General features: G+C 45.1%; 3 protein-coding genes across 3 annotated transcripts; 2 read left to right on the top strand and 1 right to left on the bottom strand.

The window, feature by feature from the left end:
- Window positions 1–7,378: 7,378 nt before the first annotated feature.
- LOC107125958 (HRAS-like suppressor 3) lies at window positions 7,379–14,901 on the top strand. Its single transcript, XM_015429443.1, has 5 exons — window positions 7,379–7,428; window positions 8,883–9,036; window positions 9,402–9,640; window positions 13,343–13,428; window positions 14,789–14,901. The coding sequence occupies exons 1-5, from the start codon at window positions 7,402–7,404 to the stop codon at window positions 14,844–14,846; spliced, it is 564 nt and encodes a 187-aa protein (XP_015284929.1). The 5' UTR covers window positions 7,379–7,401; the 3' UTR covers window positions 14,847–14,901.
- Window positions 14,902–19,231: 4,330 nt separating this feature from the next.
- MED21 (mediator complex subunit 21) lies at window positions 19,232–25,877 on the bottom strand. The gene is made up of 4 exons (XM_015429438.1): window positions 25,787–25,877; window positions 24,416–24,530; window positions 23,235–23,335; window positions 19,232–20,929 (listed from the first exon to the last, which is right to left on the bottom strand). Exons 1-4 carry the CDS (start codon window positions 25,826–25,828, stop codon window positions 20,756–20,758), a joined length of 432 nt encoding a protein of 143 aa, XP_015284924.1. The 5' UTR covers window positions 25,829–25,877; the 3' UTR covers window positions 19,232–20,755.
- A 450-nt stretch (window positions 25,878–26,327) lies between these two features.
- TM7SF3 (transmembrane 7 superfamily member 3) lies at window positions 26,328–64,993 on the top strand. Its single transcript, XM_015429439.1, has 12 exons — window positions 26,328–26,580; window positions 37,609–37,769; window positions 39,868–40,018; window positions 40,881–41,001; window positions 45,327–45,498; window positions 46,725–46,902; window positions 48,195–48,281; window positions 49,864–49,944; window positions 51,601–51,753; window positions 52,369–52,466; window positions 60,614–60,776; window positions 63,081–64,993. Exons 1-12 carry the CDS (start codon window positions 26,508–26,510, stop codon window positions 63,341–63,343), a joined length of 1,701 nt encoding a protein of 566 aa, XP_015284925.1. The 5' UTR covers window positions 26,328–26,507; the 3' UTR covers window positions 63,344–64,993.
- The last annotated feature ends 5,969 nt before the right edge of the window (window positions 64,994–70,962 follow it).

Genomic DNA, 70,962 nt, shown 5'->3' with positions numbered 1-70,962 from the left:
TTGTTTTTTCCTAAGTTTCCATGCTAAAAATCTTAGTTTTTTAGGACCATTAATTGTTGATATTTGATGTGTATGAAAGTTTGATTTTTGAATTTTCAATGTGTCCATTGCCTCTAATTGTTTTCTAGCATTTTGTAATCTTTTATAAATTTTTTGATTGCATGTAGTTTTATGTTCTTGTTCTAACTTTTGAATATTGTGAATCAATTCTGAACGTATTTTTCTTTTTTCTTTTTTGCAGAATGATAAAAGTGAGATACATTTCCCTCTGATAACAGCTTTTGAAGCCTCCCATAGAACTTGTTTTGATGTATCTTTCTGTGTATTCAATTGAAAATATTCCTGTATTTGGGATTGCAATGCCTGCTTAGATTTTGTGTCAAATAAAAGTAATTTATTTAATTTCCAGTGATGAGTATATTGTTTATCTTTCGATAAATTAAAGCAACATTGAACTGGGGCATGATCGGACCATGTCTGATTTCCTATCTCTGAAAATGAGCATCCTTGTAATAGTTCTTGTGTAGTAAATATGTAATCTATTCTGGTGTACGTTTTATATGTATTGGAAAAAAATGTATAATTTCTTTCTTGTACATGTTGTGTCCTCCATACATCAAATAAATCCATATCATTAGTTAGAACATTAAGTTGTGTCTGTGTCTTGTGTTTCAGTTTTTTGGGTGATTTCACTGTTTTGCCAGATGTTTTGTACAAATTTTCATCCATTAAAAAATTAAAATCTCCTCCTACGATAATCGGGCCTTGTTTAAATTGCATAATCTTTGTAAGACATTGAGTCAAAAATTTAATCTGATCTTGACTGGGGGCATAAATCGTTGCTAACATAATCGGTTTTTAATTCAGAGTTCCTTTTAAAAAAATATAACGACCTGCTGAATCCCTTTCTAAATGTTCCATTATAAATCTAGTAGTTTTGGATATTTGTAAACTCACTCAGAAGTCCATCCCATTGAACAGAATGGACTTACTTCAGAGTAAATTTGCATAGAATCCGGGTACAAATTGCTTTTCTGTCTGTTTTGAGCCCCAGGATATCTTTTTTGAAATAGCTTAATCAGTGCTGTGCACCAGATTTATAGAATTCCTCACTACTTGGAGAGATTATAATTAGAGTTGCCCGAACTTAGCCAAAAGTGGTGGTTTCCGTTCTGGCTGTTCTAGGTCATATAAAACTGAAAATTGAGTTTAGTTCTGTTCCCCCTGTCAAATGTAGCACTTCTCCAAAAGTGGCTTTAGAACACACAGACTACAAGTTTCTGTTTGCATTTTGTCATGGTTTTGTTTTATAGGAGCTACACTATACTACACATGTACCAGAAGCTGTTTGCAAACCAACTATTTTAAAGATAGCCTCAGACCCAGAACAGAAAGTTGAAAGAGATGCAGGAGCCTGAACTAAGCCTAATATGTGTTAACAATTAGAGACACTGCTACCATCCACCTGCACCTCCTCAGCTTCCTCCAAATTTGCTTGGGAAACCAGCAGCCTCTAAATGGCTTTCTTTGCCCTGGGCCCTCCTCATGGCTCCAGAGTGATAGTAAAGGCTGAAGCAAGATAAGGTCAATCACTGCCAGCTCTGACCTTGCTTACGCCTTTCCTTGGACTCTGGAGATGGATGAAAGGAATCTAGGCCGACAGTGGCCAAGGCAGGTACATTGCTATCTATTCTAGCTGGGATCGGTAGCATGCCTCTTGCTAACCACTTAAAGGAGAAAAAGTGTCACTGGTGGTCCATAAAGCAACCATTTATGCTTCTCCCCCTCCTCTAAGGAAACTCTCTCTGCACTTTGAGAATCACTGGGCTCCAGCAAGAAACAAAACTAAGGGCAGAATGGCCAAGGGAAATGACAAAACCTCTAACCAAGAAAAGCAGTTGCTGGCTAAAACATTGAAAAGCAGCAACCTGACAACCCACAGGAATGGTGTTCTGAGGAAGGTTCCCTTAAAGCCCATGTGAACCAGCAAGATAAATGTGCGAGCCAACCTAAGGCAGTACGTGCTCACTTAAATGAAATCAAGAAATCCAGCAATATCAGTATTAGAATGGCAAGAAACCTTTGGACCTCTTTATGATATGAATAAACAAGCTGAGCACTTCCTGGAATTCAGTCTCTTACAGGAAAACGAGGTGCCTTGCTTGTTTTTCCCACTGGGACAAATTGCAGTTGAGGGTGGGTTGGTGGGAGATGAGGTTGGGAAAACAGCACGGGGAAAAGGTTAAACTTTGTCTTGTCTTGTGTCCCCCCCCCTCCCATGGCCCTCATGCAATTTGGAGGTCTCTTCAGTGGCTTTTAAATAAAACTGAAGATATTGGGGATCCAGTCACAGATTTTGGCTCGCTGCACCCATATTCGCACAGGCTGTTACCAGCTGGATCGCCTGGCTGGATTGGAAACAAATGCAGATCCTTTTAGAAGGTAAGTCCTGCAATTCTAATTGGAGGAAGGGGCTAGAAAGAGGGATAGGCTTAGGGACCAGGGAGATGAGAGTGCTGGAAACAAGTCAAGCATATTAAACTCCTGTGTGAGTCAATGTGGTGTTGGAGTAAGGCAGAGTAGGGTTGCCAGTGTTTAAGAGGGGGCTGGAAATCTCCCAGAATCACAACTCATCTCCAGATAGAGATCAGTTCCCCTGGAGAAAATGGCTGCTTTGGAGGGTCAACTGTATGGCATTATGCCCCGCTGAGGTCCTTCCCAAACCCCTTCCCTCCCCAGACTTTGCCCCCAAATCTCCAGGAATTTCCCAACCCAGTGCTGCCAACCATAAGGACAGGGGATATCTGGATTATGCTCATCCAGAAAACTCGCCTACTTTATAGGGTTGTTATGAAGCCAAAATGAAGGAAGGGGGAACCCTGTGTGTCGACCTCAGCACCTCAGAGGTCAGACAGGGTTCAAATGTGACTAGTTTAGCACTCAGAGGAAAAGAGAGAAGGAAACACCCCCCCAATCATCACAGGAAGCTTAAAAGCAATTTCACAACAATACTAAACTGATGTGAAACTGGAAAGCTGGCTGTACTGTGCGTTGGGGGGGGGGATCTGTAATTTTGCAGGGTGTCACATGTAACTGCTTGCCTGACAGAAGTTGTGGCTATGTTCTCAGCACAATGAGCTCCAGGCTCTTGTTTGGTGAACAAGCTTGTTCAGTGGAGGTGAAGGTGGTTGACCTGGAGAAGCTGAGAGGTATGTAGGCAATACAGGGCAGATAGGCCTCCTTTGACATTCTGGGGAACAAAACAATTGGGACTGATGGGCACCACACCAAATAAGAGGAGGGAAAATCCCATAGAAGAGACCAATTTCGTGGGTGAGGAACTTACACCTCCTCTCAAAGTGGATACATACTTGTGGGTGCAGGGGTTTCATGGTAGCATCCATGTGATCTTATCACAGGAAGGCAGGTCTGAGTTTACAAAATGGTAGGCAGGCTGCTAGGGGTGGTAGAAATCAGTGTTTATGGGACATATTGGTGCCTTCCATATTGGAAAATAAGTCAGGAGGTCCTAGAAGCTGAATTGAGGTTACTAGATATGTGGACTTTCAGGACATCCAAGGCAGGATTTTCAGAACTGCTTTTATTTCATATGCAGGCCAGGCAATGCCCCCCCCCCCCCCCGGTCCCCTGATGTGGATGAGAGTCTGTTGGGAAGATCATCTTGGGATACAGTGAGATTCGTTCATCAGAGGCAGGCTCAGCTTAGAAGGTTGCCATGAAACTGGCTGAGGGGGGGAAGAACCCAAGTGGCACAGGACAGCACCTATCTCTGATGACACATGGGGGAGGAGGAGGGTGCATCAGGTCCTAATGGCGGGAATGAGGTAGAACTAGGCAGTGAACATACAGAAGCAGAGGACTGCTGTTTGAAAGAGACCGAATAACCATGTGAGAAACTGCATACGAAAAGGTCATTTGCAGAAGGCTGTAATATGTGAATGGATTATCTGTTACAGTCTTCAAAGGGAACGTGAGGGAATTGAAGTGCTTCGTGCCAAATGGTTATATAGTGAATGTATAGTGGTGAAATAGAATGGGCAGAACACAATTATCAATGCTTATTAGGTCTGCAGAATGGGTGGGTGAGAGGGAGGGGATTGCTTCATGTCCAAGAATTTAGATAACTTGAGTAGGGAACAAATTTCTCCACAAAATTTGTGTGTCTGTGTGTGTGTGTGTGTGTGGGGAGAATATCAGGCTCCCAAGTAATCAGTGACTATGGGTATATTAATGTTCCATGCAGCAAAACTAAGGGTGAAAGAAATCTGGGAGACAGCCAAATGAGCAAGCATTTGTAGGAAGGGCAAGTTCAGCTACTTATATTGGTAAGGGTACATGCAGATTAGGAGCTGCGGTGGCTCAAGTGGTTAAGACGCTGAACTGCAGGCTGTGGAAGGTCAGTAGTTCAGCAGTTCAAGACCCAAGTTGCTGCATGACGGAGTGAGCTCCCATCTCTAGTTCCAGCTCCTGCCAACCTAGCAGTTCGAAAGCAAGAAATTGCAAGTAGATAAATAGGTACCACTTTGGTGGGAAGTTAACAGCGTTCCGAGCGCCTTGGTGTTTAGTCATGCCGGCCACATGACCACGGAAACGTCTTCAGACAGCGCTGGCTCTTCGGCTTTGAAACGGAGATGAGCACTGCAACCCTAGAGTCGGATTCGACTGGCTTTCGAGCAAGGGAACCTTTATCTTTACTTTGCATGCAGATTACAGTCATTCTAGACTGATATATGATTGTGCCTTAGAATCAGCCATGTACCTGATTAAGGGAGGCAACACCTGACTTAACCCTGAACAGAGTCTATGATTTGGGGTGATAAGAGGGTGTTGTCAGACTGTTTGGGAACAACGACCATGCTGCAGTCAATGTATATCTAAGTGGAAAGTTACCCAGGAAAACCAGTATGGTCACATTTAATTTCAAAAGAAGGGCATGTGAAACTTCCTTATCCAGTCAGACTCCTGGCCTGTCATCTGCTCAAACCAGCAGCAGCTCTCCAGGGTGTGAAGCAGAGGCCTTTCACATCACATGCTACCTGATGCTTTTAAATTGGAGATGCAGCAGGGGATTGAACTGAGGTCCAAAGCAGATGTTCTATCACTGAGCCAAAGCCTTTCACTTTAGAGACTATATGCTGACCTAGGAACTTATCTGCAAGGAAGTTAAAAATGAAAGCAGAGTCAAATATTTTCAGGACACCTATGAATGACATAAAACCTGTGTAACAGAAATTATTTGGCTATGGAGGTTTTGCTCTAGTTTGCTCCAAAATGGAGGGGGGTGGTTCTTTTATTTTGAACATCCCTACGATATTTCTCTGAATCATCCACTATCCAGGTTTTTCCCTGCTTTCCTCTAATCTTTCCCAAACCTGGTTTGATAAGCTCTTTTACAAAAGATTAGAGTCTTAAGTGTGTTTGCATGGTGTGAATGTAAAGGTGCACTTTTTTACAGGTCCTGCCCACATCAGTGCCATTTTCCTTGCCTCAAGCCCCCACAGCTTTCACCCCTATCCTCGTTCCACCTGAGGACTTTTTCAGACTTAAAAAGAACTACCGTATTTTTCGGACCATAAGACGCACCTGACCATAAGACGCACCTAGTTTTTAGAGGAGGAAAACAGGGGGGAAAATATTCTGAACCCTGGGGCTCAGTATTCGGTCCATAAGACGCACACACTTTTCCCCTCACTTTTTTTGGAAGAAAAAGTGCGTCTTATGGTCCAAAAAATATGGTAATTGCTATAGCAATACAGCAGTTGCCTTTCTTGAGGCCCCAAAGCCTTCTGGTGGCTGGAGAGGGGGGCTGGATCAAGACTCTTTGTATTCACAGCAGCAATGAGAGCTCAATGGAGAAGAGCCACCATGTGGAAGCAACCAAGACTTAGGTAACTTTATACCACAGATTGGGAAAAATACAATCAAATCCAAGAGGATGCCTGCACAGTTAAGGAAAAAAACCAAAGAGGCTATATAAGCTCCCTTTACAAAGCTGGTGATTATGTTAAAAAGGATCCAAGAATGTACAAGCTTGTCAGACCAGGGAAAGGTTATAAGTAACAAAGTAACACCATGTACAATATTTACTGCTTACTGATTATTAGAATTTACTATCATATAACATATGAAATTCCAACAATTCCACAATAATTCAAAGGTATAAGTCGCCAATTGTTCACAAATATAGTTTCACAAGGAACAATAAATGGTTAGCACCTATTTCAAAGCCTGTAAAAGTAGCCAAAAGGTTTTGGTTTTTTTTGGAGTTGCTCCCAATATTAAACTGGGGACAGTGTAGTCCAATTACAATGGAGATGCCATCAATGACCAACAAGTGTCCAGGTTTTCTGCATGTTTCAGTAGCCTTCTTCCAGGTCGTCAGTTATCAATGGAACCAATGCTCAAGAGTAATTAATTTGATAAGCAGCACAAAACACTGTCTGTTCTCTCATTTGGCAAAGAGTTCTCCAGGGAAAGGGACACATGAATAAAGTTAAGCTTATTCAACATTTTCTTTATCCTTTTTGGTAACTTTGGGGTTATTTTCCCTATTTTTCTGGAACATGGTCACCAATGAGCTTCACTGCTAAGCAGGGATATGACCCACTATACTACACTGTCTCACAGTTACTAAACATACAGATAGGCTTACCAAGTCCCCCCGGGGGGCAGGGAAAACCCCGCCCCAGAGGCCCGTTCCCTGCCGCCGCATCGGGCGCTGGGGGGAATTCCACCCCGACGTGCACGTCACCAGGAGGTGACACGACCATGTGGGGCACGCTGGGGACGGGGTCACGGTCATCCGAGGGAAAACTCTATGGTTTCCCCTCAGATGGTCGTGGCCCCGCCCCCAGCGTGCCTCGCGTGGTCACGTCACTTCCTGGTGACGTGGATGTGGCGCGCGCTCCGAGCCAAGGTAGGACTTGGCAACCCTACATACAGAAGAAAAAAAATTGCCAAGAAAAACTCAGCATGGCTTCTGTTTACAAACCCTCTATCATTCTTGAGAAGGTAAAAATACTTAAACTGTGGTAATCTGATTAGAGACATATCTTGGACATCCAAAAACCTCTTGACAAAGTCAAGTGGTTAGAGTGACAAACTTGGGAGATCCAGATTTGAACCCCCACTCTACCACAGAACCTCATCTGGGCCAGTCAGACCCACTCAGACTACTTTACCTCATGTGATTGTTGTGGAGATATAATGGAGATCTGCATACAGAAACCGGAGCTCCTTGGATGAATGATGGGATTTAAAAAAGCAAGATTATTTTTAACATTTCAGATTCTTTCCCTCATTGTTATTAACAGTAAAGAATGAAAGAAACCTGAAGTAACAGCAGAGAAGACTGGAGATCCACAAAGAAGAAAAGCAGAGATGGCCAACTTTTTCAAGAAAATCGGGGTAAATTTATATATCAACTGATAGGACTCATTTGTCAGGGCAGACCACATACACCTAATATCCCAGAGTTGATTATATGACCTTTCTAGCTGCTGACACTACACGGCAAGCCACATTTGAAACTGAGAAGACTTTCCAAAGCAATTTGAGGCAGGCCACACGTGGGATGTTATCTAAAGGAACAGTAAAAAAAAAAAAAAAATCTCACTAGACATGCCCAAGTCTTTGGAGTGATTTCAAAGAAACAATCAACAGGTTTATCTGCAGGGGTAAATACTGTATAACAAGTTTGCCTGCCCATTTAGATTGGCATTTAGCACCAGCAGACTTTGCCAGCCAAATATGGTCATGCAGGAGTCACATACAACTGGTGTTGGAGCTGCGGTCGTTTGTCCGGACGCCATTTTGTCCTCGGGTTGACGCAGCCCTTGCAAAGTTCCGCTCGCTTTTTTGTTAGGAAAATAGGATTTTATTTTGATAAGCAGCACAAAACACTGTCTGTTCTTTCATTTGGCAAAGAGTTCTCCAGGGACTCTTTAGTTTCCACCAATCGATTTTTCATTCCATTCGATCTTCCCATAGTTTGTAAGCCAGTACTGCTAATGGTTGTTTAATATTTCGGCGGGATTTGGAGGGGTCTCTCAGAGTACACTCAATTGACATTCGCCATTAACCTAGCCGACGCCCCCCCCCCCTTCACATTCAACTGGTGAGCTGTTACAGAGCAGTATGGGATGGAGAGGATGCAATTGCCCAGGGCACTAGTGGTTGAAGCCACATGAATTTCATTCCATACATCTTATAATATGATAAAATACTGACATATTTGTTTACTTGAATTTTTAAAAATTAAGTTAAATGCTTCCTTTAGCTTACAAAAAAATATGCAGCGATGGAAATCAGAAGCAGAGAGAAGATCCTTCTAATGTTTTCCAGCTATGTAGCTGCCAAATAAATGAAAGTTGTGCTCCTGAACACCACCTTTGTATTTATGTAGCAAAGAGGAAAACTGAGATTTTTATCACACCAGTATTTCATTTGTAAACGGAGCTGCGGTGGCTCAAGTGGTTAAGACGCTGAACTGCAGGCTGTGGAAGGTCGGTAGTTCAGCAGTTTGAAACCCGGGTGCCGCAAGACGGGGTGAGCTCCTGTCTCTAGTTCCAGCTCCTGCCAACCTAGCAGTTTGAAAGCAAGAAATTGCAAGTAGATAAATAGGGACCACTTCGGTGGGAAGGTAACAGCGCTCCGTGCGCCTTGTTGTTTAGTCATGCCGGCCACATGACCACGGAACCGTCTTCGGACAGCGCTGGCTCTTCGGCTTTGAAACGGAGATGAGCACCGCAACCCTAGAGTCGGATTCGACTGGCTTTCGAGCAAGGGAACCTTTTTTATTTCATTTGTATGGATTATATCCCGTCCACTTATCTAACTGTATCATTCATGTTTGAATGCAGGATGGTTTTCAGGGTATAACAAAGGATATCGATAATGTACTTTGGAACAAAGACAAACCAATGCCTGGGGACATGATGCAGTTTCAGATGCCAGGATTCCAGCACTGGGGTATCTATGTGGGAGATGGAAATGTAGTCCATTTTTCATGGCCAGGTAATAAGAGGACAACGGTATATGTATGTCTTTGTTTGCGAAAGATAAAATAATACATACACATGTAGAATCATGAGGGACTCTATACAGGTCATACAGTGTTCTACAATTCCTACATTAATTGAAACCTTAATAGTTGCTTAATTATTTTTTTTTGCTCTGAACAGTGTCACAAATTATAGATGACACCAGAGTCTCTTTGTAACATATAAGCCAGAGAAATTACTACGTTTCAAGGTGACATTATGTTGTCACAGAACAGTTTAAAAAAGCTGGCTCAGACTGACATTTTTGCATGCGTCAGTAACTCTGATGTTTATGTATCATGTACAACAGAATCCTTTTCTCACCACTTGTATTTTCAGCTGTCAGCCACTTTCCATTAAAATATGCAGTTCGAAAAGAAAAAGTGAAGGATATCAAAGGTGTCCTGGCTTCTGCTGTATACAATAAGTATGACCAAGACTATGTACCATTGCCTCAGCGATGTGTGATAAAAAGAGCAGAACACATGGTGGACAAGGTCATGAGATATAATCTGGCCAAAGCTAACTGCGAACACTTTGCCACAATGATGAGGTACAACATTCCTATATCAGGGCAGGTAAGTTGATTTTTCACATTTGATTCACAATGTTGAGACAAGGCCCTAGAATATATTTCTGCAACCAGGGGGTTTACCCCAGCATTGCAAGTGACTCTTATTGACAGCACTGCTAAAAGCTGACCATCTCATGGGATAAGCTTGGACAGTGAGAAGTCTTTCAAGAGTAAGTGAGCCACAGAAAAGGACACACTGACAAGCATGAAGGCATGGGTTTAAGTCAAAAAGGCATCCAAGAAACCTTTAAACACTTATAGGCATATAAAAACTCTTCTTGGGAAGTTTTAACTGCAGCTGCCCCCCAAGCGTATATACAACATTCCATCTCATTAATTGATAACTGCGAATATGATTGCCTTACACTTTGGCGGCATGGGCAGAGGAGTGAGAGAAAACAATCTCCATGCTGTCAAGGGAGGAGAGTTAATGGGACCAAGTCTAAATTTCAAAGAACTTTGCACAATCATTTAATAAATAGCCCTTAATGTTTACCAAATGTAGGAAATGCATAAGGCAGATCCCATGGAGGTCTGCCACTAATTCAGAAGCCACTGGGAGAGGTCATCAGGTGGTTTGGGCTGTCATGTCACCAATATGTTGGTGATACCCAGCTCTGCCTTCCTTTTCCATAGCATTTTGAGGATGCTGTTGGTGTGCTTGAATCTGTGCTTAGAGTCAGTAATGGGCTGGATGAGACTGAACCATCTAAAGCTTAATCCTGACAAGACAGAGGTTCATGTAGTAGAAAGGTAGACCAGGAACTTCAGCTCTGTCTTAAAGTTCCCTTAAAACTCCCCTTGAAAAGCCAGGTTTGCAGCTTGGGAGTGCTGCCTGACACAGCAGTTCCTTTAGAACGGTGGTAGGCAAACTGCGGCTCGGGAGCCACATGCGGCTCTTTGGCCCCTTGAGTGTGGCTCTTCCGCCGTAGGCGCTGACGGCCTATTCCCTCCATTGTTCTCTATGGTGGGAAAAAAGTAACGTTTTTTCCCACCATAGAGAACAATGGAGGGGATGGGGCAACCTGTTTGGGGGCCCATAGAATTGGACCCCCTGGTTCAATGTTCCTGAAACATGGCGGGTATCTTGGGGAGAGGCTCCAGCAGCTACCCTGCAATTCTGGAGCCTCTCCCTCAAACCCCCTCCCCTCCAGCTCCCAGAATATACCCCATGTTTTTGCCCTTGACTTCAATGGCCCATAGGATATAATGGGGCCGAACTGCGGGAAGCCCCAGCAGCCCTCAGGCCGGAGCACCTGGAACAGTCTTGGGAGGCGGATTGGCAAAAAGCAAAACCAAAAGCGCAGGAACTCGAGAAAACTCCAGGAATGGAGCCGGTTTCTCTTCCACACCCCAAAATGCGACCCACCAACCCTGAGCTTGCTTTTTCTCATTTGCAAGTCTGGCCTCCGCACTCCTTTAACGAGGCAGCCCTGAAGCTTGGGGCGGCGGGAGCTTCTTTGCACGCAGCTTGTGCGGCTGGCTGAGTGCCTCTTCTGCTTGCCCACCTCTCACCTCTGCACCTCATCTTCTGCCAGGCATGGAGGAGCCCAGCTCGCCCAGGCTTCTTGCCTCCTGCTGCCTTGGCCCTCTGGTGCACGGGTGAGTCCCCAAAGTTTGACTCTTCCTCTACAAGTCTCTGGCGCTGGAGGTATTCGCCTCCTTCCCTCCTGCCTGCTATGGCTGCAAAATTGTGAGAGATTTCTTAACATAGTGTCCCTGCCAGGGAAGCTGGGGACCCTGCCCATGAGTCTCCATTTCATCCTCACAACAACCTTGTGGGGTAGGTTAGGTAGAGAAGGGGAGATTTGGCCCGGGGTCACTCAGCCAGCAGAGTGAGAATACAAACCTGGGTCTCCCCTCATCAATCTGCAACTCTGACCATTGTGCAGTGCTGCCTCTACTGATCTGTAATGTTCCAGAGGTGGTGTAATGTAATACTCAGTTTCTCAAACGAGTGTATGCCTGTCTGTTGGTCCACTTAGGAGTCTTGATCCTGGTTGTGTGGTGGGCTAGTTGTGGCAACTGGTATGGAAGCTCAGTATTTCTGTATAAAGTTGTTGGGGCTTTATTGCAATGTGCTTCCAAAGATTTAGTGTGGATGGATGCCCCTTTAAAACAACCCACCCATATTTACTTGGAGGTGTCCTGCACGACTCTCCAAGACTACTTGTCCATTGTGGTGTTTCAGTGCTCCCTCCAAGCTGTGGAGCCCTGTGAGCAAAGATTCTACTTCGTGAGCTCCTGGCATGAAAGCTGTGAGCGAGCGATTTGGCTACTACTGCATAAATGAGTTTGCTCTTGAGCCATCCTTCCTGAGCTAAGACAAAAATGTGTGAGCCGGAGGCTAAAAAACTGTGAGCTAGCCCACACTAACTCAGCTTAGAGGGAACTTTGAGTGGCCACTTTTTGTCGACTCTGCTTTCGGTGTTGCGTGCTTGAAACAGCTGAGCTGGGTAGGAAGGATGACTGTTGCGGGCCTCTGAAAACTGCCCCCCCACCCAATTAACTTGTGAAAGCCACTGCCACAGGATGTGGGTGGGAGGTTTAGGGGGGGGGAACCCATAGAGATGAAATATATTGTGAACTTAATCAAGCTTGCATTCAGAGACACTGAACCTCTTAATATGAAATGCTGTTGAGAGAATGGGGGAGGGCAAACAGCTCTTTGAGCTTCCAGAGGCCTCTGGAAGGCTGCAGTTGGGAACAGAATGCTAGCTGCTAGCTAAGAACCTTGAATCTGGTCCAGTGAGGCCATACATATTGATGCTCTCTAGTGTGTGCCTAAAATTAAAAACAACAACATACAAACCTGACTTACCTGAACTTTCCAAGGAGATGCAAGGCCATTGTTCACATTAGTGTTTGTCATGAGTTATTTTGTCATGATTTAATTTTATGGATACTTTGGACATATAGAGAGGATGAACGAAAGGAGACGAAACAAGTACCGGTATACAAGACGAGTGTGGATGGGAGAGCTGGAAGGGGTCGACTTCAGCGAATGTACCTCAATCAGATTGAGGACATTTTTAGCAAAGGCCAGTTTAGGAGTACCCTAATTAAGTTAATAACAATGTACTTACCTATATTTTATTTATTTTATATAGTTTTAAGTTTTAAAAATTTGGCTCTCAAAATAAAATTCAATCGTCGTACCGTTGATATTTGGCTCTCTTTACTAATGAGTTTGCCCACCACTGCCTTAGAAAATCAGGGTACTGCTGTGGCTTAGACTGGAACAGCACCACACGGGACTGCAATGTTAACAGGGAGTAAGTCACTTTGAACTCACTAGGCATAACTTGTACCTAAACATTAATAGCCTGGGACTAGGACTGGATAAGATGGAAGCAGGGAAATCCTACTTCAGCCTAGGTCCTGCTTCAGCCACAGGCAAGCCACTTTACTTTTAAGTCCCATCTGCAATATGGGAAAACTACATGATGAAGAATAATTGTGAGGTAAAGCACAAATTCATTGTTTCCCCAACTCTAATGTTTCTTTGTATATGTATCAAGGTTCTTCCATGCCTGGCAACACTGTGGAAGTTTGCAGATTCCAACTTTTTGGCAAGGTCTAGGAGACTGGAGACAAAATAAGTGGAAAGTGTTCTTGAAGGACAGTTGTGCTTCAACAAAGCTTGCATAAACCAATGTCTGAATGAATGTATTGAGCTGCTTTAATTCCCCCCCCCCCTTTAAAGGCAGAGAGATTTAATTTTGATGTGGATCCAGATTTTGTGGAAGAGCTCAGAGGATGGCTGGCTGAGATCGATGACCAGAAATATTGGTAAGTACAGGTTGGTGTTCAGATACAGACGCCACTGGCTTTAGGAACAGCTGTCCCAGCTGTCACTGAAATGTTGGAACATTTGAACATGGTGATGCTGGAGAGAATGTGCAAAACCTACCCTCCAAGAACACTGTCTTCCACAGAGAGGTAGCCCTAGGGCAGTTCTGGCTGCAGGTTTCACAAACATTCCATATACAAGGACACAGATGAGGAAGAAAAAGCAATGGCTTCTTCTGCAAGTGGCATATCACTACTGACATCCAGTGTTTCCTATGAAACACTGGATTGGGCCCACCAAAGATACAGCACTAGGCCAAAGAAAGAGGTCTCCAATCTGGTAGAGGTCTCCAGATTTATATCAAACGATGCTAGATTTGCATTAATGCAGGCTCATGACTCTAGTCTTATCACTGTTTACTCAAAAAGCTCACAGTGCAGCATGACACCTATTCTTACAGGAAAAGTTTATGACCATTGAAAGGGACAAGCCAGTTTAATTCTCAAAACTGGCGAAACTGTGTCTGGGATACTCTCTTTCAGGCAGTCAGAATCACACAATTAAAGGGTTCTTCATACCAAAGCAACATCTATGCAGAAAATGAAGTGACAAAAAGGGTTCTGGTCTAGCCTGATATGCTAGTTTATTATCAGGAGGGAATTTATTGTATGAGATAGTCATGCACACTCCTTTCTCCTGTCTGACCCAGATTAGCAGTTTTGTATACACTAAGCCTGGGCCATGACTGTCAACTGCAAATCTGGTTGCTTTAGCCCACAAACCTGTTTCATACTTTGGGGAAGGGCTGCGGCTCAGTGGTAGAGCATCTGCTTAGTGTGCAGAAGGTCTCAGGTTCAATCCCCAGCATCTCCAGTTAAAAAGATCAGGTAGTAGGTGACGTGAAAGGCCTCTACCTAAGACTCTGGAGAGCCAGTGCCAGTTTGAGTAGACAGTCCGGATCTTGATGGACAAGGGTCTGATTCAGTTTAAGGCAGCTTCATGTATTCATATGTTAGTCTGAAAACTCATTAGTAATGTAGGGTATTTAACGTTAGACCTTTTTTGCTGTTAAAGCAAAGATCCACCTAGTGTGCAGTAATGGTTACAAAGCGATTTCCCATTAAGAAAAGGGCAAACCATTTAATGTCATTTATAGCTATAATTGTTTGCTAGTGAAATGGGGTGGTCATAAAGCCAGCAAACTACAGCCATGAAAAACCCTGCTCCTCACTCAATTGAGCAAAGTTACATATGCACTAGACAAGGCCAATCAATAAAAGTTAGGCAGGCCATATATTAGATTCTATGCACATTAGATACAATGCACAGTAATCATTTTCATTTTCTGTTTCTTAATAGCACCTCATCTCCAAACAAAAGCAGCACATATGAGATGAATCCAATGCTAGAGCAGTAGAGAATCAAAGGATATTCTCCGCATGTTCTTCAATCAGCCTGTTTATATGCTCAAGAATGCTCAACTTTCCTTCACATGAGAAGCAACAGAACTAAACCATGCACAGAGATTAGACAGCAAAACAGCAGACCCTGAATCAGTACAGATACTGTTGGAATTGCAAGTTGCTTACACTTCAGCTATTACAGAGTTAAATGTTGTTTGTTAGGAAACAGGATGTTACGTTACATAATGTATTCAACGGCGGGAAAGTTTGTGGGAGTTGTTTATCCTAATGAAGTGACCTGTAACCTTTGTATTGGTCAACTAACATCTTGTTTGTAGAAATGCTTTGATCTAGCATTAATGTATTCACAAGTTTATGGCCCTTTGTGTGAACCAAAGCGGTAGTTCTCTTCTAGAAGCCAAGACAGATAGAAAGATGTAGATAGCTGTTAGCATATATTACTGAGAGTAAGTGCAAGTATGTAACCTTTTATTTTATTTCTTTTATCCAAAGTACCATACCCATGTTGTATTTTGTTTTTATAGTAAAGATATTTTTCTTTTACTAAGTGTGGCTCTTGTGTTTGCAATACGACCATCGACCCTGAATCAAAGAATCCCAACAAAGTTGTAGCAGAGGGCGGTTTATTTGCAACACAGAAAGAACCCCATTGTTTTCTTGACCTGAATTAGAAAGGGCAGAGAGAATCCTTTTTGAAGTTAGAAGCTTTTGGCCACGAGATTTTTGTTTACCGGACTTGCAATGACACCTCCCGTTCCCCGCTCATGCCGGAGACAAATCTACAAAGTCAACAGAGTGCTAACTAATCCCTGCATTTACCGAAGCTGAGACGCTGAAAGGAAAAGCAACTCTCCAGTGCAGCCTTTCAAACTGAGAATGTCAAGAGGTGAGGAATCAGCCTCTGCTTCAAGAGCAATGCCTGTGAATAACAATGGAAATACTACAGTTCGTGGTGCACCAAACTTTCAAATCCCTACCTTAACTGCCCACAATTATAGATGGTGGTCAACTGAGATAAAAAATAGCTTTGACAGTACATGATATTGAAGATGTTTTAAATAAAGATGTTCCTGATCAGCAGCCACAAAAAGGGGAATTTCTGAAAAGAGATGCAGTTGCAAAAGGCTTAATTATGAGTTATGTTAATGCAATGGAATGCCAGTTGCTAGTGGATTGTGAGACAGCTAAAGACATGTGGGAATGGCTCAAAGGTCATTATGGGCAAAAGGATGATTCACAAGCATTATTCCTTAGACAAAGCATGCACAGTATCAAAATGCATGAAGGTGAATCAGTTGCTAAACACTTGGATAAAATTCTGAAAATTGTTTCTGATAGAAGAGCTTCAGGAGACACACTCCCTGACAAAGAGATCATTGTTTCTATCTTCAATAGTCTACCTGAGAATTTCAAAAATCAAATTGCTGTATTACAAGCACAGAAAGACCTGTTGATTTTACTGTAAATTATCTGAAACGAGAAGGAACTAGAAGGGATCTTTTTGAGACAACAAATGTCAGTTCTGAGAGTACAATCTGACAGAAAGGAAATAATATGCCATTCAAACGCAAATCTTAAGAACCATTGGCTTGTGGACTCTGGAAGTTATAGCCATGTGTGTAATAAAAGAGAATGCTTTATTGAGTTTGATGAACACAAATGTCCCAGCCTGCAACAGTTTAATGGTCAAGAATTAAATGTTCAAGCATAATCAATGCTTCCTTTCAAGTTTGTGGCATTTTTCCTCCTTGTTCGATTTCGTGTAACACCTCCTTATATGGTATTACTATTTGGTCTTCAAATTTATGATACACTTCTATTGGAATACTATCCGGGCCTGGGGTTTTATTGGTTTTTTGCTTTCGAATTGCCTCTACTATCTCCATTTGTGAAATAGGTTTATTCAGTATAACTTTTTGTTTTTCATCAAATTTCTTCCTATTCCATTTTGCTAAGTAATCTTTTGTTCCTTCGGGATTTAAATATTCTTGATGATATAAATTCTTGTAGTATTTTTCTATTATTTCATTGAGTTCTGCAGCGTTGTGTTTTTCCATTTGTTTCTCATCTCTGAGTGCTGTAATTACTCTTTTGGTCTTTTCTTTTCTTATTTTATAGGCTAGCCATCTGGTCGGCTTATTTGCGTTCTCGAAGAAATATTGCTTTGTATATTCCAATTTTCTTGCTACTTCGTGTGTTAGTATCAAGTTTAATCTGTGTTGAAGTGCTTTGAGTTTAATTTTCATTTTGGCTTCATTTCTTCCTTTTTTCCATTTACCTTCTTCCTGTCTCATCAGCATTATCAATTTTTTATAGTCTTTTCCACGTTGTTTTCGTACCCATGCTTCTTCATTTATAAATATTCCTCTGAGGTACGCTTTAAAGGCGTCCCACACCACTAACATTGATGTCTCCGCCCGAATATTGTTGTCGAAAAATTCTTTTATATCCTGTTTTGTTTTTTCTACAAATCTTTCATTGTTCATTAATTTTTTATTTAAGTAGCATCTTCGCTTCCTGCGAGTTCCCTGCATTGTCATAGCTATGGGGTTATGATCAGCAAAAGTAGATGGAAGTATTTCTATTTCTTCTACTTCATTGAGTAACGATATTGTTGACCATATCATATCGATTCGTGACCAAGATTTGTGCATATTTGAATAAAAAGTAAAATCTTTTCTTTCCAGATTTCTTACTCTCCATACATCAACCAAATTTTGTTCGTCAACTAAATCAAAAAAGGCTCTTGGTAATGTATTTCCCCATTTCTTATTTTTTCCAGAATTTTTCCTATCTGTTTTGGTTTCGAGAACCGCATTAAAATCTCCAACAAAACTCATCGAAATTTTGCAATGCTATTAGCTCTTTCAAAGATCTATAATATTTTTCCTGGTTTTGGTTTGGTGCGTAAACATTTACTATCATCAATTTCTTGTTGTTTCTAAGTAGCGTTATCGAAGCTGTCAATACTACAGTATATTTGCATAACAGAATACCTTCCAAAGTGACAGGCCTAACTCCGTTTGAGATTTGGTATGGCAGAAAGCCAGCTCTAAAACATTTAAGACCATTTGGTTCCAAAGCTTACGCATTCATACCCAAGGAAAGAAGGGGAAAGCTAGACCCCCGAGCAGAACTTGGTATCCTTGTTGGGTATGCACTTGGAGGAAGAGGATATAGAATCATGGATCCTAATACTTGTATGATCAAAGACTGTAACGTGGTACATATAGATGGCAACAGTGTGTTACAAGTCCCTGAACAAGCTGAGTCCAGAGTGCAAACTGAACAGCACACTACAGCAGATGTTTCTTTCAGTGACCTGGTCATTTGGCAACCTGCAAAGACCACCTGTGAACAGGCAGGTCCACCTTCAACAGAAAGTACCGAATTAGAAGGGGAAGCAGGAAACCTTAGGCTAAGGGAGGCAGAGACATGGACTGCAACTACTGTGAGAAGATCAGCAAGGGACAACAAAGGCGTACCACCACCGAGACTTGGCATTTGTGCAACTGTACTACTTGTCAAAGAACCTTCAAGCTGGAGAGACATAAAAAGACTACCTACACCAGAGATAAACAAATGGATGGACGCAATGAATGATGAAATCAAATCCTTATATGAGAAGCAAGCTTGGACACTTACAAAGTTACCTCCTGGAAGAAAAGCTATCGACAATAAATGGGTGCGCAAGGTGAAATACAAAGACAAGCAGCACACACATTGCTATCAAATGTATTTTAGTGAAAGATATGCAAAAGAAAGGACTGGTTGAAGTTCAATACTGTCCTACTGAAGAAATGTTCGCGGACATTTTGACCAAGCCACTTAGCCTAGCCAAGATCGCAAACGTATGTAAGAAGATGAACCTAATTGATCCAAAGCGTGACTGAAATGTTAGAACTTGAGAAGGGGTGTTGGAATTGCAAGTTGCTTACACTTCAGCCATTACAGAGTTAAATGTTAGGAAACAGGATGTTACGTTACATAATGTATTCAACGGCGGAAAAGTTTGTGGGAGTTGTTTATCCTAATGAAGTGACCTGTAACCTTTGTATTGGTCAACTAACATCTTGTTTGTAGAAATGCTTTGATCTAGCATTAATGTATTCACAAGTTTATGGCCTTTTGTGTGAACCAAAGTGGTAGTTCTCTTCTAGAAGCCAAGACAGATAGAAAGATGTAGATAGCTGTTAGCATATATTACTGAGCGTAACTGCTAGTATGTAACCTTTTATTTTATTTCTTTATCCAAAGTACCATACCCATGTTTTATTTTGTTTTTACAGTAAAGATATTTTTCTTTTACTAAGTGTGGCTCTTGCGTTTGCAATACGACCATCGACCCTGAATCAAAAAATCCCAACAGATACGTAAACACAAACTTTTTAATAGCTACACATACACAATTTTGAGATTTATCATAGTCTCATTGGCATGTTTATAACAGAATAGTAGAAAAAATTTCAAGACTAGATTAAATTTCTGTGTTGCATATCAGGGAAAACGGTAGAAGGAGAAGAGAGAAAATAACAGCAAAGGTCTAGATGACTACAAATTTGATGCAGACACCCCAAAATCCCCACCCCATTATGTAACATACTGAGTAGGAAAGGGATAGGCCTCAAAGCTTAGATGAGTTCATTATACTTATTCGTTCCAACTGTTTTAAGTTCTGGCTTCAACCACTAGCAAAACTGTGACTGCAGCAATACTTTTCCTGCAGGGACTACAAGCTGAATTACATCATCAAATTCAGCCAAAATTCAGTACCCTGTAAAATGGCATAGAAACCTCTGGTCTTCTTCCATACTCCCAGTAACATTATAGTGATCGGAAGGAGGTACATATTTATCATAACGGTAGATATCTACAGGCTGCGGTTGACTCAGCGGCTGCTGGGGTGCTCTTGTTGGGCTCTGCTCTTCCTTCTGTGCAGTCGAGTGGTGGATCTCCCACAAGAAGCAGAAGCCAGGCTCTCAGTGCAGCACAGTCTTATAGGGGGGAAGGCTACAGTATTTCTTAGGCTTCTGGCTATCATCCCCCACCAGTCTCAAGAGCAGGTTAAAAGCCAGGGCTGAGCGACATCATGTCAGTTGCCCAGATGGAGAACACTTCAATGCAACCTATGCGTGAACTGCCTGCTGTGCTTAACAGATATGAGCATTTTGTCTTCCTCATCGTGAATACACAAGGCTGCCTGGTTGAGACTGTACATTCTGATTCAAGTACAGAAGCACACACCCCAAATCTGTGAAATATGTGCTAGCAAGAAGGGGTTGGTCAATTTTCAGCCACAAGTCATGGAATGCTTGATCCAGCCTTACAGGGGAAGGGGTAAAGTCCAAAAATATATTTTGAAAGAGAAACTGTACTTTTATCTTGCTTTCCAAATTCTGTATTTCCCTTCCCCATTTTCCCTCATTTGTCTACCTCTGGGTATGCTTAAAGTACTTTTAAAAACTGGCTCCTAGCCCTGAGAGATTTCTTAGACGAATCTTTCCCCCATGGTGAGCTGTTCTGTTCATCCTTCTTAACCTGAGACACAGGACTAGTATGGTTCAATCATTCAGGGCCCCAAGAAGTTAACTCCCAATGACAAGAACAGATGATCTGGAGGGACTACGCCAGCCGCTTGAAAAGCATCCACTCCACAGCACAGCGTACACTGTAAATGAGACATCATGAAAATAAAGGCTGAGCAAGTCGCCATTTGTAATGGCTTCTCCTTTCAATGACACAGATGAGTAACAAACATCAGCAATGACCCCTTGAATCAGAAGTACCACATCATAAGTCTTTCCACAGCATCTGGGATCAATGAGGTGGTTACCCCCGTGTTTCCCACCAAACACATGCCAGAGGACTGAATTCCACAGTGAAGTCCCGCCACCTGCTGCTGTTAATCTGGACCAGGGTGGCTATGGCTTATGCTTCTGGTCTTCAGCTGTGACTGGGCTATGTCAGCTAAGGCACACTGTATCTTCTCCAAGAGCAGATCCCCACGATACACCACGTCTTCCAGGCGTGCTGCTGCCTCATGGTTCTCTTCCTCCAAGCGATACAGACTGGCAGCCTGGACAGTAAAAAGAACAGTACGCATCATACATCCAAGTCTTACTTTTCACACTACAATGGACACTTGTGAACTCAGAGATATTAGGTGATCTGAAGCACTTTGCACATCAGAGAATTCCTGAGACCATAAAAAACTATACGGGGAATACTTAAATCCCCCCCAAAGTAAAGAAGCATCCCTGTGCATGCGCAGGGAACGTTATGAGAAGGCTTTGCCGCCACAGGGGATGGGGGGCGAGAGAAGGCTCGGCGGACTAGCGCCGCCACCGCTGGGGAAGGAAGGGAGGAGAAAGCTTGGCGGACTGGCCTTGCCGCTGGGAAGGGAGAAAGCTTGGCGGGCCGCGGGAGGGAGAGGAGAAAGCTTGGTGGGCCGGCCTTGCTGCTGGGGAGGAAGGGGGAAAGGAGAAACCTTGGCGGGCCGGCCTTGCCACCGCCACTGTGGGGGGGAGGGGGGGAAGGAGAAGGCTGAATGTGTCAAGGTGAGAAGAAGACAATGACTCAGCCCTACCCACCTTCTGGAGTAGATATAAATTTACTGCCTACCATTTTCTTCTCACCTTAACACAGAGAGTATTCCATCTTTCTGTGTTTATACCTCTGAGGATGCCAGTCACAGTTACTGGCGAAACGTCAGGTTCTACAATGCCAAGACCACTGCCACACATCCTGGAAAATCTACAGCAACATAGAGGGGATGCTTATCAAATCTGCAGATGACACGAAGCTGGGTGGGATTGCTAATTCTGAAGAAGACAGAGTCAGGATTCAAAAAGATCTAGATAGGCTGAAACAGTGGGCTGAGACAAATACAATTAATTTCAATAGAGATTAGCAGCACATGTGAAAGGGATCTAGGTGTTCTGGTTGATCACAAGCTAAACATGAGCCTGCAGTGCGATGTGGCTGTGAAGAAAGCTAATGCAATCTTAGGATGCATTAACAGAAGCATTGTGTCCAGATCAAGGGAGGTGGTAGTTCCGCTCTATTCTGCTATGGTCAGGCCTCACCTGGAGTACTGTGTCCAGTTTTGGGCACCACATTTTAGGAAGGATGTTGACAAGCTCGAGCATGTCCAGAAGAGTGCAACCAGGATGGTGAGAGAGTTGGAATCCAAGTCTTATGAGGAAAGGCTGAAAGAGTTGGGTATGTTTAGCCTGGGAAAGAGAAGGCTCAGAGGGGACATGATTTCAGTCTTCAAATATCTGAAGGGCTGTCATGTAGAAGATGGAGCAGATCTATTCTCTCTTGCTCTGGATTGCAAGACTAGATCTAATGGGTGGAAGTTACAAGGGAGTCGTTATTGGCTAAATATCAGGAGAAACTTCCTAACGGTAAGAGTGGTTGAGCAGTGGAACAGACTACCTCGGGAGGTAGTGGATGCTCCTTCGCTGGACATTTTCAAGCGGCGGCTCGATGACCATCTTTCAGGTATGTTGTAGGGCTCTCTTTTGGCTATATTCCTGCAGAGTGCAGGGGGGTTGGACTAGATGACCTGCAAGGTCCCTTCCAACTCTAACATTCTATGATTCTATAAGATCATACCAAAGGCATTTTTTATGTTCCAGTTTTAGAATTGTAGAATTTAACACAATACAATCCTCTCACATTGAAAAAAACCAGAAGACTACATGCAGGTGAATTCCAGTGAAGACCACAAGACAATATAGTGCCGACAGTCTCTGAGAACTCAATGAATGATGATGTACAACAGTCTCTATAGACTCAAAAAGTGACAACATGCATCCCGGGCAGTATACACATTTCTGGATCTTCTTCACTGTCACGATTATATCATAGTCTTTCAATCCGAACCAATGCTCAATAAAATTAACTTGCTAGCAGCAAAATGCTGTCAATCATTTTTAACTTACTAGCAGCAACACACCATCAGCATGTTGCAGCTACTAAGTTAATTTTACTGAGCATTGCTTCCAACTGGAAAACTGTGATACAATCAGGACCATGAAGAAGAACTGGAAATATGTATAGAGCCCAGGATACATGCTGTCGCTTCATCAACACTTTTTGAGTCTTTAGAGACTGTCGCTTTATCAGCGTTTATTGAGTCTATACAGTTGTACATCATCTATTCATTGAGTTCTCAGAGACTGTTGGGACTGGATTGGCTTGGGAATGAGTCAGGCAGCTTGCTGATTGTAAAATTTTATACCAAAGAATCAGTTTATGGCTAAAGCCAAATAAACGCTTTTATAAGTGGTCAAGGCATTTTGATAAAATACTGTTTTACTCACTGAAACGAAAGGAAACACAAAGCACATGAGCAACTTAAAACCCACTCTTACCTGTAACGTAGCTGTAGATTCTTCACTAGGCAAGGAATCTATTAAAACATCAATATCCTTAGCAGTCCTGGCAATCAAGGCAGCAAAGAGCTGGGCATATTCTGGAAAAGCAACATTTGTTATTTAAGAATATAAAACCAGGTTGAGGCTGCTCCAGTCACTGTACTTTAAAAAGAAGGGCTTTTTAAAGACAATATATGTGAGAATATTTAGCACAGCTGGTATTCTCAACAGATGGGCAAAGTTAAGGGGCTGTGTTCAGTAGCAGATCACCTGCTTTGCACACGGAAGGTCCCAGGTTCAACTGCCAGGATCTTCAGTTAAAGGACAACAGGTAATGGGTACTTAACTGGCAAAGAGACCTTTCTCTGTCTGGGACCTTGGAGAGTCACTGCCAATCAGTATAGACAACACCAAGCTAAACAAAGCAGTATAAGGGAGTTTCATGTGTTCATGATGGATTTATAATAAAATACGAAGATAGCAAGACCAACTATTTTAAACAGACATTTGGAATAGACCAAATGGAGACTGAGCATGGAAAGTCTAAAATGGTAACATCACATTTCGGATAAACTGTAGATATTTAAAGTACACTGAGAGGTTTATTTATGAATAAAAAGTTACATTCTAAGCAGGAGCCCACTGATGCCCATGGAAAGGCAACAACAACAAAAGAAGAAGCTTTTTCCCCTAAATGCTCTTAAGTGAATATACCATGTTAGCTATTGTAGCTTGCAGGAAACCATCAGCTGGGGAGAACAATGATTAGCATGTAAGAGTATCATCCCATTAATCTTAAGATTAAAAACCTAAAATACAATTTAAAAGCTGAGAAGCACCTTTTTGAACAACCTTAATTAACCTTTCCCAACCAATATTTTCACCACATGTGGCCAAGATAACAATGCTCTTGGAATGCACAGCTGATCACTCTTAACAAAGCTGTATCTCAAACTGAAAGCAGACTTTGACTATAATAAACAAATGATTTTGTGTATTGATGCCAGCTTCCTACATTCTGTAAGCCTTTGAGAAAGCAAACAGAAACAGAAACAACTGTTTAGAAAAGCCAAGTGAAGGACTCTGCAATGCTTGACTTCCCGTGTGGTCTTGGAGAATGCAATAGTTTTCTCTCCCCATGTTACAGAGGTAGACAGACAAAAAAGAAGCTTACTTGCCTTCTGTAGGATTAGTTTGTTGGTCTTTGTTTATTGCAGTTTGTATGTTGCTAAAAGATGCAGGTGGAGCACACTGCTGCAAGACTCCAATTGCATTACAAAACTGATCTGCAAGCTACAGGTAAACACAGAACGATTAATTTCCAAAAATATGTTATGAATGTATACTACATAACAGAATAGCAGCTGTTAGTTAAATGGAAACATATTTGAAAAACCTGGCAAAGGCATCTGTGCTGCAAACTATACCATACATTTAATCCTTTGAACTGCAGACAGAACTGATGAAATAGAATTCTAGACACAGACATCACGATAGCCCACTAGGTCTAGAGGAGATCAATGGGATGTAATGCTAAAAGCAAATTGCAAAGCATGCAACAGAAGCACAGAGGCTACTGGCCCCCATACATTCAAATTAGCTCTTGAACCACACACAGGGAGACAGTCCAGGATTTAAAGTTACCAACTGGATATGTGACAGGAATAGAAATGTTCCATTTGTAACTCCAGTTCTCCAAAGATTTTGTGCTATTCCGCCCAATTATGCATGGACAGCAGGGGAGAGCCCCTACCTTCCTACCCTGCTTCCAGGTGGTAGGTATCTTGGTTGGCCACTGCTGAACTTTTAGCCTGACCTGACAAAGAAGCTTATGAAATATTTCAACAGCAGAAAGGGGGGTGGTTTTGCCTACCTACCAAACTAGTGCCTTTCTATCCTACGGTTTCGCAAGCAGCTGAGGGCAGCATACTCATTGTCCTCACCTTCATTCCATTACGAGTTAGTTAAGCCCTTGCCCCCACTCAATTCGAAATCTCCTGGCCTGCCATTACACTTTACAGACCCTCCCTCTCCTCGATTTAGAGAGTCACGCTCGGGCCCAAGCCAGCTTCAAGGCCAGACAGCCCCCCCCCCCCTTTAGACCTGCCCTCTGAAATGGCTGGGTTCTGTTTCCCCCCAGTAAAACCGGACGTGGAGGCTCCATTCCCCCAAGGTGTCCCGACTCCCGAGCGACTAGAAGGGCGGCTCAAGCGACACAAGCTCTTCAGGGAGCACCAAAGAGAGTAGAGCGGAAAATCTCCTTAGCAACAACAGTAAAGCACTGAGCTAGCACTATAGGGCCTTAGATGTTCCGTTCTAGTTCAGGGCGACATCTGCACCTAAGAACAAGGTTGGTATACACAAGTTTAATGCAAATTCCGTCCTTTGAGGAATCCTTGCCGTCTCTTCTAATGACACGTGAAGAACCACTCCGAACTTATGGCGAGAAGGAGTTGAACGGTCGTTTCCCAGATTCGGCCTTCCACCTTCTCGACCTCCTACCCAGCCATACATTCACAGAGCACCTAGAGTCCCCTCCTCCTTCTTACCGAATTCACGGCGTCCTGAAGCTGTGTTAGGCGATCGGCCATAGCGCCTCCCTTTCCCAGTAGACCCACGCCACCTCCACCCGCGGATAGACGGGCGCGCCCGGCTAGAGCAACCAGCCAATGAGAAAGCACCGTGTTGCCAGGTGGGGTGAAAAATACCAGCGGAAGTGGTGGTCGCTTGGCAACGCTCCGATCGGCCCGACGTTCTATCCAGTACGTGAAGCACGGCCGCTCTTCATACAGAGTCGCTATTGCTCAGTACCCTTGAATGGACCATTCAGCTAGGACAATTGGATGTTATTTTCGCCAGTTCCAGACAGTGGCGTGTGGGGTGCGCACTGCCACAGGCGCAGCTTGGGAAAGGCTCTGGAAAGGAGGGCCCTTCAGGCCAGGGGACAGCAGCTCGCCCTCGCCGAAGAGTAGCTGGGTCGTTTCAGCGGTCCAAACAGGGGTGGGCGGGGAGCCGTCTCAAGGGTTAAGCCCCGGAAGTGAGCGGCTGTAGCGGTGAGCGGAGAGCACCATAGAAATGGGAGCGCGGCGTCGCCGGAGCGGTCGGGCCGGGCGGCTGTGTTGAGGAGGCGGTGTGGGCGTGAGCGGCGCGCGGCCTTGAGCCGGGATGGGCAGGCGGCCGGGATAGAACCCGAGTTCGTAGGGAAGCCTCGCCTGCCTCTGCCCGCCTTTCTCTCGTCTTCGAAGCAACGCGCGGTGGTCGCCCGGTGTCATGTGGCTGCCCGGCTTAGTGCTGCTGCTGGGCTCCGCTTGTAGGAAGACGACTGCGGAGGACAGCCCCGTGGGTAAGAGGATTCAGAGATCTTGGGTGCCTTGTGGAGTGGCCGGAGGTTCCTGCGGGGGGAGTGTTTCCAGTGAAGGGTGTCTCGGCAAGCCGCGGTGGGCCAGCGCCCCAGTTTCTCTAGGTCCAGGTTATTCCCGCTGGGGGTTGGCCTGGAGCGGACTGGGAACTTGGGAAGTGAACATATCCGTAGAGCAAGCCCAGCTGAATGGCCCTGGTGGCACTACGAGCCAGTGCTGTGGAGCCCCTCAGCTCAGTGGGGCAAACCGTGGGTATTACCTCGCCGTTTGTATGTTTCTCCAAATAGGCAGCACTGCTGGAGAGGGTAATTTGTGAGCTGACACCCATTGACATTGCTGTCAGAAGAACGCACATGAGAACAGAATGGAACAGACATGCTGCTTCAACAGGGACCTGGAATTTTGTACCTCTGGTCCCACCTTCTCAATGGCCTCAGTCATAGGAGCTCGGCCTCAAAAGGTGTCATCCTTGGAGTTTCTGTCTGCTTCCAAATATAGCTCATTATTGTAGATAAATTGCTGTTGAAGGGTCTGCGAGTGAAGTGACTCCCAAGGTGGTGGTGGTAGAGTTTCTGGGGCCGGCCTCTGCCTTTTCCTGGCTACCAGAAGCCCTCTAGGACAATAGCCTACTGGGAAATTTCCCTGTAGGACTCATAGTCCCTGGGTAGGGCTCACATGGACCAGGGGCATCTCACCAAGGCTGTGGCATTGGGAGCTCCTGAAGAAGGGGCCACCTTGCCTTCGGTTCATCAGGGGGAGAATGGGTTCTCAAGCTGCCTTGCACCTGTGGGGGTGGCTGTTCCTAATGCCACTGGCCCAGTGGCTGGTGTTCCAGTGTGTGTGTTTGGCAGCCATGTGACTGAGTTGGCCCTGGCCTGGGATTATGCACTGTCTAGGAGGGAGCTGCCAGTGCTGAGCTTGGCTCTGAGTTGTACGTGTACATGTCTGATGCCCATTTGCTATAGTCCCGTGTGTTTTCTGATGCCCATTTGCTGTAGTCCCACTTGCGTGTTTTGGTGTCTTGGGAGTATTGTGGAGCGATCCGAAGAAGAGTTGTGCATTTCTTAGCCCCCTGGCTTTGATGGCCTGTTAAAAAGTCTCCAAGTGTGAAGAAGCCTTGACAGGATTCCAAGAGACTAGATGATGATGGAACCATAAGTTTGGTGGAGGTTAAGACTGTACCTTGCCCTGGGTGAGAAGGCTCTTGAATGCTATGCCGTGGCATTCTGAAGAGTATTCTGGGCAGAGGACAAGGCATGTGATCACTGTTGGTGCTCCCTAAGCTGGGTGTGTCTTCCAGAGGAAGCCCAATGATCCTGGGAGTTGGAGGCCTTCAAAAACCTGGTCATGTGTTGTGGTTATGGTGTCATGTTCTCAGTTTCCTCCACTGATGAAGAAGCATGACTTTCTCATTCCTGAGATCTCTGCTCCAGAAGGAGCAAGCTCCACGTGCCTCTGGAGGCTAGAAGTTCATTAAATGCACAGACTGGTTCTGACTGACTTTTGTGGGATCGTTCTTGTTAATTAATGAGCTTTAGAAGAGCAGGTTAGTAACAGAAGGGCAAAGCATATCTGATGCAGTTTGCTAGTGGATTGCAGAGATAGGTTTGGCTGGGAATTCCCCCCCCCCCATTTTAAGTAAGCTTCATTAGAATGTTACAAAGTCAAAGGGGGGAAAAGCTGTGCAAAGTGCTAGCAAAATAAATTGAATATGTCTGGCAGTCCTAGATTAGGAAAGGTAGAAGGTAGGGAGCACTGGCATGCAACTTGAAATCATTTGTAATAGCGAAAGAATTTAAATGTGCATGGAGGTGGGTCTGAGCTTGCACGGTGTGTCCATAGCTGTTTTTATAATGCTGGAGTGGCTCCCTTTAGTGAACCAGCAAATTGAGTGCTACTTATCGGTAATCCTTCTGTCCAGTGGCCGTATCAGAGGCCCTTCAGCCTTTCTAGACCAAGAACCAATCCCCAACATTGCAGTATGGGGCACACTGAGCCGCAAGCACATTACTGGAAGCTATGTGAAGTTGGTCATGTGACAGCGGAAAGAAAAAGAGCCAGAGCTGGGACCTCATTGATGGAATGGTGGTCTTTGTGATGCATGCATGGAGACCTGGAGGATTGTCCAGAGGAATGAAAGGCAAGGCAGGTGGTGGGGGGGGAGAAGACAAGGAATAGTTCTTACAGGGAGGGGATCTTTCTGCCTTCTTCCTGCACTAAAATCTTTTCTGCTGTCTCCCTGTGCTGCTGGGGTCTCAAGTGTGTGTACAAGGAGAAGCAGCAGGCATGGTGGTGCCCGTTGCTCTCTATGCATGTACACTGTTTTATTTATTTACATTTTTTAAAGTCCACCTTTTTCACAGGGAATCAAGGCGGATTACACGGAGTGAGTCAGTAGTCAACAAAATGGGTCATTGAATAATCAACACATTAGGATTTTAGAAGTCTGCAACCACCAGAAAGAACTGAAGTATAGCATAAATATTCACTTGGCACATTAAGCGGCACAGAAATTACATAAATAGGATCTTATTTACAATAAGCTAAGCACGGAAGTGTAGACCATAGTCCCTAATCATTTATTCAGTGCAGTGCAGTGCAGCGCTATTACCCGTGGGGAAAAAAGCTCTCCTGAATAGATCAATTTTGCACAGCTTGTGGAAAGCCAGGACACTGGGAGTTTTCCTGACCTCCTCAGTCAAACTTTTCCACAAGGCATGAGCCACCATAGAGAAATCATGTGTACTGGCAGCTGTTGATTTTGCTCATTTGAAGGCTGGTAGCTGCAGAAGCCCTGCCGACTTGAGTGAAGTTTTTATGGTGGAGCATAGGGAGAGAGGTGGTCCTGCTAAGGCCATGAAGGGCTTTGTATGTGATAGCCCATGCTGTAAACTGAGCCCAGTAAAAGATGGGCAGCCAGTGGAGTGTCTGCAGAATGGGAGTAATATGCATGCTCCATCTAGCTCCAGTTAGTAGCTGTCCTGCAGCATTCTGGACCAACTGGAGTTTCCAAGTTGATTTGGAGAGACCAATGTACAGTGAATTACTATAGTCGAGTCTCGGATGTTACTGGGGCATGGATCCGGGTGGCCAGGCCAGCCATATCTGGGTAAGGGGCCATCTTATGGGGTAGGCTAAGTTGGTAGAAAGCCTTGTTTTTTGCAGCTGCGTTAACTTGCTTCTCCAGTGAATAAGCTGGATCCAGTATGATCCCAAGCCTTTTAACTGAGTCCGCAAGGATCAGTTGCACTCCATCAGAAGTGGGGAAGAACAATGTCCTTCAAGACCTCCTCCTTCCCAACCAGCATTACCTCTGTCTTTTCAGGATTTAGTTTCAATTGTTCACTTTGAGCCAGTTAACCACCATAGCCAGGCAGTGATGACCTCTACCACATCACCAGGAGATTTGGATAAAGATATATAGAGCTGCGTATCATCAGCATATTGATGACAACCAACCCCAAAGCTATGAATTATTTGTCCTAAGGACTTTACATAGAGATTGAAAAGCAGTGGATCTTTCAAAAAAAGAGGACAAAATAGTGACTCTCTGGGTGGCCAGATCACTGACTTGGACTACTTAAGGTAACCATCCGTTAGACCTGTCCTCCTTGGCCTCGACACTTGACTGAACTCAGAATGATCTTCTGTAATATGAGGAATGGAATTTTCCTTTTACAGTAAGCCTCCCTGATTGGCTTTCCACAAGCTCTGCCTCATGCTCAGTGTTCCCTCTAAGCTGAGTTAGTGTGAGCTAGCTCACAGGTTTTTGCCTCCAGCTCACAGAGTTTTGACTTAGCTCAGGAAGGATGGCTCCAGAGCAAACTAATTTATGCAGTAGCCAAATCACCTGCTCACAACTTTAATGCTGGTAGCTCAGAAAATAGAATTTTTGCTCTCAGGACTCCACAGTTTAGAGGGAGCATTGCTCGTGCTATCTATGGAAACGTAACATAGTGACTGCATTCGGAGATCGCAAACAGATTTACAAAACTTGAAATCCTTACTTCATGGGGCATTTCTATTTGCATGTCGTACCTAGACTGAAGACTTCCTGAACCAGATGGCTCTTCAGCTTTGTCTTAGCGTCCTTATATCAGTGCTGTGTTGGAGAGCATCTACATGACTTCTTTGTTTTCCCTTCATTGTTCCTGTCATTATTCCTTAACCTGATTTGGTATAATCTTTTTGGAAAGATTGCAAACAAAATATGTTTGGATGCACAGTTCCTCTAAGCTGCACTAGGGAGAACTGGCACACAACATTTCAGAGGCCAGCTCAGAGGATTTCTGCTCTGCTCACAACCAAGCTTCCATAGGAAACAATGGAGGGTGGGGGCATCTCCTTTGGCGGTCCATAGAATTGGACTCCTTGGTCCAATATTTTTGAAACTTGGGGGGGGGGGTTAGGAGAGGAACCAGCAACTATGCTGCAAATGTGGTGCCTCTACCTCAAAAAATAGCCCACCAGAGTTCCAGATACCCCTGGATCGATTCTCTATTATAGCCGGTGGGCCCATTGATTATAATGGTCCGCATAGGCTATAATTGAGCCAGGAATATATTTTTTTGCACACCCTATTATGCTTTTCAGTATGATTTGTAAGCTGCCTCGATTCAACGGGAAAAGTGGGATATAAATATTTGAATAAATACGTAGCTTGGGCAGGTTGATAACATTTAAGCAACTTCCTGTTTGTTAGGTTAGGCAGGGTTCTGACAGTGATTGTTCCACCTCTGTTATACTAGAACTGTAATGCTGGTTATAATATTTCACTAAAAAAATTAAAGTAGACTGCAAGAGTCTTCCCCCCTCTAAATGCTGGTATGTTTTCTAAGGGTCAGCACGGGACAATGGTCCAAGGCCAGGTCTACCAATACAGTGGACTGGGGACGGTAGACCTGTTTCTCTGGAAGCCAGGTCTACCAATACAGTGTAGACCTGTTCTCCTGAGGCCAGGTCTACCAATATAGTGGAAAGGGGCAGGTAGACCTCCAGAGGCCTGGTCTACCCCTATAGAGGACATTTTGTGTAATGAAATTTGACTTGGTTCTTTTTTCTTTTGTAATGTTTAAATTATTCTTAAAATATAGTTTAAATATAGTTTAAAAGAATTCATTCTGTGATTTTTACAAGATTATGGAAATAATGTTCTTAAAATAATTTATGCAATAGTCAAATGTAGACTTGCTCACAACTTTAATGCTACCAGCTTTTTTCGCTCACAAGGTAGACTTTTTGCTCACAATACTGTGGAGCTTAGGCAGAACACTGGTTGGATGCTGTGTGAATGATGAGTCTGGGAAGGTGTGCATTTTTGCAGGTTTTGCCCACTTTATTGCTGCTGTCCTTCTCTCAGCCTCAAGGATGCTATTCCCCCCCCCAATACACACACACTGGAGGGCTTTTTTCAGGCTTTTAAGAAAAAAATTGGAATTGCTAGAACACGTCATAACTGTCTATTGATTACTTCCCAATGTTCTTTATTTAAAAAGTTTATTTCCAGCCTTTTTGGCTGCACAGTTGGAAGGGGAAATGTGCAGGATGCACCTTTCTCCTTATAGTTCTGCAGTGAAAGGAGTCAGAGTTTTTTTTTAAAAAAGGAAAGCTGGAAAGTAGTAGGTTTTACAAGGTTGTGTGGATGGGTGGGAATGGTAGCCGCAGGAGATTGAGTGCAGGGAAAACTGTGAATATGCTCCCACAATGAGCCATTTATGTGCCTTCAGTATGTTTTCTTTGTAAAGCAGAATGCTACAACAAATTGGTCGTACTAGTAGGAAAGGAGTCAGTTTTGAGTCATAGATAACATCTTGCTGTGTTAGCTGTGGTGAATATCTTGTCTGTACTGGATGTAATGAGTACAGTCCAGAGCCAGTCTGGTGTGTCTCTGGCTCCCTGAAATGAATGGATCTTAAGAGTTTTGACCACATGCTTGAATGTCATTGATTGCAATGAAGCTGAAGCATGCCGGACTTGGATTTAAATCACATTGAGAGAATCAAGAGACCCATTGTACACATGTGACGCCCCACACAGCCACTGAGTCTTATTCGTGTCATCCTATGTGCAGAAGCACACTTCGTACATATTGCCCTTGGGTTGGGTAGTCATGTGACATAGGAGAAAACACTCCTCTGCTAAGTCCTGCAGATCAGGACTTCATCACTGGCCAATTCTCTTCTGTTTGATGTCTCTTGTCTAACTTGCATTTCACAAAGCTTCATGAAAACTCATACCCTTCTGCAAATTTTGTTAGTCTTTAAGGTGCTACTGGACTTCTGTTCTTTTCAGTCAACATACTTGTCATTGAAGGATGGGAAGAGTGGAAAACTCTTGCTGCACGTTCTTCTGTGGTGTTCAAGGGTGTTCACAATCAGTTTCTGTGATAGTTTTAACTTTGATGTAATCCACAGAAAATTGCTAGCCGGTGATGGTAAAAAATTACTTATTCTAGGTCCACTTTGGCCTGCTGGCTTTGCAGTAATACTATAATATCTTTTACTTGTATGTTGTGGGTTACAATCCGAATATTTGCTCTAGGTTTTTATTTATTTAATTATTTATAAACCACCATTCTCTGAATTCACAGAGCTCAGGGCGGTTAACAACAGGAAACTGTACATTTTAAATCCAGAAAACAAGAATAGCTAAAAATAACATCAGATGGTGCCAAAGCAATCATACAATATACATTACTGTCTTGCAATAAGTGAGAAAGGCAGGGTGGAGGAGGGGAAGGGAGTGCCAGATGAGGTCGTACCTGTTGCTGTCCTCAACCAAAAGCCTGGCGGAACATCTCTGCCTTGCACACTCTTCGGAACTGCATAAGGTCCCGCAGGGCATGGATGTTATTTGGCAGAGAATTCCACCAGGTAGGAGCCAGGGCTGACGTCTTTAGGGCTAGGGATCTGTCTAGGTGGCGACAAGAGCGAGTTTGGTGGCATGTTCTCAGTGAAGGTACAAGAGCATCTTATAGGACGTTTATGAAATCCTATGAGATGGTGGTGAAGGCTGCGAAAAGAAAATTCTTCTCAGCCTCCATTGCATCTGCTAGCTCTCACCCAGCTCAATTGTTTAGGGGGATTTGATCCTTTACCACCTTTATGGAGACAGCACCAAATATTAGTAATGGAGACATTTGCGAGCTTTTTTGTGGATAAAATCCTGCCACTCCTCCACGACCTTCCAGCCAATGTTGATACAGTACATGAACTGGAGGCCCCTTGTCTGTCTTTGGATTCAGTATTTGACAACTTCAGCTGGCTCTCTCTGACCAATGTCGACAGGATCCTGGGTGCTGTCAGGCCTGCCACATGCTTCTTAGATCCATGTCCCTCATGGTTGGTGAAAACCAGTTGTGAGGGAATCTGGGGCCCTCTGATGGCCCTTATTAACCTGTCCCTGGATTTGGGGTTCTACCCAGAGGGTCTGAAAGAGGCTGTGGCAATACTGCTCTTGAAAAAAATAATTCTCTGGATCCTTTGGATCCACAGAATTACTGCTCAGTTTTAAATCTGTTGTTTCTGGGCAAGGTAATTGAGAGAGTGGTAACCAAGCAACTCCAATTTTCCTGGATGACACACTGGCACTTGATCCATTCGAGTCCAGTTTCTGCCCTGGCCATGGGACAGAGATGGTGTTGGTCACCTTCACAGATGATCTCTGTAGGAAACTGGATCAAGGCATGTTGGTGCTGCTGTTTTTGTTAGATCTTACAACAATGTTTGACACGGTCGACCATGACCTGTTGACACACCGCCTCACTGACATAGGAGTTCGTGGGGTAGTCCTACAGCGGCTCACCTCATTTCTCCGAGGTCAGGGACAGAGGATAGTGCTGGGGGAAGGGTGCCAACTGGGTTCCCCTTAACATGTGGGATTCCTCAGGGGGCAGTCCTCTCCCCAATGTTGTTTAACATCTACATGCACCCCCTCGCCCAGTTGGCATGGAGTTTGGGGCTGGGATGTCACCACTATGCTGATGACACCCAGCTGTATCTGTTGATGGGTGGCCTCTTGAACACCGCCCCACAAAATCTGGCTGAGGGGCTGGAGGTCATGGTGGAATGGCTGTGGAAGAACAGGCTGAAACGGAATCCGACCAAGACGGAGGTTCTGTGGCTAGGTGGAGGGGCTTCAGGATTGGGGTCCCAACTTCCCACTCTTGACGGCACGTCTCTAATACTGGGGGGAAGTCGTCAAGAGTTTGGGCATGGTCTTGGATACTTCCTTATCTGTGGAAGCCCAGATCACAAATGTTGCCAAGCTGGCGTTTTACCCGCTGCGCCAGGCAAGGTAACTGGCCCCTTTCTTTTCTCGCCCTGACCTAGTCACAGTAATCCATGCAATGGTCACCTCCAGACTGGGTCACCTCATGTTATGCTGGCCTGCCGTTGAGATTGATCCAAAAACTCCATCTGGTCCAGTGCAGGTCCTGATGGGAACACCACAGGCCGCCCACATTCAACTTGTGCTGTGTCAGCTGCACTGGCTCCCAGTGGAGTACCGGCTTAGGTTCAAGGTTCTGGTACTGACATTTAAGGCCACGAGGGGTCTGGGACTCGCATATCTATGGGACCGTCTCCTCTGGTATGTTCCCAATAGAGCTTTATGCTCTGCTGAGAACAACTTAGTGGTGAGTTAACCAAAGTTGTGCTATGTTATGCTCTGTAGGCGGATTTATTGACTTGGTGACATTTTTAGTTGTGCTAAATGACTGATCTGAAGGCTAAAACACTAAAATGAACTATATTGTATTGAATTTCTGGTGGTGAAACCTTGGAATGCTGATTGGATGAACTGCCACAATGATGCAGAATGTTGCTCAGAGAGCTAAAGTGTTTGTGGTGAAAGGGTAAGTGGTCCATTTGGCTGTGATTAAAATATCTCTCACAGGCTGAAGACTGGGAAGAGTTCCCAGGATGTTGGGAAGTAGAAAGTCAAAGACCTAGAGTTAGAGGGCCTAAAGGAAGACTATGGAGTAAACACGGTGTGGAACAGGATAATCCACAAGTAGTAACAACTACAAAGAATAAAGCCTCTTGAATATTCCAGAAGGATAATAGCAAGCAGTGACATAGGAGGTGCTATTGTCACAAGAAAAGAAAAAGGTTTCAGTTTTGTTTTTGCATGTGGGTGGGTATTCTGTTTGTAATAATTGTTTGGATACACTATATTTTTAATATGCTAGTTGTGATAATTTCATGCCAAGTAAAAATGTCCATAGTAATATTTTATGTTCCTAAAGTAACAGAATGACTTTAAGTCTGGAAAAGAAAAAAGAAGTGCTGATGTAGCATTGTTTTCAGTTTTCCCGAAAATTTCTGTTTTTTCAAAACAAAAAAAAACCACGAGTTTTTTCCCCAAGCTTCAACATTTCTGGAAATTTTACATCTTGAGTGTAATACTCTCTGAGGGGTGTATCAGGAGAGGCATTGGGTCCCAGACTGTTAAGGACCTTAAATATAAGCACCAAACCTTTGAACCTGATCTGGTGATCAACTGGTAACCAGTGCAGCTCACATAGCACAGGTCAAATTTGTGCCTTTAGTGGGGTCCCTGTAAGGATCTGCACCACTGCATTCTGGACCAGCTGAAGTTTCCGGGTCAGTCTCAAGGGTAGGCCCACGTAGAGTGAGTTGCAGTAGTCCAGTCTGGAGGTGACCATTGCTTGGATTACTGGGGCTCTGACCTGGCATAGCAGAAAGAATGCCAGTCTGGCAGCTTTTATGGTCTGGGCATCCATTGATATGGAGGCATCCAGAATCACACCCAAGCTCTTGACAGTTGGTGCTGGTGTTAAGGGAACACCGTCAAGAGCTTGGAGTTGGCACCCCAAACGTGAAGCCTACCCACAGAACCTCCATCTTAGCTGGATTCAATCTCAGCCGACTCTGTTTTAACCATCCCATCACGGCCTCCAGTCTCTCAGCCAAGACAGCTGAGGTAGTGTCCGGTTGGCCACCTATCAACAGATATAGTTGGGTGTCATCAGCATACTGATGACACCCCAGCCCAAAGCACTGCACCAGTTGGTCAAGGGGGTGCATGTAGATGTTAAACAACATCAGGGAGAGGAAGTCTCCGCCGCATGACTTGGCTTTGGGTGTGTGTGTGTGTTCGTCTGCAGCAAGGGCACAGGCAGGATACGGCAAGCCAACAAGAGGGGGTGTTGCCTAGCATGAAAAGGGGAGAGGAATCCACCGGCCATCTGCCAATGGGATGTCCCCGTCTTTCCCCCACTCCCCCAAATTTATCAACCAATCAAAATTTTATAGTTATGCCCGTGCCCTGATGTGTAAGAAATGAGAGGATAGGCACCGGCTGTGTCTCCAGTGGAAGGACATTTCAGAGATGGGGGACACCATTGAGAAAGCCTTGTCTCTAGTTGCTATTTGCTTCATCTCTTTAGGCAGGCAGGGCACGAAGTCAGTCTTGAGATTAGGATCTTAAGAGGGGAAAGGTTCACCAGTTCATCATTGATCCCAATTAGAGTTTCAGGACAGATGATGGCATCTTGTGATCCTGACTTTAGCAAGGCTGAAGAGCAAAGCGGTCTCTATTCCAAACAAACTTGCAACCAGGCAAATGAATGAGTCATTATTAAGAAAGGTAAGCCCGTGGCATCCCAACACTATGTCAGTTGTAACAAAAGTGACCTCCACATGAAAGCAGTCCCTGCTGTGTTCTCATTGCAATGGAGTGTCCATGTGGGGTATCTCCTCACACCTACCATTCCCTTCTGCCACGAGCAGGCTTTTTAACCAGCTGTTTCTTGAATCAATAGAAGGTTTATCTCTGTAGTGTTTGTCACTGATGATTTTTTTTAAAGCTACCAAACCTCCTGGGGAATGGTGAGTATGAGGGGGTTGGGAGATGGGGAAATAGCGCCAGATCTGTCAAAAACTCAGGGTTGAAGCAACCAACCTACCTGCCGCAGGTAACTAGTCTCGTTTGTTTTTGCACCCACTAAACACAGTGTGTATGTAATTTTCTCTCTCCCTTTTAAACAGATTTTCTCCCCCTTGAGCTTTCTTTGGGAAAATTTAAGACGATCTTGCTGAACAGAACCATTCCAACAGAAACAGTGTTGAGAAATATTGCCAGCAATGTGACAGTCGTTATCTTTCAGATCCACACCCATCAGAAGAATGTAACCATTTCCTTTGATAAGGTATTTCCAATACTGTTATTTGACATGAACTTAGTACCTGCAATGTCTGTGTCACTGCGTCAGACCCTGTTGACTGGCTTTGTAGCTGATTTCTTGTAATGCAGGCTCTGCTTCCACAGCTACTGTCTCCTTGCTATGACTGTTAACTGTTTCCACTCTAGATTTAGGACTTTACTAAAGAGGGCCCAGAGCACCCTCTCTGCTTCTAGGCAACTGCCTCTTTAGTTGTGGCGTGACCTGATACATGGCCAAATTGCAAGCATGAAGAACCCAGGCAAAGTGAAGGAGAAACGGTTTATTAAACAAATATTGTAGCCAATTAGTAAATAGGAAACAAGTTTTTAAAATGCGTTAGAATTACCACCAAGGAAGACACTGGCCAGAAATCAGCAAAGCACCCAAATGGAACTGCCTTTCTTGGCTTCTATTCCTATCTCAGTACCAGATCCAGTTAGGCCAAACTCATCCCACCGTGGGATGAAGGACTGACTCCCCCCAAAAGCCTCCTCACTGCTGCTCGGCTTCAGGGAGTGAACCCCCTCCTTCTCTGTGCAGGTGTGACAGGCCTTTTCTTATAACCAAGGGGAACTATAGAACCACTTATGATTCTGGAGAACTGTTTTGTTTAAAACTGTAAACCTTCCCCTCAATTACAAGGTGCTATTAGGGTATAGGGCTTCTGGACACCCACTGCTGATGAGCTGGCTGGCAGGAGGACTTACAGCAGCGGGGAGAGGCCTAGGCTGGCAGTATCCCTTCTGGCACGCACTGAAGTGACATCAGCACATTGCCGGAGGCTCTGGTGTTTTTTTGCCCAAATACCAGAGCATCCAGTGGCATGCTGATGTCCCTTCCAGCGCACCTAGGCCTCCTGCCACTGCCAGCTACCAAAAGGGACCTGGCAACCCCATTAGGGTAGCAAGTTTAAAGGCTTTGGGTTTGCTGCCATAAAGTATGTTAAGAAGATTTATTTATCTTGACGCTCCGCCGCAACCTCCCCGCCACAGTTGAAACAGTTAGCAAACTCGAGGCCCCTTGCGCGTCTTCGATTCCGGGTTTAGAGTGTTTTGACCAGCTCAGCCTGGAGGAAGTCAACAGATCGCTTGCATCTGTGCACCCAACCACGTGTGGCCTTGATCCATGCCCCTCCTGGCTCATTAAAGCGGGCCACGAGGGGTTTTGAGGTGCCTTGAGGGAGATTATTAACAAGTCCCTCGTGGAGGGGTGGTTCCCCGAGGCACTCACGGAAGCAATGGTCCGCCCTCTCCTGAAAAAAACAACTTTGGACCCGGCTGAATTGGCCAACTATCGGCCGGTGTCCAACTCGCCCTATTTGGGCAAACTGATAGAGAGGGCAGTGGCGACTCAGCTACAGAGCTTTCTGGATGACGCTTCTGTCCTTACCAGTGGAGGTCCAAAGGAACTGAGCAGGAGGGTCCAGCTTCAGGCATGTGCAGTTGCAGCCTGCTCCCTAGAGCACAGGAGGCTAGCTCTAGAATTTTCTTGGACACCCTTCCTGAAAATGTAATAGAAGCTGCCAGCAGTGTTAAATATTGGCTGCATCCAGGAGGATTAAAAACTGTTCCAATTGCTGTTAAGCTTGTTGTTGTTTATTATGTTTTGCTTTTACTGTTTTACTGTTTGTGTCTTGGCTTTCATTTTTTATCACGAAACAACGTGATCTTATTTCTCAAAGGTGAAGTTTGAAAGTAAAAATAGATTTCATTTTCCTTGTTATTACAACAACATTCACACACAGTACCATAAGGTTGCCCTTTGGGGCGGAATCACTAGATGCAAAACCTTGAATTATTCTTGGGAACAGGCACAATGCAGGCGTATGCATATTTACAAGGTTCATTTCAGGCTCCCCATCCCAAGTTTTCTCTGACAAGGAGGCCAAGTTCCTGGTTTAAAAAAAGGAAAAAGCTGGTGGTGGGGCATGGCTCTTGCAGTTCTGTTTGCTGGGCCCTCAAAGTGGCCACACAGACTCTTGCATCCACAGCCTCCAATGTTTCAGTTGCAATAGGCACGCACACGAATATATGGAAAAGGTTGACGTGTCCCTCTATAGACATTTATTTCTTCTGCTTCTCAGAAACCTTCTGCAAACAACTCAGGAACTGGTGTAGACCGAGGGTTGGTTTCTCTCCTTCGGCCTCAGCAGAATGTGTGTACCTGGTATTTGCGAGCTGTGGATGCTGATCAGGTGCCAAGCACGGCTGTGTCTCTCTCCTATACTGAAAAAGGTACATCTCCCTCATTCTCTTACACTTATATTGCGATGTTCTGTAATGCTGTCCTATCACTTTGGTGTAGAATAAAAATTTCAATTCTCCTGTTCTGCTCTGTTCTTAGTTCCACTAGTGTCTAGGCTTTACAGGGAAGTCAAATTGAGATATGGATATGTTTCATACTTGGAGTCAGACTGGAAGATATGCATGCTCTCTTCCTCCTCCCCTTCCATCATGTGCAGTTCAAAGGCTTCTGGATTTTTTTGACACATAGTTTTGTATTCTGAATTACCATAGCTTGTGGTGTGGGTCTAATGGCAAACTGGTTTGCCACAGAAGAAGATCTCTTTAGTGTTTGAGCTGCACGCAAGGCGGGAGGGGTTTCTCACCACATGGATTTGTTAAGCTTGTTGATGCATCAGTAAAGAATGGCTTGTCTCATGGCATGTGAATCACTCCACCATGTTCCATTTGGTCTTATTTATCCTTATATTTAAAGGTCTCTATGGCCGTGGCCCTCCACCTTGCTTTTCTGTCTATATTTCCTATTATTTCCTTGCTGATGGCTCTTATGTCCTTCAACTCTACCACCGTGCATTGGCCAAAAATCACCTGTGGGTTTAAAGGGCTCTGTACTTTTTGCACTGCTGGCCATCCGTGCCTGAAATTCCATGTCAGAGCTATTTGTGTTTCTTCTTATTGATAGTCTCTGGGAGCAAGCTCTGTCACCTGTGTTCCACCATCTCCAGGTTTATGTTCCAGTAGGTGATGGTTTACAAATTGAGAGCCAGTATCATGAATTCACCTTTCTTTTTCCCCTCTGAAGTGACTTCTTTTTCCCTTCCTGGCATTAACTGTTGTTTTTGTTTCTGCCTAGATCCAATCCCTGGTGGCTGTAATCTGGAGTTTGCCTTGGAAATTGATCCCAATATTTATTTAGAGTATAACTTAGCTGAGACGCACATTAAATTTGCCCCAGCAAATCTTGGATACCCCAGGTACTTGCAGCTAGCTCTCATTTGCAAAGAAGCTTTGTCTTGGGGGACATAATAAAAGTGGAGGGTCAAGAACTGTGGAGGCCCCTCAGTGAAATCCAACATCTGTAAAGCAAGTGAACTGAAAGCCCCTTGACCATCTTCCGGTCCAGTCTTGGATCGATTCAACTGACTCTCCCAGGAAGTTGACAAGACCCTGGCAGCTGTGAAGCCCACCACTTGCCTCCTGGATCTGTGTCCATCATGGCTTATTAAAGCCTGTGAAGACAGAATTCGGGCTCCTCTGGGAGAGATCATCAACCTGTCCCTGTCTTCAGGGACGTTCCCAGATTGCCTGAAGGAGGTATTGGTGCGACCGCTCTTGAAAAAGCCTTTGGACCCTACGGTCCTAGCCAATTACCACCTAGTATCAAACCTTCCGTTCCTGGGTAAGGAGGTTGAGAAAGCAGTGGCTGAGCAGATCCAGGTGTTCTTGGATGACTCCTCTATCTCAGATCCATTTCAGTATGGCTTCCGGGATGGAGATTGTGCTGGTAGCCCTTACGGATGATCTCTCGAGACATCTGGATTGAGGCGGGTCAGTGCTGCTATTGCTAATGGATCTGACAGCAGCGTTCAACACAGTTGATCACTACCTTTTGACCCACCACCTCACCAATATGGGGATTTGGGGGAAGGATTTATTGTGGCTGTCCTCATTCCTCCATGGACAGGGACAAAGGGTGGCACTTGGGGAGAGGGTTTCACCATGTTACCCTGTGGTATGCAGCATCCCGCAAGGGGTGATCCTCTCCCCGATGTTACTGATATGTGCCCCCTCGCCTGGTTAATCTGGGGAGTTGGACTGGGCTGTCATCAGTATGCTGATGACACCTAGCTGCATCTGTTAATGGACGGTCAGCCAGAATCTGCTCCAGATAATCTGGCCAGGGCTTTGAAGGCTGTGGCTGAGTGGTTAAAATTGAGCGGTCTGAAACTAAATCCAGCTAAGATGGTGGTCCTGTTCCTGAGCTGTGGAGGAATAGGGTCAGGAATCTGACTCCCAACCCTTGGTGGGGCATCATTGATGCCTTCTCCATCGGTGAGGAGTCTGGGAGTGGCTCTGGATACCTCACTTTCCATGGAGGCCCAGGTCACCGATGTTGCCAGGTCAGCCTTTTATCATCTTAGACTGGTCAGGCAACTAGTTCCCTACCTCTCCTCATGTGAATTGGCGACAGTGATCCATGCAATGGTCACTTCCAGAATTGATGAATGTAACTCACTCTATATGGGCCTACCCTTGAACCTGATCCAGAAACTTCAGCTAGTACAAAATGCAGTGGTGTGCCTACTGATTGGGATGCCTGTGTGGGCGCATATCCAGCCAATGATGTGCCAACTGCATTGGCTGCCGGTTGAATACCGGGTCAGGTTCAAGGTTATGGTGTTAACCATTAAGATTCTTTACAGCCAGGGACCAACATACCTATGGGACCATCTCTCCCCATATATGCCCCACAGAGCCTTGCGCTCCACTGACCAGCTCTGCATTGTAGTTCCTGGCCCAAAAGACATCCGTCTTGCCTCAACCAGGGCCAGGGCTTTTTTTGACCCTGGCCCCAGGCTGGTGGAACATGCTCCCAACTGAGGTCAGGGCTCTGTGGGATTTGTTGGAATTCCACAGGGCCTGTAAAACGGAGCTGTCCCTTCAGGCCTTTGGTTGAGGCAGCGGATGTCAAATAACATCAGCCTCCCCTGCTCTGGCTGCCCATGGCATTTTCATATTATTGGTGCAAAGAATGATTGACACAATCTATCCTGATCCATTGCCCTTCTAGCATGGGGCTAGTGTGCATTGAAAGACACCAACCGCCGAATTGTTGGCTGGGAAACTGTGACTTTAGGTTAAATAGATTATCTCTTTAAAATTTATTTATTTGTATTTTGAATGGCCTAATCCCCACAACCGTGGGGCTCTAGGTGATGTACAAATTTAAAAACAATAGAACCATCATAAGAACATATAATTCATTAATTAAAAACAAATGGTGAAATTTTGTGGTTCCCTTCCATTTCTGGCCTGTGGGGGCTTCATGGGCATGGGGGGAGGAGTAGAACTTTCAGGGGATAGGGGTTCAGGAAGGGTGCCAGCCATGATGTAAGCTGTTGCTGTCCTCAACCAAATGCCGGAACATCTCTGCCTTACAGCCCCTGCGGAATTGCATAAGATCCCGCAGGGCCCTGGATGTTGTTTGGCAAAGATGTCTCTAGGACCAGGGACCATCAGCAAGTTGTTCTTTGAAGAGCGGAGCGCTCTCCTGGCGGTGTACTGGAGGAGGTGGTTCCACAGATACCTTAGTCCCTGACCACTCAAAGCCTTAAAGGTCAAAACCAAGACCTTGAACTTGACCCAGTGCTCCACTGGAAGCCAGTGCCGCTGGTGCAAGACAGATTGAATAAGTGCAGTCCATGGTGTTCCTGTCAGGACTCATGCTGCTGTGTTCTGGGTCAGTCTCAAAGATATGCCAGCATAAAGCGAGTTACATTAGTCTAGCCTGGAGGTGACCATCGCGTGGATTATTGTGGCAAAGTTGGTGTGTGATAGGAAAAGGGCCAGCTGCTGGGCTTGGTGTAGATGGAAAAATGCCACCCTGGCTGTATGTGTGACCTGGGCCTCCATGTTAAGAGAGGCATCCAGGATCACACCTAAGCTCTTGACGGACAGTGTCAGTGGCGCTCTGTCAAGAGCAGGTAAGCTGAGCCTGAACCCCGATGCTCCTCCCCCTAGCCTCAGAACCTCCATCTTAGTTGGATTCAGTTTCAACCTGCTCTTTTTTTAACCATCCCACCTATGGCCAGATTTTAACCATCCAAACCTATGGCCAAATTTTGTGGGACGGCATCCAGGTGGCCATCTAAAAGCAGATACAGCTGGGTGTCAACAGCATATTGGTGACACCCAGGCCTGAAACTCTGTGCCAGCTGGGTGAGGGGGCTTGTATAGATGTTAAATAACATTGGGGAGAGAAGTGCCCCCTGAGGGACCCCACATTCCCGGGGGTTAGATAGACACTCTCTCTCCTAGCACCACCCTCTGTCCTCAACTGTTATTTGTATGATGTTGATTACTTGATGTTTTTAGAATTGTCTGTTGTTTTATGGTATGATGTGAGCTGCCCTGAGTTCACTTGCAGGATACAAACCACAGATAAGTAAATAAATAAAAATAAAGGCTATTATGTATCCCTTTCCCACATAGCCAAGTAAGGGACAAAACAAAGATGTGGAGACTAGATATTTAGATTTCCAGGATTTCTGTTAGTCTTTAAAAACCCGCTGGACTTCTGCAGGATTTCTGAAGTTATGGGGAGGATGTTGAAATTTTGGGAAAAACTAAAGCATATGAAAACTTGCTTATCAGATCTAAGCTTATTTTATCTGCGTTAAAAACATTGGATGTATAACATTTTCCTATTTTTTCAATGATATTATGAAAATTTGTTTTTATAAGAAAAATAGTGAATGTTCCCTTACTAGGGAGAGCAGCAAACCACTGTACTTTTGTGCTGCCTTGGCATACATATCAGGAGTAAGAAAAATAATTCTTGGAAATCTTAAATTTTGTAGTAAATAGGAATGTATAATTTGGACCAAACCAGTCTCATACAGACTAAGCATATTTAGGTATCTAATTTAACTTTACCCGCCTTGAGCCAGTTCGTCTGGCAGGGCGGGATAGAAATTGAAATAAAATTAAAAAAATAAATAAAATAAACTTTAATAATTAAATTTTCCAATGGTATATTATCATGCAAAATGTGACAAATTAACTATGGACAGAATTAGCCACATTTAAAGAATATGGAAATGCTATGTTGTCTACAGCATATACAGGAATGGATATGTAATGCTTTAGATTGTTTTATACAAGTCTTTGTACTACGCACGTTGGGATTAAAATCTAAAGCATTTTCTCATTCCAATAGAAAATGTTTTGTCGTAACAAAGAAACTTTTCTTTTGGGGGTAGGGACAATGTTTTTTTCTAAATTTTTCAAGGCTTTTGGGCCTCTACTTTCCACTTATTGCAAGCAGAACTTTGACAGAATTACTTGCTGATGAGGTATTAAAATATCTGCAGCAGCTAAGACATCCAGCTTCTTTAATGTTATGTCATGACTTTCAAGATGTATTTCATGTGATTCATTTGGGTGGTTTTCCAGTGTTGTATTGGGGGGGGGGGCTAGAGGGAACAACAGTAACTAATGCTAAGCAGCTTCAGAACATTGAATCAATGTTTAAATATCAGGTTACTGCTGTTTAAGTAAATATTCTGCAATCTTCCAGAGGAGCAAACCCACCCTCTTGTGATTCTGGGACTGGCCAAGACACAAGGTGGAGACTGCACTATGACATCTATCAGTATTTCCTACCAGAGAACGATCTGTCCGAAGCTGCTTTTGTGAGCCATATGAGGAAGATGTCTGAGGTACAAGACGTTGTAGCAAATGGCATCAGAGTAAGTAGTGTGGTTTTGCCTTGTATAGAGGGGAATACAGTATCTGCTATCTAAAATCCCTTTAACTGAAGATGGTGGGGAATGTCAAAATCAACATTCATAGCTCTTACATTCCAGGTTCCTATGCAGTATTGTTCTTTGCAGCATCGGACTTTCCTTTCACCATCAGACACATCCACAGCTGAGCGTCCTTTTGCCTTTTGCCCAGCCGCTTCACTCTTTCTGGGGTTACTTGTACTTTACCTCTGCTCTTCCCCAGTAGCATATTGGACACCTTCCGACCTGAGGGGCTCATCTTCCGGCGTCATATCTTGTAGCCTTTTGTTACAATCCACGGGGTTTTCTTGGCAAAGATACTGGAATGGGTTGCCATTTCCTTCTCCAGGGGATCACATTTTGTCTGAGTTCTCTGCTGTGGCCTATGTGTCCTGGGTGGCCCTCCACGGCATAGCCCACAGCCTCATCGAACCACGCAAGCCTGCTCGCCACGTCAAGGCAGTGATCCATGAGGGAGCCATGCCTGCTACCCCTCTGCGTATCACATCTAATCCAATCATGCCTGCTATTGTCATTTGGCATCTGAAATCACTCTACTCTTCAAGACATAAGGACAGATGGACCCAGATTCTAGCTGTATCTGAAGAAGTGAGCAGCAACTCACTGTCATGGGTCAGCCTGAGCCTAGCATGGCTGAAGACTTCTCAGGATTGGGGTACTGCATGCAGCCAGCCCAGGACCAGGGAGGTTAATGAGCCAGAAGTGCAGGAATCTCCAGTAGCTGACCCTGTGCTACCACACTCAGCTCTGAAGCAGCCGAGGAACCACAGCTGCCTGTAAGCAGCTCATCGGACTCTGTTGAACGGTATAGGCAGAGGCTCCGGCAAGAACTAAAGGCACGTAGACAGAGTGCTCGGCTCTTGGCTCGGCGTCAGCTGTTTGCTGATGACAGCTCTGAGTGACTGCAGAAGCACTTCCAAGCAGATGTCGATTGTCCCATGTATGCTGCTCTTGTTCCTTGAAGGACAGGATTCAAATATGATGGTACACAGCAGAACTATATCAGTTTTGAAATGGCTGACTTTTCCTCGATTCCCTTTCTTGTGTTCAGGTGAAACTAAAAAAACCCAGATGCTTGTTTTCCAACTGGAATGTGGGGAAAGATGGAGGGGACTAGACATGGTTGCTAACAACTGATGGACCCATTGCTTTTTTGTTTTCCTCTCCAGATGATGACCTTAAGTAGTGAAGACAAAACGGACCTGTACTTCTCATCACTCCCTGGACAAGGAGTGATTTACAATGTCATAGTGAGGGATCCACTGTGGAACACATCTGCAGCATATGTACCTATTCACACATATGCCTGTAACCTGAATGCTGTAGTTGATAACTGCTCCTCTCTTAGTAAGTCAACATAATGGATATAAGAGAACACAGCTTTCAAGGTGATAGAGTTTTTGCCAAATCCTGTGGGAAGATGGATGTCTTACCTGGTTCCCTCCTTGCACCTGTTCTTTATAAATGAGATTCTGACTTAATAGGTTGGGAGTCAAAGCTAGCTCTGGGAGTACAGAAACTGGCATGGTTGTGCGGTCCTCCCACTCCCCATTGCCAGACCAGTATGTTACCCAGATCACCAATACACGTGCAGTCCCCGTAGCTAGCAAAAGTATCCTTCTGTTAGCAAAGAGGAAATGTGTATTGTGGGGTATTAATTGCTGAGATTATAACCGGTATATGTGGGGATTGAGATACAGACCAACACTCAAAACAAATGAAGGGGAGTAAGCATTTTAAATAAGAAAATAAGTTTATTAAGTTAACAGAAAGAGAACCGTGTTCAGGGGATATTTTGGGGGCATGCCCCCTCAGTTGTGAGCCATGCCCCACCACCCGCCCCAAATGGTGGGAATGCTGGCTGTGCTTGTTACAGGAGAAGGAGAGCTGGCCGGATGCGCTCTCCACTCTGCAGCAGAGAGCACATTCTGGCCAGCTTTTCTTCTCCCAGGCCTGCCGCCAGGCAGGGCAGCGAGTAGAAGGATCAGGCTGTAGTGTGCCTGCACCAGTGAGGAGTCATGGTGGCTGGGTCACATGGCTCCTCCCCTGGTTCAGGCACACTGAAGTCAAGGTCAGGGCTAGCAGCAGGCTCTCCCTGCCCACACAGACAGCCTTTCTCCTCATACAGCTCCAGCAATGCTGCAAAGGCAGTCTCTGCTGCATGACTTGGCTTCGGGGTGGGGGGGGATCCTTCCTCCATGGCAAGGGTGCAGGCAGGGGTGGCGAGCCAGCAAGAGGTGGAGTTGCCTAGCATGGAAAGGGGGGAGAGGAATCCACTGGCCAGCTGTCGATGGGATCTCTCCCCAACACCCCACCCCTGTCTCTCCCCAACACCTCGCCCAGTTTGTTGTTCAGACATAATGACTGATACTGTGGACATTGAGGAGGAGGGAGTGTGTGTGGGCCAGGGGATCCACAGACTTGCTCACTGAGTGGCAGATCATCGTTCCCCATTATGTACAAACAATGCCCTTTGGTCACGGAGTTCTCCAGTTGTATAATTGTGTCTGGATTGAAGTGGTGGCTGGCTGGCTGAAGTTGGCGCTCAATCATTCCTTGGAGGAAAACTGTCTCTGATAATTGCTTAGTGCCTCACTGTGAAGAGCCTGGACTCAGCCTACCTTTCTTTCCTTCTGCAGGAAGACTCTCCACCAAAGTCTTCTTTACCACGTTTGCCATCCTTAGCCTCTTTGTCTGTTTCTTTGGACACCGTTTCTGGAAAACAGGTATTTACAAGAGCGAGGCAACACTTCAATTGGAATCCTTTAGGGTAACTTAGCTTGTGTCCTCTATTGTAAAACCTGACAGCATTCTGACAGAGACACTTTTTGTCCCTAAAATCAAATATTACACATAGGGTTGCCAGCCCCAAGGTGGGAGTGGAGGATCCTCCGTTTTCTTGGGCTCCTGCCCGCCTCTGGCCAGGTAGCCAGCAGGGGGAAGCCGCACCGCCCAACAGCCATGACCTGGCGTAACATCCCAAACATGATGACATCACGCGGAAGTGAAGTCACGTCCAGGACATTGTGCGTGGCAGTATCGCCCCACCTGGAGAGCTCCCTTCCACCTCTGACTCCCCACTGGCAACCCCAATTACACATGCTTCATTCTTGCAATAGGAAGGGCCTGTTTTCAGTGAGTGTGGGGCGAAGCTTCTGTAAGCTTACTGACTTGGGCATGCCTATGAAGGGCAGGAAGAAAACTCAGAGCAACGACTTGTATAGAGACGGACAGTAACTTCTCATGGTGGGTAATACTGGTGTGGCCCTACACTGGGAAGGGTTCAGGGTTGCCAGCCCCCAGGTTTGGGGGCTCCAGTCCACCCCTGGAGTCTGCCCCAAATTCCATGATTTGGGAGCTCCAGTCTGCTCCTGGCCAGTGAGGGAAGCCCCACCCCAAGAGCAATCCCCCCCGCCAACCCCTCTCCTTCTCCTCCTGCCTGATTTAAAGGGCTTCAGCTGATTGACGGGGACCACATGGCCCGCTGACCAGCTGGAGGGCCCTTTAAATTTAGCTGGAGGGAGAGGGGCCATCACGGGCTGCACATGCGGCTTTCAAAAAAACACTTTAAAGGGTCTTTTTGCAAGCTGACTGTGCAGCTTAAGACTGCCCCTCTCCCTCCCTCCTGCCCCTCTCCCTCCAGTGGGCCACATGGTCCCCACCGATCAGCTGAAGCCCCTTTAAATTGGGCAGGAGGGGAGGGAGAGGGGTGGCCAGGTGGGTGGATGCTCTTGGGGCGGGGCTCGGGGGCATCCCCGCCCACTCCCAGAACCCACCCACCCCAGATCCCCCTGCCAGAGAGACGAGGAAACCTGGCAACCCTAGAAGGGTTGAACGATCAATTTCACCAACCCAGAATTGGACCAGAATTAGCTTCTGCAACAATAGTGGTTGACTGTAAGGAAGTATAGTGAAAGTAGCAAATCAGAGAGGGGGTGCGTCTGTTAGTGGAATGAATTCACAGGCTTAGCCCTGTAACTACTTAGATCCTATGCTCTGCCCCCATGTCTGTCTGAAGGACATGATGATACTCTTAGGGCTCCAAAGAAGTGGGGCTTTGTCCAGTTTGTGCCTTTTCCCCTCCTTTTCTTCAGTTCAGTTTCTTGGTTCTCTCCTCTTCCATTTTATCCGTATCCTTTCATCCTTTGAAGTAGTTAGGCTGGGGAATTGTGAGGATCCACAGTCATACCCTGAGCTTCATGGCCAAGCAGGGATTTGAACCGAGGCCTTCCCTCCTCTTAAGTACTAGTCTCACTGGCTCTCTTCCTGATGCACTGTTTTAATAAAGGCTTCTATTTTTCCCCTTAGATCTGTTCTTCATGGGCTTCATTTTCATGGCCTTCTTTTTCTTTATCACGATTACCAGAACAGCTGATCTCCCTTATGACGGTAAGAGAAGATGCATAGATGGTTCTGTCTGAAAATACTAGTTTCATGTCTCCAATTTGAAAATGTGTCTCTTTGGTAAAAAGACCTGGCCAGCTTAAGCCTGTCTCCTGTGCTGTTGCATCTCCATCTTGGCTTACTGAGCAACAGCAATTAAGGCGATCTTCCTGGGTAGCATTACACAAGGTCTGGGAGTATATCAGGTGTACAAAGTGGCCAAGATGGCTGGTGGAAAGTGCCATCAAGTTGCAGCTGACCTATGGTCACGCCATACAGTTTTCAAGGCAAGAGATGTTCAGAGGTGGTTTGCCATTGCCTGCCTTTGTGTAGCAACACTTGATTTCCTTGGTGGTCTCCCATTCAAGTACTAACTAGGGCCAACCCTGCTTAGCTTCTGAGATTTGACAAGACTGCCTAGGCCAGTCAGATCAGGCCAAGATTATTGGTTCATTAAGGTCATCACTGAGTCTCCTCCGTCAACACAAGATGCTGTTGGTGTTTTCACCAGGAGAAAATGAAACAAACCCTGTGCCCTGAGAGCTGATGACTGCTTTTAAATTATAGAATTGGAAATTCTAGCTCTTTATGCCTTGCCCTTGATGGCCCAGGCTAGACCAATCTCATCAGATCTCAGAAGCTAAGCAGGGTTGGCCCTGATTAGTACTTGGGTGGGAGACCACCAAGGTAGTCCAGGATGGCTATGCAGAGGCAGGCAATGGCAAACCACCCCCTGAACATCTCTTGCCTTGAGAACCCTCCAGGGTCACCATAAGCTGGCTGCAACTTGACAGCACTTTCTACCACCACCAGGTCTTTGTGAAAGTGCAGTTAGAATCGTGCTGCAGTGCTGAAGCTGTGCAGAATCCCCTTAAAAGAGCAAGTTTCTAGCCCAAATGCCTGCAGAGGTTTGCTTTCATTGTGTGGACAAGGCCTGCTGGAATCCCATTAGCCACGCTGGTGGTCGAGTAAGATTTCCAGGGGCTGGGAACAACTTCACGGCCCTGAACTGTGAGTAGCAAAAACTGGAATAAATTGTGCAAGAAAGTAACACTCACAGAGGTATATGATTCTACACCGAAGTTTCCAGTGTTAGGATCCTGCTTGACTAGTTAAGAAGGCCAGTTCTAAGTAAATAGAGCAGAACGAATTCTTGAATTTCTTAACTTCTAACAGTTTTTTCCTCCCTTTAAACCCTCAGTTTAAAGTTTTAAACCCTCAGGCCTCAAACCAGAGAGCCACATGACTCTCTGCATCCACTTGTGGACTCTGTTTTGGAATACAGATGATTTTAAAATAATTTCTTAAAGGGATAAGTTCCAGCACATGTGACTCCCATCACCTTTCCATTGAGCTTCAGGTAGTTCTGAAATATCTGGCTCCAGCTACACGTTAATGGCCTTTCTACTGTGCCAGTTCAGTGTGACTCTTTGTGGTTGGATCCTTTATTCAATGTGTTTCCCCAAGCACATGTAGAGCTGTGTTTGTTTTCAGAGAATTGTGATTTCTCTGTTCAACTCCTAACAGTTATATTTGTTATGCAATGTAATGTGAACTACTATACTGTATTCTTAAAAGAGGGCAAAATGCTGCTGATATTTGTTGTTGCTGCTGTTTGTAAACTGGCTATCTTCCTCTTGCTCCCTCCCCCACCCCCGCCAGTGGATCTTGGGCTTACAGCACTCGCCGGAGTTGTTGGTGGTCTTCTCTTGGTATTGTACTGGTGGCGATTTGGCATTGTGTACCTCTGTATGTTGGTTATAGGACTAGTGCTGGGCTTCCTTGTTGCAGCAACCGTGTTCTTCACTCCCTTGGGTAAGCCACACAGTATTGCTTCCTGTGACCTTGCTTTCATCCCCCGGAAAACATTGAATATTTCATGAAGCTTAGTATTTAGATAACTCCTTTCCCAGTTTCTGACTTCCACTCCTAAGGCTGCCTTTGGAATGCATGACAGACAGTAATGAAACACGGACTTGACAAGTGGGCACACATGGGTTCTTTGCTGTGCTCATGGGCTCCCCTTGTCCTCTAGCATGTGGTGTTGAATAGAACCCTTCCAGGTTTGGTGAAACTTCAGATAAATTTTGCAAACTAGAGGAACAAGGGGGATGCAATGTCCCCATACCTGTTTTAATTTGTTGTGACGTTGGAATACAAACTACACTTCAGACTTGAAAGATGCTGCCAGTTTCCCATGAGTAAAACAGAGGTTTGCAAATAACCCCATGTATAAAGTTAGCATTTAAGCAGAACGTTCTGTAAAACTAAACTGTCCTTTAAGTGCAGCTGAACTTCTGTAAAATAACTGGGCTGTGAATGTGGTCTAGAGGAATCTCTTGTAAGAAATTTCTCTTTCCAAGCATGCTTTTTAATTTTGGCTTTGCATAGACATATTGCCTTTGGTTCATGTTATGAATCCTTCCCCAGGTGACTACAAGGTTTTCCAGGATGATGCTGTGTTCTGGGTGACATTCTGTTGCCTTGCACTGATGGTTCCGGTTGTTTTTGTTGGCTGGCCCAGAGTTGTAAGTGGCATTTTTGTCTCAATGATTTTGCCTTAACTATTTGGGGGAGGTGGTAGCCAAACTAAAAACAGACTAAAATGGTCCCCCTTTTGGGATCCTACACAGGGTGGTAGCCAAACTAAAAGCAGACAAAGCCACATGCATCTTGCTAGCCCCATACTGGCCCAGGCGGGTATGGTTTCCCACATTATAGACACTAGCCAAGAGAGTATACAGAACCCTTCCTCCGGCAGACAACCTCCTTCACACAGGACAGATCTGTCACCCAGATGTACGGTCCCTTCACCTTACACCGTGGCTGATCCAGCAGTAGGGAGCTTAACTCAAAGGGTTCAAGAGGTCATGGTAGAATCTTGTAAACCTTCCACAAGAAACCCATACACTTCCAAATGGAAAAGATTTACTCTCTTGCCAGCAGGCAGGGAATTAACCCAAGAACTTGTGAGTTACTAAAGATATTTCAGTATCTTCTGACACTGAAGGATGACGGACTTACTTTGTCCTTGTGACGACCCCTTATCTGGGGAGGTCTGGTTTCCCTTTAAAATGTTCTTTATGTTTTGTTTTACTGTGTATATCCGGCTGCCACCAGGAAATTTAAGCCTTTCCAAACCTTTATACTATAATATTTCTATCACTGGGTAGGTAGGTCGGTTTTTAGGCTTTCGAGGTTCTAATGTGGTCCTGGGAAGTATTTCTTTCAGAACTGGTATCTTAAATAAAAGTAGATTTATTGATATAATTCATAAATAATATGGTAGAACACTGTAACTAGGAATGGGTAAATACTAAACAATTGCTTTGGGTATTTCACACACTTTTCTCTCCACTGTCAGGGATCTTGGCATGTAACTTTGTAACTTTAACTCAAGGTCATGTAAGTTCACTGTTTCTCTCCAGGACGTACAGCCTTTCCTAAACTTTGTCTTCAATTACTTTCATTTACATTTTACTATTCTCTCAGAACAACCTCAGCTGTTCTTAACTGCACACACACAGACTGCTTCTCTCACAGACTTCAGAACGAACTAACTTAACTGTCTTTATCAACTGTCAAACCTCTAACTGACACTCCTGAAGGACATACCCATTCATCCACTCAGAAATCCTTTCTAAAAACCCTCCCCCTCTCTGTCAATCACCAATCACACCACACTTGTCTCTTCAAGCACTCTAGTCCACCACACAGCCATGCAACCAAACTTTTTAAAGAGACACACACACATATAAAACAAGGAATCATTACAGTCCATTAAAATTCATTTGGCAGCCATTTTGGCATACCACAGGACAGAATCCTTGGTGTTCTTTATACCCGAATCAGGAAGGTTCCTTGCACAATATGTATCTACTTGTTGTACCCCCTACCACTCAATGGAGTTTGTCTTTGGTCTTAACAAGGTAACTGTGTAAACCCTTTGAACCTATGGCCAAGTCTGACTTGTCATTTCTGTCCTACAATATGGCCTTCTTGGTAGCTGTTACATTCGGCAGGAGGGTGGGCAAGAAATGTGCACTGAGTTGCAACCCTCCCTTTACTAAGTTCCATGTAGACAAGGTGGTGCTCAGACCCAGCATGGTCTGAGTGGTGTTGCAGTTCCATTTGAAATGACATTGACCTCCCAGTATTTTTCCCATCTCCGACATCCATATTGGAGCAAACGCTACACACCTTTGATCTGAGAAGGTCACTTCTTTGTTATGTAAAAAGAACAGAAGAGTTTAGGAAAGACAAGAATTTATTTGTTTTAAGGGGCATAAGGGTAAAGCTCCGTCCACTCAGTTGATATTATTTATACTTATTTATTCCTCTAATCTGTACCCCACCCTCCCCACCAAGGCAGGCTCAGGGCGGCTTACAGACAGTGTGTTAAAGCAGTTAAAACACCATATTTAAATAAAATCACAAACAATGCAGAATAAAACATATCATAAAGTGCTAGTATAATTCATAGTGGATGGTGGCGTTTGCAGCATCCATGTGATCAACTACCACTGTAGTCTGGGTTTTGTCAGGCTATTGATCATATTTTGAGTTGGTGTTGGTATTGGGGCCAGGGCCTGGTTGTTGGAAGGGCGGCACCCTAATCGAAGGCTTGGTGGAAGAGCTCCGTTTTACAGGCCCTGCAGAACTGTAAAAGGTCCCACAGGGCCCTGATGTCATCCGGGAGCTCAGTCCACCCGGCCGGGGTCGCCACAGAGAAGGCCCTGGCCCTCGTCACAGCTAGCCTGACTTCTTTTGGGCCTGGAAGGGCCAGATGATTTTGGGACCCTGATCTTAGTGCCCTCTGGGGAACATGTGGGGAAAGGCAGTCCTTTAGGTAGATAGGTCCCTGACCATAGGGCTTTAAAGGGAAGAACCAGCACCTTTAACTGAATTCGGTATGCTATAGGCAGCCAGTGCAGTTGCTTTTAGCGTAGGTTGGATGTGCTCCCGCATAGGGAGATACAACAACAGCCTGGCCGCCGCATTCTGCACCAGCTGCAGCTTCCAGATTTGGGACAAGGGCAGTCCCATTACAGTAGTCCAATCTTGAGGTGACCATTGCATGGATCACTGCTGCCAGGTGGGTAGTCTCTGCCATCAGGTATGCTTACGATGATGTGAAGGTGCCTTGCCCCATCACCCTGAAGGCTCACTCCACAAGGGCTCAAGCCTCGTCAGCAGCATTCCAATCTAGATTGGCACTAGATGATATCTGTAAAGCTGCCACTTGGTCAACTCCCTCTCTGTGTTAATCAAACATTACTCAATGGACATAGATTGGAGAAATTAGGCTGCTGTGGGGAAAGTGGTTTTGCAATCAATCTTCTGCTGATCAGCCCATACCCACCTCCTGGGTAAGTAAGCTTAAGAACATAAGAACATAAGAGATGCCAATGTTGGATCAGGCCAAAGGCCCATCCAGTCCAACACTCTGTATCCCACAGTGGCCAGAAATACCAGTGCCATCAGGAGGTCCACCAGTGGGGCCAGGACATTAGAAGCCCTCCCACTGTTGACCCCCCCAAGCACCAAGATGACAGAGCATCACTTGCCCCAGAGTCCCTATCTATACCTTGTGGCTAATAGCCACTGATGGACCTCTGCTCCATATGCTTATCTAATTCCCTTTTGAAGCCGTCCATGCTTGTAGCTGCCACCACTTCCTGTGGCAGTGAATTCCAAGTGTTAATCACTCTTTGGGTGAAGAAGTACTTCCTTTTATCCGTTCTAACCCGACCGCTCAGCAATTTCATGGAGTGCCCACGGGTTCTTGTATTGTGAGAAAGGGAGAAAAGTACCTCTTTCTCTACCTGCTCTTTCCCATGCATAATCTTATAAACCTCAATCATGTCACCCCTCAGTCGTCGTTTCTCCAAGCTAAAGAGCCCTAAGCGCCTTAACCGTTCCTCATAGGGAAAGTGTTCCAACCCTTTTATCATTCGAGTTGCTCTTTTCTGCACTTTTTCCAAAGCTATAATATCCTTTTTAAGGTGTGGTGACCAGAATTGCACACAGTATTCCAGATGAGGTCGCACCATTGATTTATATAGCGGCATTATGATATTGGCTGATCTGTTTACAATACCCTTCCTAATAATCCCCAGCATAGCATTGGCCTTCTTTATTGCAGTCACACACTGTCTCGACATTTTCAGTGAGTTATCTACTACAACTCCAAGATCTCTCTCTTGATCAGTCTCTGCCAGTTCAGACCCCATCAACGTGTATTTATATTTAGGATTTTTGGCTCCAATGTGCATCACCTTGCACTTGGCCACATTGAACCCCATTTGCCATGTTGACGCCCACTCGCCCAACTTTGACAGATCCCTTTGGAGTGCCTCACAATCCTCACTGGTTTTCACCACCCTGAACAACTTCGTATCATCCGCAAATTTAGCCACTTCACTGCTTACTCCCAACTCCAAATCATTAATGAACAAGTTAAAAAGCAGTGGACCAAGTACTGATCCCTGTGGTACCCCACTGCTTACACCCCTCCACTGGGAGAACTGCCCATTTATACTCACTCTCTGTTTTCTATTAATTAGCCAGTTTTTGATCCATAAAAGGACTTGTCCTTTTATCCCATGATTTTTGAGCTTGCTTAGGAGCCTTTGATGAGGAACTTTATCAAAAGCTTTCTGGAAGTCAAGGTAAACAATATCTATTGGATCCCCCTTGTCCACATGTTTGTTCACCCCCTCAAAGAACATTAACAGGTTAGTGAGACAAGATCTTCCCTTACAGAACCCATGTTGAGTCTGCCTCAATAGGTTTTGTTCATCTATGTGCCTACTAATTCTTTCCTTAATAATGGTTTCCACCAATTTACCCGGTATCGACGTCAGACTGACTGGCCTGTAATTTCCCGGATCTCCTCTGGAACCCTTTTTAAAGATGGGAGTGACATTAGCTACCTTCCAGTCCTCAGGAATGGAGGCTGATTTTAAGGAGAGATTACATATTTTTGTCAGGAGATCCACAAGTTCACAATTGAGTTCTTTCAGAACTCTTGGATGTATGCCATCTGGGCCTGGTGATTTATCAGTTTTTAAGTTGTTTATCAGTTTTAGGACCTCCTCTCTCGTCACCTCAATCTGACTCAGGTCTTTCAACACCCCTCCCGAACTCAGCGGCTCTGGAGTGGGCAAGCACCTCTCATCTTCCACAGTGAAGACGGAGGCAAAAAATGCATTTAGCTTCTCAGCCATTTCCCTATCATCCTTCAGTACTCCTTTTACCCCTTGGTCATCCAAGGGCCCCACTGCCTCCCTGGCTGGTTTCCTGTTTCTAATGTATTTGAAGAAAGTTTTATTGTTGGTCTTTACATTTTTTGCTATATGCTCCTCATATTCCCTTTTTGCATGCCTGACCACAGACTTGCATTTTATTTGCCATAGCCTGTGTTCTGTTTTATCAGCCTCACTGTGACTAGCTTTCCACCGCTTAAAGGAATCCTTTTTACCTTTTACAGCTTCCATTACTTTGTTTGTTAACCATGTAGGCTTTTTCTTATACCTGTTTGTGCCTTTCCTAACCTGCGGAATATATTTTATTTGAGCTTCTAGAATTGTAGTTTTAAACAGTTTCCAAGCTTCCCCAATGGTTTTGACCCTTTCTACTTTTCCCTTCAGTTTCCTCCCCACATGTCCCCTCATATCAGAAAAATTACCCCTTTTAAAGTTAAAAGTGGTTGTGTGAGTCTTTTTGGCCAATTCCCTATTTGTACAAATGTTGAACTCAACAACATTATGATCACTGTTCCCAAGCGGTGCAATCACTTTTACATCTCTCACCAGGTCTTGAGTGTTACTTAGGACCAAATCAAGGATCGCCTCTCCCCTGGTAGGTTCCATGACCATCTGCTCCATAGCACAGTCATTTAGAGTGTCTAGAAACTCAATCTCTTTCTCTCGACTAGAACACATATTGACCCAATCAATGTGTGGGTAGTTAAAATCACCTATTACGACACAGTGTTTTTGTCTAGCTGCTATCTTTAATTCATTCATCATTTTATAATCCTCCTCTATCTTTTGATCCGGTGGGCGATAACAAACTCCCAGTGTTAAGTTTCCTTTTGGCCCCCCTATTTCAACCCACAGAACTTCAAGAAGCGAATCCAATTCTCTTAGCCTCTCGATCTTTCTGGACTTTATACCCTCTCTGACATACAGAGCCACCCCACCTCCAACCCTTCCCCCCCTATCCTTCCGATATAATATATAACCGGGAATCACCGTATCCCACTGATTTTCCTCATCCCACCAAGTTTCTGAAATACCCACAATGTCTATTTTTCCCTCTGACACCAAGCACTCCAACTCCCCGATTTTACCTCGGACACTTCGAGCATTTGTATAGAAACAGCTGTAATTTCCCATACTGGTTAAGCCTGCCACCTTCCTCTTGCAATCTCGAGACCTTGTCAGGCAGTCCATGTCACTAGCCATGGTCTCAGTGGACAATTTCAATCCACCTCCCTGTAGAAAAGCAACAGGTACCCCCTCATCTCTCTGAGATGAGCCAACCCGAACCAGAGACTTTTCATCTCCTGTCGGCTTTCCCCCAATATTCAGTTTAAAAACTGCTCTGCCACCTTTTTGATTTTAAGCGCCAGCAGCCTGGTTCCTTCTCGGGACAAGTGGAGACCGTCTCGCCTGTACAGCTCCCTCTTGTTCCAAAAAGAATCCCAGTGCCTAACAAACCTGAACCCTTCCCCTCTACACCATCGTCTCATCCACGCATTGAGACTCCTGATCTGTGCCTGTCTCTCCGGCCCTGCGCGTGGAACAGGTAGCACTTCTGAGAAGGCTACCTTGGAGGTCCTGGCCTTGAGTTTCCTGCCCAGCAGCCTAAATTTCTCCTCCAGGACCTCACGACTGCATTTCCCCACATCGTTGGTGCCGACATGCACCACGACCACTGGCTCCTCCCCAGCACTATCTACCAGCCTATCTAAAACACGCGTAATGTCCGCTACCTTTGCACCAGGCAGGCAAGTCACCATACGGTCAGTACGCGGGTTCGCCACCCAGCTGTCTACCTGCCTAAGGATCGAATCACCCACTACCAAGAGCCCCCCTCCCACCCTGCCCAGGGATGGTTCCTTGGTGCAAAAGGATAACCGCTCACCAGCTGGGGAAGAGGTCCCTTCTGAGGGCACATTCCCCTTATCCTCAGCACGGTGCCCTGTTTCCCCTAGACCCTCATGCTCCCTGACAGCAGCGGGGCTGCCAGATCCAGAGTGGGACGTAGCTAACAAGTCCCCGAGAGTCTTTTCTGTGCGCCTAGCTGACTGTCTCTGCTTCTCCAGGTCAGCCACCTTGGCCTCAAGGGAGCACACACGTTCCCTGAGAACCAGGAGCTCCTTGCACCGAGCACACACCCAAGACTTCTGCCCAGTGGGCAGATAGTCATACATGTGACACTCTGTGCAAAACACTGGATAGCCCCCAACCCCCTGCTGGCATTCTGGCTTCATAATTCTTTTAAAATAAGTAAATGTAATCCCCCTTTTAAATCCCTTTGTATTTATGTGTTTTTTTCTTGTCAAAGTCAAATTACTTTATGGGGAAAACAAGGAGCCTAGGGTTTTCACTTTCTGCCTCTTCTTGGGCGTCTCACAGAGCCCCTAGTCCAAGAGTCCCTGGGCTAAGAGCCACGGGCAAAGAGCCCTTTAGCTCGCCCTTCGGCTCGTGCCAGAGGCTCGTGCCTCTGTCAAGGAGCTTTCTTAAATACTCACCCTTCTGTCTCCTGCTCCTGTTCCTGCTCAGAGCTCAGCTGGGTCTCCTCTGCCTCTGGCCAGGTGTTTCCTTAAATAGAGGCCTCCCCCAGCAGAGTGCTGGCAGCAGCTATTCAAATGCACCCAGGCACTCAATCACATGCAAAACAATGCCCCTTCCTTTTCCTCTCAATTGCAGTCAATCACAGTCAAACAATGCCCTTTCCTCTCTCAAGCAGCCAGGAATCTGCAAAAACTCCAAGCGCTTCCACACACTCCCAGACCAGTTCTCCCACCAAAATCCTCAGCTGGATCCTCTCCGCTGAAAGCAAATAAAAAACCACTCACCCCTCTGTCTCCTGCTCCTGCTCCTGCTCAGAGCTCAGCTGGGTCTCCTCTGCCTCTGGCCAGGTGTTTCCTTAAATAGAGGCCTCCCCCAGCAGAGTGCTGGCAGCAGCCCTCTGTCTCCTGCTCCTGCTCCTGCTCAGAGCTCAGCTGGGTCTCAGCTTGCTAATCTCCCATGTGGGACTGCACAGAAACTATGATGATGAAAACAGGGTTGCACTTACCTGTAACCATTGTTCATCAAGTAGTCTTCTGTGCAGAGATACTTCTCAAATGACCATAGCTCCTCATGGTGGTGAAGGGCACTCAGGGCAGAGTGCTCTCCCTGCCTCCATCACATGACTCTTGAGGGAAGCCTCTAGGTGGAGGGGAGGGGGACCACTCCTAAGATCCGAAATATTATTTAAGGCTTGGAAGCTCCTCTCCGTGGCTGGCCTGCAATCATGCAGTCTCCATGAACAATGGTTACAGGTAAGTGCAAACCTGTTTTTCAGTAGCCACAACCTGGCTGAGAAGTGCATTAAACATCAGGCACATGTCATGAATGGTTTGGAAGGTAAACTCCCATTATCTGATTTTTCTTTACAGCTGAACATCTTGGCATGTGGCATCATTGGATCTTACACCGTAGTCTTGGCTGCTGCTTGCTACTTGTATACCAGCCTCTCTTACATTGGCATAAACCTGCTCCGGCGGATTCTCAATTATGACTTCAAAAGAGCTTACTCTAGTGTGCCCTTTCAGCCTAATGGTGAGTATGTCTTGAGGTTACCTTGTGAGAAGAGCATTCTTTCCAGTCTTTACTTGGTGCTTCTGAATGCTTTGGAAGAAAGAGCTTTGCTACATGATTGATGGAATTTCATGGCTCAGCTCTGGCTGAACTGTGCCTCTTCAGACTGCCTTCAAAGGGTCACATGTTTTGAATGCCCCCATTACTTTAAAAACTCAGTGCTCTTAAAAGAACTGGCATTTGAGAGGTAGTTACAGCAGAGAAGAGGATTCTGGCCTGCTATCATTGGTCTTTTACATGGTTGTAACGTTCAGATTTGCTCTCCTACCTACTCTCCAGAAAGAGCTGCATATTGTGACTTGGCTATCCATGCAGCTTGACTGTAAGTGGATTCTCACCTGTAACAAATGAGGAAGAATAGTATGGTGGTAATGTTGCACAGCAGTGAAGCTCTCTGGGGCAGTGTGCTTCAGGGTAAAACCAGAGTTTGAATGTGAAGCTGGCAGCACTACAGGAAGGAGCTACTAGAGGAAGCCCTGAGTAATTCTCTCTTGCTCTATGCTGCTGTGTTGCAAAGGTTAGGTTACAAAGGCGTAAGACACTGTACAGCTGCTGCCAGCTGGAAAAATCCCAAGATGACATGCACCGGTCGTCTGACTTGCCGTAAGGCTGCTTCATATGCCTATACTAGAGATTTGGGAGAATGCCCACTGATGGAATGTTGCTTCTATTCAGATCCTCTTAGCTCCATTAGTACATTAACCTTTCAGTAACCTTGGATGCTCAAGCTGTTTTCTTGACTGGGAGTGGGGGACTTGCCCAGAAAGTTTGAAAGCCTCTGGGGAGGAATATGTAGCTTCATGTACTCCAGAGACCTTACCTTAGACATATCGGAGGGGAGGACTTCGCTTTATGACTGCAGTTGCAAATAAACCCCGTTCAGAGCGGCCTTGGAAGAATGAATGATATTTCTTGCTTCCTTCTGTGACCAAAGTAGAAGGGGAGATGCACATGGTCTCCACTAGGGAAAGATGTTGCCCCTTCTGGGATGATCTAGAGATTGCATGGGAAGGGAAGCAAGACTTTCATATCCTTTTTCCTCTTGCTTATGACATCAGAATGGATTCTGTTGATGTATGAGAAATATTAGATACCAGCCTGATACCCGTGCTTTGCTATGGTATTTAACTTCCGTAAATCCAGTTATAATACTGATGATGTAAAGTTTGAAATGTAACATTTGTTGTAGGAATTCTAATGGAGAAGATTGTAGTGTAAAAAATGAAGTGAGACATACCTACTTTTTTTTCTCTACTGAAGGACCTCTCTTTAGACTGCTGGGGCGGGCTCCCTCATGGCTTTAAGCACCCTGCAACCACTGCTGCACCTGACAGACAACCACCTGTTAGGTGTAGGAGGTGGGGGGAGTGTGTTGGAAGCCATCAGAGAGGCTGGGCCAGCAGCATCGCTAAGGTGATCCTGCTGGGGTGGCGTCCCTGATGGATTAAAGTACCCTGGTCCTGCTCCTACACCTGACAGACACCCGCCTGTCTGGTGTTGGGGGGGATCATGTTTAAAGGCATCTGGGAGGTTGGGCCAGCAGCAGGGCTAAGGTAGTCCTGCTGAGCAAACCTCCACGGTGGCTGTAAGCATCCCACCTCCTCTCCTAGGAGGGGGAGTATTAGAAGCTACTGTGGAGGCAGGGCTGGCAGGATCACTAAGGCATTACTGCTGGGGCGGTAACTCCCTCGTGACTTTAAGTACCCTGCAACTGCTGCTGTACTTGACAGACAACTGCCTGTCAGGTGTAGGAGGGGGGAGCATGTTTGAAGCCATAGGGAGGCTGGGCCAGCTGCTTTGCTTCACCTCACAGGCAGTTGGGCACTCCTGATTTCCTCTACTGTCATTAGCTCTCTGTAGTCCCCTGTAACTGTTTGTTTTTTTTTAACCTCAGAACACTGAGCTCTGCAGGTGACCAATCAGAGAGTGAGGGGTGCAAGGAGGCAGCAGCCTGGCAGCTGCATTGGAATCAATGGGGGGGAGCACATTTTACCCCTTAGGGGTCGAATTTCTAAAAATCCCTTCTTAGTGAGCATCTACGTCACTGTAGGAGTGCTCTCCCTGAATTTCATGTTTCTACATCCAGCGGTTTGGCCTGGGCACTGATTTTACGGTGAGGGGACTTTCTTTTATATATATAGATGGAGATGGATGGGCAGTAGGGGACAAGTTGACCTCAGACTCCCTAGGGAAAATGAGTTGAGACAAGCAAATGGAAGCATTGGGGTAGGGGACACTCCATTGAACCAGTTCTTCATCTTGCAGACTTCATCCTTTTGGCAGTCTGGGCCATGCTGGCAATTGGTGGAATAACTATGCAGCTACGCCGTGAGAGATCTGAGGCGCCTTTCCCGCCGCACCCTTATCAGCTATGGAGGCGGGAGAGAGATCGCAGAATAACAAACATCCTGGATCCAAGTCATCACGTCCCTCCCCTGAGAGAGAGGATCTTTAGCAAGCTCTCCCAGATTAAGGATTTGTTCCACAAAGAGCAGCTGGCAGGGGAAAGAACACCGCTGCTTCTGTAGCCTGGTCGACCATTGGAAAGAGACCGCGAAAATGTGGATGAAGATTTTCAGGAGGCATCCAGTGGCACTGAAATCGTGGTTTTGCCTAGCTCGGTGAAGCTAAAATGGGCCAGATAAAGACCAACACTTCTACAGTCTGAGAAGTCCTGCATTCTGTGCAGTAGCATGCAGGCATTTAACTGTGGCTAGCAAGGATCAAGTACACATATGTGTAACCTGTGGAGGAGTGTGTGCATGTGGAGGGGGGCATTGGATGGGGAAAGAATTCAGTGGTGAAGTGTGCAACTTTAAAATTTCAAATCTCTGAGAGATGGTTACTTCAAGCACATGCTCAGTTAATTCTTCCCTTTCCTTTGAACACTGTACGGAATGCCATCCTTGAGGATGGTTTGAGTTCTAAAAGTGAAAAGGTAACCAAACATTGATGATGTTGGCACTGTTACAGCTATTCAGTATGGGTACAAAACCTGCATCATTCCTCCTGGCTGATGACCTCTGTCAAGCTTTTACTTGTATTCACTTCCTGTGTGTGGAAGATGAGCAGTTCTGATTGTAAAATTTTGGAAGGGGAGACACTTCATTCTCTAAGCAGAGTGTTAATTGGGTCTTGCCAGGTATGATAGACTAAGTTGGCAGCTGCAAAGGCTGAGAAAAATAGTTGTGAGCTCTGAAGTGAAAGTCCTTTCTTGGGAAGGAAAACTTTTGGAATCCAGAAATGGATAGATTTGGCAGCTGTTCTTGTGGATATTTTAACTGCAGTTCTAAGTTGCTTGAGAGTACTATTCTTGGCCACAATATTAATTGTCACTTTGTTTCTTCTGCTTTTATATTTGAAAAGATTAAATGTATTTGCAGGCATCCAGGGTACTTTTGTTCAGAGGCCATAATGGATACCTTGCAAAGGAGACAGACTGCCCTTGGCCAGGATATTGCTGCCAGTCTCAGACACGGAGGAGCCTTCCCTAAGTGTCCAAATGTGTCCTTCTGACTTGCATTAAGGTGAGCAGAAAGCAGAAGCTGGCTTTGTCTGAATGTGGCAGATTGTACACACTTGCTGCGAACTTGAGGGAGTAGTGGAGGCTGACTTAACAGCTGCCTGTGAGACCAGTATGCAAAGGCAGGTGTGGTGGGTAGGATAGAAAGGGAGGCCATCCCCAATATAAAGCCACCTAGGTTAGGACATTGCTTGTCACTCAAAGCAATCCTCAGATTTAAACCACGTTCTTGGAACCTGTGTGGTTGTGGGAGAGGAAGCTTCTTAATATGGGAATTTGCAATGCCTCCCCATTTATGCGGACTGGAGGGTGGGGTGCCTTCAGCAAGCAGAATTGAAATTTCAGGAAGTTCCTTTTCTGTGTTTCAGTAGTAGATGCTGTGCCTTTCAAATCTATCAACTCTTCAACAAGTGCAGGAGAATCATTCCCTGTAGTATGCACCACTCTGTTTGTAATATACATCCCAGACAAGAAGTACTAGCAACACTCCCCTCTTTCTCCCTTTTTTGGTCAAATACAAGCCTTCCTCATTGAGTTCACCATGGAGGCTGTGTGTCCCTGTTGATACTTTCTTGGACTGGTGACTTTGTTGCTTTATATTTGAAGCAGTAGAAAAGAGCATGAGTCCAGTAGCACCTTAAATAAGACTAACAAAATTTGTGGTAGGGTATGACCTTCGTATGTCACTGCTCACTTCTTCAGATCCCTGTTATCTGAAGAAGTGAGCAGTAACTCATGAAAGCTCATCCCCTACCACAAATTTTGTTAGTCTTTAAGGTGCTCCTGGACCCGTGCTCTTTCTACTGCTACAGACTAACACGGCTACCCATCTCGATTTATATTTGACAGATGTGGAGGACGCAGAGGGCTTGTTGACACAACTGCACAGACATCTCTCTTGAGACAAGAGAGCGTCTGTGACATGCTCAATTTGCCTTTCAGATTTAGGATTGGCAGGAAGAGCTCTGGGAGATGTACTGACCCAGGAAACAGCAGGAGATGAGGCAGCCAATTACACCTGCCTGTGACATGCCGATCCTCTTTAGTCCACACCCCGGAAGCTCTAGTGGGATGCCAGTATTCTTGCTGGATAGGGAAGGCAGATGCTGCTACTGCCTCTTTTCATGTTATAGTGCAGGTCTGGGGGTTGCATCGTGCCAACTCTACGGCCTCAAATGAAGAAACAAATCTGTGTTCTCCAACTTTCTGAATCTCCAAGGCAGTGTCAGGTGGATCAAAGTAGGTGACCTCAAAACTATTTTAAATTCAGAAAAACTAGATTATCAGGCACTGAATAAATGTGATCATAGAAGATGGGGGGATTCCGTAGTTCTTAGCAACTATTTGGAGATCAAGGCCTTCATTTTGTAAAGTGAAAGAAGTAGATGAAAGACTGCTGGTGCTTGCTGTCTGGCCATTTCTTAGTACCGAGAAACTGCCATATCAGGTCAGAGCTGCAATTACTTTTGAGGGGATTCCAGCTGGCATGATCACTATGCAAAAAAGAAAAAAATAACCAACTTTCTATCTTTTTATAATAAATGTGCTTGATATTTAAAACTGTTTTTGTGAGATGCATGGGATGGGGGCCTGGTCAGTGTTCATCCTGCCTTCCTCCTCCTTGAAGGTAGTAGTCTGTCATTCTGGTTGTCCCCAGTGAAATGCAAAGCATGGCATAGAAGTCTAGATTGCAAAGAAAGAGAGCACTGAATTCTGGTAAAGAATGCAACAACAGCAGCCGTACATAAGAGCGAAAGTAGACAATTGGCTGCCTTTTCCCTTTTTGAAACAGGCAGGGTCCTTCTGCTGAGTGGCACTCAGGAGAGAGGGGATCAGGACCTCTTGTTGGTCTGGAGATCAAGCTGATTACATTTTGCATTTACATTGTAGTTTCTGATGAAGGGAGTTTTGACTCTCAAAAGCTCATACCCTGATTCTCAAAAGCTCCACACCCTGATTCTCAAAAGCTCCACACCCTGATTCCCAAAAGCTCCACACCCTGATTCCCAAAAGCTCCACACCCTGATTCTCAAAAGCTCCACACACTGATTCGCAAAAGCTCCACACCCTGATTCTCAAAAGCTCCACACCCTGATTCTCAAAAGCTCCATACCGTGAAAATCTTATTGATCTCTAAGGTGCTCCTGGACTCAAATCTTGTTATTCTACTGCAGGCCAACATTGCTACCTTCTGAAACTACATTTTGCATCGTACGTCTACATCTTGACTTTAACTGGCCCTTCTTTGTAAACACTCCTCCCACCTTCTCACCTGGATATAAGGGCTCATAGAATGAAGAAGATCCATTTGTATCTGACAAAGTGATGGTTCACGCACAAAAATGTCTACTCTGGAAAATGTTGGCCTCTGTGATGCTACTGAACTCTATTTTTGTTCTACTGCTACAGAAATAGGAATTCTAGAAACCAGTTAATGCCAAGCATTCCTTCAAGCCAGTAGAAGAGATTCCTCTTGCCTTTTTGGTGCCCCTTCAAAATCTCGTATGTTAGCCTAGGTTTGCCTAGTAGTTGGGTTCACCCTGTTTATGCAAATGTGCTGAGCAAAATATACTGTTTCTCTGGAAAACCAAACTAGTTTTATTCAAAGAGAAGCTTGAGGCAGTGTGTGTGTGGGGGGTTTTGACAGAAAAGAGATTGGTAAGAAAGCAAAGCATCTAAAGAAATCAAACCTCATGCAGTGTATCTTGACCAGTGTTCCCTCTAAGCTGAGTTAGTGTGAGCTAGCTCACAGTTTTTTAGCCTCCAGTTCACACACTTTTGTCTTAGCTCAGAAAGGATGGCTCCAGAGCAAACTAATTTCTGCAGTAGCCAAATTGCTTGCGCACAACTTTAATGCCAGTAGCTCACAAAGTAGAAGTTTTGCTCACAAGACTCCACAGCTTAGAGGGAGCATTGGTCTTGACAGTCCCCAACCACTGCACTTACTAACTCAGGTGAATTCCAAAGTCTACTGAATCAGAGCTTCTCTTCCTCATCCTGTGTGTGCATTGCCTTGTAGAGACAACTCTGCTCTTCTGCCTGCTCCATGGAAAATGTACACGGGCTTTTCCATGTTTTTGGGATTTGAAAGGAATTGGCAACTACCCTGTTTCCCCGAAAATAAGACCTACCCCCAAAATAAGCCCTAGCAGGATTTCTATGCATTTTTGGTATAAGCCCTAGTGTGTCTTCTTGAGAAAAAATAAATATAAGACAGTGTCTTATTTTCGGGGAAACACGGTATGACAGAGATTAGGGTATCATTTTGATGAGCAGTTGCCAATCCTGTTTCTAGGAGAAATAGCCATGGTCTGTGATTGTTTTGGGGAAGGTGTGTGTGTGTGTGTATCTCACAGACAAATAACTTTAGAGTCCATTACTTGCATGTTTGGGTCTGGGTGTCCAGTGACAGGCAGAATGGGTTGTGTATCCCTCAGAAGGGGAAGGAAATATGCAAAACAAAGAAGGGAAACTTACTGATAGATGCCATGAACTCATTGTGGTGGTGTGCCAAGATGATGGATTAGAAGACTTCCATCCAGAAGTGTGTGTTCCTCAAACAGTTTAGCCACTTCAGGTCTAGGATGGTTAGCATATCCTATTTTTGTTGTTGCTCCAAAATGAACCAAAAAAAGACACTGGTTCAAAGGTGGTCCTCTGGAAGACTTGTGATGCTCCCTACCTGGAGTAGGCATCGAATAACACAGAGAACAAGATGGAGTTTCGAGGGGCAGTGAACTCCTGGTGAGTGGATGAATGGGTGTTACCTAAAGTGGCCTTGTATTCCAGTCCATACTCCTGAAGCACTCATCTGATTTCTTGGCCGTAGTGGCCAAGTTTGTTGATAGTGCCAAATTATTCAGGATGAAGAGAAACAATGCAGGTTCTAAGGATCTGGTATTCAGTGGTGTAAAGTGATGCACATTGTGGTAAAAAGTTATAACTTTAAATATATGCTGATGGGGTCTGGTTGTGAATGACCAAGAAATAAATGTTGGGTTTGTAGTGAAATATTTAGTTGAAGATGTTGACCCTGTGTAGATTAATGGAAATACCAAGTTTATGCTAGGGATTGCTAGGAAAGGGATTCAAAACTAAATGACTAGAATTATGATGCCCCTGTATATTATGTGGCCAAATTTGGAATACTGTGTACTGAAAAAGGGTACTTGAGCACCAGAAAAAGACAACCAAAGTTGGAGCACCTACTCTATGAAGATTAAAGCACTGGGGGCTTTTTAGGTGAGAGAAAAACTATCTAGGGAAAGGGGATGTGGTAGAGGTTTATAAAACTATATACACGTTTGTGAGGGAAAGGGGGAGATCTGAGATCAATAACAGAGGTTATTGATGTGGAATAGATCCAGTACAGACAAAAGGAAATATTTCTTCAACTCATTAATTAAGTTGTGGGATTCACTGCCTTGAATGGTGCAGATCAGTGTTCCCTCTAAGCTGAGTTAGTGTGAGCTAGCTCACAGTTTTTAAGCCTCCGGCTCACACCTTTTTGTCTTCGCTCAGGAAGGATGGCTCCAGGGCAAACTAATTTATGCAGCAGCCAAATAGCTCGCTCACAACTTTGATGCCAGTAGCCCACAAAGCAGAATTTTTGCTCACGAGACTCCACAGCTTAGAGGGAGCATTGGTGCAGATAGCCACTAGTTGTCTTTAAGTGTGGATCAGACAAATGCATGAGAATAGTTCCATCAATTACTATTAACCATGATGACTGATTGAAATCTCCAGATTTATCCTGTAAGCCGCCCTGAGCCTGCCTTGGTGGGGAGGGCAGGATACAAATAGAACAAATAAATAAATGTCAACTTGGAAGGCCCAATCCTACTAAATCTGCTAGTTCAATCTCTAAACCAGGGATGTCGAACTCATTTGTTATGAGGGCCGGATCTGACATAAATGAGATCTTGTTGGGCCAGGCCATGTATGTGATAAGATGTAATGCCAGGTAGCAGAGATATAAACTTTATAAAGGACACAAAGGCGTTTTTTTACTTAAAACATGCTTAAAACATTAGCACTCTTGCAATATTTTGTTTATATTTAACAGTGTTTGATAACTGACACCTCTTGCTCTGAATTATTGCATCAAAATGTCTGTGCTGTTGCAATCTTGAGTATGCTGTTCAAGTGTGTATCTGTGTACTGCAAACCTACTTTTGATTTATTGATGTTCAGTACAGAAATCTCATGCTCAGAGTTCTGAACCTAGGGCCCAGGGGAAAACATGAAATGGCTATGCATTGCGAGCTTTTGTACATAAATTGCTTCATGTGCTGGTCAAGAACACAAGAAGGTACTATGACACAGATTGAGGGCTATGTGTTTGTCTACAGAACTATAGTCTTCCTCAGTGGTCAGTATGAGCCTACTATCTAGTAGGAAGAATTTAGTTCAAAATCCCCAAAGGAAATGTGCTGGGTGAACTTGGTCTGAACACACACTCTCAGCCTAATCCACCTCACTGGCTTGTTGTTATTCCTCCTCTAAATAATTCACATTGCTTTCCTACTGAACAAGATTGGATCATGAGGGCATGAATACAGTGAGAAGGGGGAGGGAACCCAGTTGCACCCAGGAGAGCCACAGCATAACAAGCCCAACAAAACACACACACAGTAGCAAGGCACACAAAAGCTCATACCGTGGACAAAACTTTGTTGGTCTTTAAGGTGCTTTGTATTTCTCCCATGCAATTGAGGCAGCCAGGTAAAGCAAACTTTCCCTCCTTTCGTTCGGAGAGGAGCCTCAGCCAATAGAAGGGAAGAAAGGCTTGCCTTTCTCTCCTGTGCGACTGAGGCAGCCTGGCCAGGAAGTAACCTCCCCCTGGAGGGAGAGGGGGGAGCCTTACCCAGTGCAGGGAACAGAAGCTTGCCTATCTATCTCTACTGAGTGTTTTGAGAGAGTCTGACAAAGCATGCTACGATGACGCAGCAGCAGCAGAACTGGAAGAAGAAGCAGGAGACAGCCAATTCCACTGTGGGCCTAATAGAAGTCCTCCAGGGGCCTGATCTGATCCCCGGACCGCATGTTTGACACCCCTGCTCTAAGCTGTCAGCTGGAGTCAAATAGGGTCTGGGTGGCGAGTGGATTCTTGTACAAGGAGAACCCATCACTTGGCAATCTCAGACCCAAAAAGTTCTGTGCCAGAAGGGAGAGATGAAAACCACCTCCGTAGTCTCTGACACTTTGTTCAGGCCTAAGCTGATCAGTGTGGTTGGAGCAAAAGTGTACAGCAGTCCACTGCGGCAACGACAAGTGTATGTGCCCTCACCCTCTGCCCTGGAATAATAGACACCATAGTACTGACTGTGTGTCCTAGTAAATACTTGTTCCTCGATAGGATTTGGAAAGCACACAGTGCTAGTCTGATTGTCCCAAGTTCCAGCCAGTCCATTCTGTTCATATCTTTCAACGAGCTCCATCTGCGTTGGACAATCTGATCCTTGCAGTGTGTTCCCCGGCCCCTACTGCTGGTGACCATAACTGCCTATCAGTTAAGGAAGCTAGAGAAAACTGACTCCCCTTGTGAGATTTGGTCATGAAGACCACTAGTTTAGTGAATTCTTCGGGTGGGGCATGTCTTGATTTATTTGTGCTCCCTTTTTG

Source organism: Gekko japonicus, unplaced genomic scaffold (assembly GCF_001447785.1).
Source record: "Gekko japonicus isolate JY-2015 unplaced genomic scaffold, Gekko_japonicus_V1.1 scaffold169, whole genome shotgun sequence".
In the NCBI taxonomy this organism is placed as follows: domain Eukaryota; kingdom Metazoa; phylum Chordata; class Lepidosauria; order Squamata; family Gekkonidae; genus Gekko; species Gekko japonicus.
The sequence above is the reverse complement of the archived record's forward strand: the minus strand, read 5'-3'. Positions and strand labels throughout refer to the sequence as shown.

Coding starts and splice junctions, on each gene's coding strand:
- LOC107125958 (XM_015429443.1), top strand. CDS start 7,402: ATGGCCAACTTTTTCAAGAAAATCGGG. Junction 7,429..8,882: donor ACTTTTTCAAGAAAATCGGG/GTAAATTTATAT, acceptor GTTTGAATGCAG/GATGGTTTTCAGGGTATAAC. Junction 13,429..14,788: donor ATCGATGACCAGAAATATTG/GTAAGTACAGGT, acceptor GTTTCTTAATAG/CACCTCATCTCCAAACAAAA.
- MED21 (XM_015429438.1), bottom strand. CDS start 25,828: ATGGCCGATCGCCTAACACAGCTTCAGGACGCCGTGAATTCG. Junction 24,531..25,786: donor TTCAGGACGCCGTGAATTCG/GTAAGAAGGAGG, acceptor GTTTACCTGTAG/CTTGCAGATCAGTTTTGTAA. Junction 20,930..23,234: donor AATCTACAGCTACGTTACAG/GTAAGAGTGGGT, acceptor TTTACTGTCCAG/GCTGCCAGTCTGTATCGCTT.
- TM7SF3 (XM_015429439.1), top strand. CDS start 26,508: ATGTGGCTGCCCGGCTTAGTGCTGCTGCTGGGCTCCGCTTGTAGGAAG. Junction 37,770..39,867: donor TAACCATTTCCTTTGATAAG/GTATTTCCAATA, acceptor TCTGCTTCTCAG/AAACCTTCTGCAAACAACTC. Junction 41,002..45,326: donor GCAAATCTTGGATACCCCAG/GTACTTGCAGCT, acceptor GCAATCTTCCAG/AGGAGCAAACCCACCCTCTT.